The sequence below is a fragment of the Populus euphratica genome, unplaced genomic scaffold (genome assembly GCF_000495115.2).
Source record: "Populus euphratica unplaced genomic scaffold, PopEup_1.0 scaffold19.1, whole genome shotgun sequence".
NCBI classification, from domain to species: domain Eukaryota; kingdom Viridiplantae; phylum Streptophyta; class Magnoliopsida; order Malpighiales; family Salicaceae; genus Populus; species Populus euphratica.
Window position 1 is genome coordinate 302,254 of NW_011499853.1, and position 68,471 is coordinate 370,724.

At 32.4% G+C, this 68,471-nt stretch overlaps 10 protein-coding genes and 1 long non-coding RNA gene across 16 annotated transcripts; 5 read left to right on the forward strand and 6 right to left on the reverse strand.

The window, feature by feature from the left end:
- Positions 1–5,399: 5,399 nt before the first annotated feature.
- Positions 5,400–6,365, reverse strand: LOC105122079 (RING/U-box superfamily protein). Its single transcript, XM_011020987.1, has one exon. It carries the CDS (start codon positions 6,140–6,142, stop codon positions 5,636–5,638), a length of 507 nt encoding a protein of 168 aa, XP_011019289.1. The 5' UTR covers positions 6,143–6,365; the 3' UTR covers positions 5,400–5,635.
- A 2,015-nt stretch (positions 6,366–8,380) lies between these two features.
- Positions 8,381–15,847, reverse strand: LOC105122080 (hepatocyte growth factor-regulated tyrosine kinase substrate). Its single transcript, XM_011020988.1, has 10 exons — positions 15,562–15,847; positions 15,346–15,402; positions 15,168–15,235; positions 14,242–14,452; positions 14,065–14,165; positions 12,765–12,840; positions 12,611–12,670; positions 12,495–12,545; positions 12,331–12,409; positions 8,381–8,827 (listed from the first exon to the last, which is right to left on the reverse strand). The coding sequence occupies exons 1-10, from the start codon at positions 15,643–15,645 to the stop codon at positions 8,730–8,732; spliced, it is 885 nt and encodes a 294-aa protein (XP_011019290.1). The 5' UTR covers positions 15,646–15,847; the 3' UTR covers positions 8,381–8,729.
- Positions 15,848–20,309: 4,462 nt separating this feature from the next.
- Positions 20,310–24,287, forward strand: LOC105122084 (protein TIFY 3B-like). 2 transcript variants are annotated; one of them, XM_011020992.1, is made up of 5 exons: positions 20,310–20,635; positions 23,014–23,125; positions 23,209–23,389; positions 23,511–23,568; positions 23,757–24,287. In XM_011020992.1, exons 1-5 carry the CDS (start codon positions 20,436–20,438, stop codon positions 23,887–23,889), a joined length of 684 nt encoding a protein of 227 aa, XP_011019294.1. In that variant the 5' UTR covers positions 20,310–20,435; the 3' UTR covers positions 23,890–24,287. The 2 variants fall into 2 exon arrangements, with proteins under 2 accessions (XP_011019294.1, XP_011019295.1); XM_011020993.1 differs by having other exon boundaries at positions 20,315–20,635; positions 23,209–23,383.
- LOC105122083 (uncharacterized) lies at positions 22,142–39,211 on the reverse strand. Its single transcript, XR_841641.1, has 2 exons — positions 38,392–39,211; positions 22,142–22,174 (listed from the first exon to the last, which is right to left on the reverse strand). It is a non-coding gene; the product is annotated as an uncharacterized LOC105122083 (long non-coding RNA).
- LOC105122082 (dachshund homolog 1-like) lies at positions 29,215–30,900 on the reverse strand. The gene is made up of 3 exons (XM_011020991.1): positions 30,384–30,900; positions 30,062–30,196; positions 29,215–29,572 (listed from the first exon to the last, which is right to left on the reverse strand). The coding sequence occupies exons 1-3, from the start codon at positions 30,862–30,864 to the stop codon at positions 29,433–29,435; spliced, it is 756 nt and encodes a 251-aa protein (XP_011019293.1). The 5' UTR covers positions 30,865–30,900; the 3' UTR covers positions 29,215–29,432.
- LOC105122081 (protein TIFY 3B-like) lies at positions 36,544–40,472 on the forward strand. 2 transcript variants are annotated; one of them, XM_011020989.1, is made up of 5 exons: positions 36,544–36,857; positions 39,231–39,342; positions 39,426–39,606; positions 39,728–39,785; positions 39,974–40,472. In XM_011020989.1, exons 1-5 carry the CDS (start codon positions 36,658–36,660, stop codon positions 40,104–40,106), a joined length of 684 nt encoding a protein of 227 aa, XP_011019291.1. In that variant the 5' UTR covers positions 36,544–36,657; the 3' UTR covers positions 40,107–40,472. The 2 variants fall into 2 exon arrangements, with proteins under 2 accessions (XP_011019291.1, XP_011019292.1); XM_011020990.1 differs by having other exon boundaries at positions 36,547–36,857; positions 39,426–39,600.
- A 4,918-nt stretch (positions 40,473–45,390) lies between these two features.
- On the reverse strand, positions 45,391–47,098 carry LOC105122086 (dachshund homolog 1-like). The gene is made up of 3 exons (XM_011020994.1): positions 46,577–47,098; positions 46,255–46,389; positions 45,391–45,748 (listed from the first exon to the last, which is right to left on the reverse strand). Exons 1-3 carry the CDS (start codon positions 47,055–47,057, stop codon positions 45,609–45,611), a joined length of 756 nt encoding a protein of 251 aa, XP_011019296.1. The 5' UTR covers positions 47,058–47,098; the 3' UTR covers positions 45,391–45,608.
- Positions 47,099–51,874: 4,776 nt separating this feature from the next.
- LOC105122087 (F-box family protein) lies at positions 51,875–55,732 on the forward strand. Of its 2 annotated transcripts, none has more exons than XM_011020995.1 (2): positions 51,875–53,259; positions 54,230–55,732. In XM_011020995.1, the coding sequence occupies exon 2, from the start codon at positions 54,254–54,256 to the stop codon at positions 55,481–55,483; it is 1,230 nt and encodes a 409-aa protein (XP_011019297.1). In that variant the 5' UTR covers positions 51,875–53,259; positions 54,230–54,253; the 3' UTR covers positions 55,484–55,732. The 2 variants fall into 2 exon arrangements, with proteins under 2 accessions (XP_011019297.1, XP_011019298.1); XM_011020996.1 differs by lacking the exon at positions 51,875–53,259 and adding an exon at positions 53,279–53,810.
- A 2,367-nt stretch (positions 55,733–58,099) lies between these two features.
- On the forward strand, positions 58,100–60,258 carry AIP2 (RING/U-box superfamily protein). 2 transcript variants are annotated; one of them, XM_011020998.1, is made up of 6 exons: positions 58,100–58,333; positions 58,544–58,622; positions 58,709–58,916; positions 59,075–59,274; positions 59,612–59,827; positions 59,929–60,258. In XM_011020998.1, exons 1-6 carry the CDS (start codon positions 58,263–58,265, stop codon positions 60,076–60,078), a joined length of 924 nt encoding a protein of 307 aa, XP_011019300.1. In that variant the 5' UTR covers positions 58,100–58,262; the 3' UTR covers positions 60,079–60,258. The 2 variants fall into 2 exon arrangements, with proteins under 2 accessions (XP_011019300.1, XP_011019301.1); XM_011020999.1 differs by lacking the exon at positions 58,544–58,622 and having other exon boundaries at positions 58,101–58,412.
- Positions 60,259–61,085: 827 nt separating this feature from the next.
- Positions 61,086–65,804, forward strand: LOC105122089 (initiation factor 4F subunit (DUF1350)). 2 transcript variants are annotated; one of them, XM_011021000.1, is made up of 9 exons: positions 61,086–61,623; positions 61,861–62,064; positions 62,191–62,248; positions 62,436–62,498; positions 63,251–63,326; positions 63,506–63,624; positions 64,010–64,099; positions 64,199–64,330; positions 65,290–65,804. In XM_011021000.1, exons 1-9 carry the CDS (start codon positions 61,247–61,249, stop codon positions 65,431–65,433), a joined length of 1,263 nt encoding a protein of 420 aa, XP_011019302.1. In that variant the 5' UTR covers positions 61,086–61,246; the 3' UTR covers positions 65,434–65,804. The 2 variants fall into 2 exon arrangements, with proteins under 2 accessions (XP_011019302.1, XP_011019303.1); XM_011021001.1 differs by having other exon boundaries at positions 61,087–61,623; positions 63,509–63,624.
- Positions 65,805–65,986: 182 nt separating this feature from the next.
- LOC105122090 (acyl carrier protein 3, chloroplastic-like) lies at positions 65,987–67,451 on the reverse strand. Its single transcript, XM_011021002.1, has 3 exons — positions 67,144–67,451; positions 66,931–67,041; positions 65,987–66,827 (listed from the first exon to the last, which is right to left on the reverse strand). Exons 1-3 carry the CDS (start codon positions 67,243–67,245, stop codon positions 66,693–66,695), a joined length of 348 nt encoding a protein of 115 aa, XP_011019304.1. The 5' UTR covers positions 67,246–67,451; the 3' UTR covers positions 65,987–66,692.
- Positions 67,452–68,471: the final 1,020 nt, after the last annotated feature.

The following is a 68,471-nucleotide window of genomic DNA, read 5'->3' on the forward strand; positions in this document are numbered from 1 at the left end:
CGACACTCCTGCACTTGGGAGAAGACATCAATATTTTAGTCGTGTCAGTTATTTATTACTTCGACACTCCTGCACTTGGGAGAAGACATCAATATTTTAGTCGTGTCAGTTATTTATTACTTCGACACTCCTGCACTTGGGAGAAGACATCAATCTTTTAGTCGTGTCAGGTTACCTTGCATAATGGGCCATTTGCTCTTCTCGCGGGTAACTAGGAAAGAGCATACAAGGCTAGGTTGAATCTTATAAGATCCATCAGAATATACTCCCATGGAAACCCATGTTCCCTGACAACAAGATATAAGGAGAAACAAGATAAATTAGCCAAAAGGGATGTCTTATGATTTAACAAGATACAAGGAGAAACAAGATAAATTAGCCAAAAGGGATGTTTTATGATTTGTAGGGAAAGCTTGGATAACCATTGTTCACTTGTTTTTGGGGAAAAGGGAAGGGGAAGAGGGTGGGGCGATTGAGAAGGGTGAAGGGGAAAAGGAGAAAGGCGTGGGTGGCTAAGAAGGGGGAAGGGAAAAAGAAGGGAAGGCTGGAAAGGGAGAGAGGGGGTGGCAGCTGGAAAAAAAAAAGTGATTTAGGGTTAAGAAAGGTTGTTTTTATACCTTTTTTTAAACTGGTCCGGTTTGGTCCGGTTTAAGCTGTTTTAAACCGGAATTGAACTGGACCGGGTGGTTTTTTTAATTTTTTAATCGGTTTATTTGAATTTTTTTTATCGGTTCGATTTTTTCAGTTAATGTTTTCTTAATTTTTTCAGTTTAATCGGTTGGTCGGTTTTTTTGAACACCTCTAATCGCTATTATAGTTTCAAAAAGGTTTGCATGAATCCCACATCTTTAAACCTATGTTTTACTCTTTAGCAAACAATTTTTTTTTAAATTAACATGAGTATCCAAGTCAGTTTGTGTGTACCTCGATCTATTCCATATATCCTAAAATTAACAACTATATAGACCTTTAGTGACTCTAAAATTTATGAAACTCAAACTAATAACCTCTAGGTAATAAACTCAAGGGCTAACCAGTTAATTCACACCCCCTCGTAATTCATTCTTTAGCAAACATTTATTAATTATATTGAATCAGCACCATGTTTTCTAACACAAACACAAATACCCTCTTAAAATTTTGAATACATATATTTTTATGGCTTAATAATAAGTTTTTCAAGTAATTTTATATATAATCAGAAGTGGAAATTCTATTTAATGCAATACTGACATGAACAACAACAAACAAAGTAATAAAAATTTAATATGGTATAAGTTGAAATGAATGAGATTTTATTCATTTCAATTTAAAAAATATAAATAGAAATAAGTAAGATTTATTCGTAGTTTATTTAAAAAAAACACTTAACACCTATTTTTGTTTTTTTCTCATAACTTTTCCACCTAATCCCTTTTTTTTCTTGCCTTGGAATCCAAAATACTCCGATCCTGGATTGATCGTGATTTAATAAGTCAAATCAATGAAGTTTGAAAAGACTGAATATATGAAGAAGGCTGGGTCGACACTTTTCAATTTCACGATCATCATGGTCATCAACAAGGTGGTGGAGGGGGGCTTTGCTTTTGCCAACTCTTCCCATAAAATTTGCTCCTAGCCACCCATAAGTTAAGAGAAAACATTTCATGGTAAGCCCACAAAGTTCTACAAAATAAGTTTTACTAGTTATCGAAAAAAGGTGTGGCTTTTATTTTTCCAGTTGGTGTCTCTTATCTTACAAATATTATGGATTGTTATTATACATTTATGAAATTATTTTTAGTATATGAAATTTTTTATTTACTTGCCCCTATAATTTAAGTTTTTACATTTCAAGTATTAAAGCTTTATTTTTATAATGTTTTTAGTCCATGAGTGTTAAAAAAAAAGAGAAAGTTGCTAGGAAAAAAAGAAAAAAATATTTTGGTTGTTCATAAAAAAACCAATTTTATTACTAATATATTCATTTTAAGGAGATAAGTTTGACAAAAATGGCTTGAGTCTTTAATCATGTAGAGAAAAGTATATCAAAGCCCACAAAGTTTATTTACAATCATTTTAGTTTTGAGTTTTTAGGTTGAATAAGTAATGTTTTAGGGTTAGAAATATAATTATTGAGGTTCTATAATTCATTTATTTTTGGTTTTTAAACAAGAAATAATTTGAATTTTAAATTTTAATGTTTAAGTTATCTGGATCGCCAATTACTAAATGAAACTGAGATTTGAGCTTCTTATAATTCTTTTTAAAGTCAGGCATGCGAACCTCATTTTTTAAAGATTAAATAAAAGGAAGTAGTGTAGAATTCTGCAAATTGTATTTTAAAAATAAAATGATTTCACTTGATTATATCTTTTTTATTCTCACGTGTGTGTGTGTGTATGGGTATACACAAATTTATATACGAAACTAATATTTGAGTATTTGAAGGAGAATAAACTAGAGATTATAAATTTGAATTTCAAGCTAGCTAGTGTTCTATAAAGTCTTTGAAATTGGTGTAACAGGTGTTAGTAATATGGAGTTTGCTGGTATCATCGTGAATTTTGGATATGAAGCAATGGGAAGAATATTGAAGACTTGATTAATTGACGGTAAAGAAAATGATAGAGGTTGAGAAGACATACTGGTAGATTTACTGGTCGTGGGGCTGGTAGCGGAAGGACATGTGTATAAGCTAGAAAATATATTTTCATCAAAAATTATATGTCTTGAAATAAAAACTTGACCCGTGCTATATTTTAAGCAATAATACCCTTTTTATTGAATGGAGTATCCTATGAAAATACATTGTTTGCTTTGAAAAACAAATTTATGTTTTTCATATGGTTTAAGATAAGGATAATAGACACATCCAAAGGTTCAAAGTTTAGATTAACTAGACATAGTTTGATGAAGGATAATGTATGGTGGTAGCTTCTTAAGAACTTTGATGGGTAGGTGATCTATCAAGTACACTGATGACAACAAAGTATTTACCCAGTAATAATTAGAAAGACCTGCTTTAGCTGAAAAAATTAACCCTATTTCTTAAATATATCTATGTTTATGTTCGGCTAAACTATTTTGTGGGGATGAATAAGGACATGTTAATTTATGAAAGATGCCATTATTTTCTAAAAATATTTGAAACTCTTTGGATAGATATTCTTTGCCATTATTAGATAGCAACTATTGAATTGAATAAGAAAATAAATTTTCAACAAGAGTTTTATACTTTTAAAAAATTAAAAGAACATCATTTTTAAAACTCATGGATATATCCATGTAAAATGACTGAAATTATTAATAAACAAAACATAATATTGACAACTACCAACTAAAGTGATAGAAGATACCCATATATCGATGTGAATTAAAGTTAAATATCATGTGGATTGTCTGTTGGAATCGGGAAAAGGTAATCTTTTTACTTTTCCTAGTTAACAAGAGCTATAAATACCAGACTTGTGTGCTGGTTTCTTTATTTGCAGAAAAGAAGACAAATATTGTAGTATATAACTAGTAGGATGTCTTAGGCGATTATGATATTGATCACTGGTGGCTTTTGTTCCTAACTTGGAGGCTATATAACAAAATTTATTGATGAAATTCCTGTTCCTATTTATTAGATAGATTGTGTCCTTAACTAGTTTGTGGAGCAGTAGTCTGTTGGTCTTGTTCTTCTTAACATAAAAATCCATTCCAGGCAGAATAAAATAACAATCATTATCAAGACAAAGTTGGTTAATGGATAATAGATTAGTTGCAGCTTAATGATAGTAAAATACTTTATTTAATTGAAAAGAATTATGATTTATGTGTAAAGTAAAGAATCCAGTGTTTTTTATGATTAAACCTGAACCATTTCCTACTTCAATTGTGTCATGATCATCATATTGTTGAAGGGTTGTCAAATTGTGTCATGATCATCATATTGTTGAAGGGGTTGTCAAATTTACTGGTAGTAATGTGAGCATTGACACCACTATCAACATGGAAGCAATCCAAAGCAATATGATTATACTCATCACATATTTGACATTTCAGTCATTCATGTGGGGCTCCCTTATCATGATTTAAATGATTTTTAGGAGGATCACGAGACTATGCTGATACAACAAATTGTTGAGATCTTGGAACAATACCTATAGACTTTCTTTTGGGATAATTAGTATGCTTGGCAACAAATACAAAATTTTGATCTTGCATTAGAACAAGTGCTTCAACTAGTGTCTCAAAACTTAGAAGTTTAGATTGAAAATCATTAAGAGATAATTAATTATCCTATAAGCAAAATTATAAAACATAATGAATATAGTATTTGTGACATGAAGATCACAAAGTAAAAAAGTGATGAAGTCCTTATAATTTGCAGGTTGGCTTGTAGCACCAAGATGATCAGCCAATTGCTTAGCATCTTTAAGGAATGTAGAGCGTGATCGATTTTCTTGAATAATAATTTAAAGTTGTCTTTTAAGAAAAACAATACGAGATCTTGGGATAGCTAAAAAATAAGTCTGAAGAGAACCCTAAACTTACTTGGAAGTTTTCAAATTAAAAACAGTAGATACTAGGTTTTCAAAAATAGAACAACCAACTTAAAACATAATTGTCTTTTCTGAACTAAATTATATAAACCCAATTAGAAGAGTTATCTAACAGAAATTTGGATGGTGCTAAAAAAAGTTTTCATAACTATCAATTATACCATTCATATAATGACTTTAAAGAAAAACCTGAAACTAAACACTTTGTGTCAAATAATTGTGTCCTTCAAGTTTATAGCTGAGGGGTTGCGAGATTGATTGAATATGTTGTGTAGACGGAGAGGAAAAATGTGTGATAGTAAAGGAAGTCATGAAAACTGTTTGAATATAATAAGAATAATGGGAATAAAAAGGATTTTTGTATGGAAATGATTGAAACGAATAAAGCATTTGCCTATCACTCCGATACCATGAAAGATTAAATAAAAAAAAAAACAAAGTAGAATTTTGCATATATGTATTTTAAAAATAAAATAACTTTCTTTAGTTATGTCTTTCTCATTCTCATGTTTATATATAGGTTTATACAAACATGTCTTTCTCATGTTTATATATAGGTTTATACAAATATAAACAAATTTGTATACTTAACCAATATTTAAATATTTGAAGAAGAATAAACTAGAAATTACAATTTGAATTTCCAGCTAGCTAGTGTCTGCAAAGTCTTTGAAATACTCTCCTCATTTATTGGTAATCCTGATCATGCAACAACTATGAAGATATTCTTTCTTTTAGTAGCCGTCAATATTCCAACAGTTTTTTAGGCCCATACTTTAATTTTAAATAAAGAATAATTTATATATATATATATTTAAAAATATTTTTAAAACATAAAAAAATAAGTAACAAAATAGCACAAAGAGAATATAACAGTTGAAAGGCAGAGACCGTAAAATACATATATACAACTCCCAGAGACCATACAAAATTCATCCTGCTGCTACTCGCCCTAATTTCTTTTCCTAACACAATAATGAGCACCACGTATCCTGAGTCCTTGACAATCAATTTCACACGACCAATTTTAAAAAGAAAAAGGAGTAAAATTCAAATAAAAAAAAAAACGAGAGAGAGTGGAAAACAGGGGAGCAACAACGACTTGATCACATCATCAGGTCATCCCCAAAGAGGTAGAGAATTCTCTCAACAGCCCAACTAGGCTCAGCCCTGGTCCTAGCCAGGCTCTGTGAGGTTGTCAGCAGAGGTGCCCTACACAGAGGGCAGGTATTGTGATTCTCATCATGCTCATGATCGTGATCTACCCATCTATCAATGCAATCCCTGTGGAACACGTGGCAGCAATTCCTCAACTCTCTGACCTCATCTTGATCCCTCAGGTGGCTCAAGCAGACAGCACATGTGTCGCAAACTACCGGCATCCTCTCTGTGACATCACCGAAAGTGGTCAAGATCAGACCGTCCCGAATTTGCTGCGAAGAAGGAACAGGATGAGATTGCTGCAGAGAATCATTGCCAGGAGAGGCTAAATGGGTTCTGTTTTTGAATCTCAGAGCCCAAGCCAAGGCCCATCTCAAGACTGCTAATACAAGAGCTGCCTTGTATAAAAGATGGGTCACTATCAACCCTGACTCTTCTACAAAAAAACCCATCAAATTTAACCAATGCAAACAATAGAGAGCAGTTGTTAAGCAACGAATCTGGAAAGGAAGAAACCCTAGAGGAGAGAACGAAAACAAGTAAAAAGCTGAGAGGGGAAGAGGAGGAGGAAGAAGAAGAGAGAAAGGGGGAAGTTGAAGAGAGCATCTGGGTCCTTTATAAAGGCAAAGGTGAAGGGTTACAATGGTGGGAGCCTTTTGCTTTACCTTTTTATTTTATTTTTTTATTTTTTGTTAGGTGTCATATCTGTTAGGAATAAAGTGTCGCTACCGACTATATAGTGATTAGGTCACTGTCATGTGCGTTCGTGGAGGTCACAACACGTATGGACGGTGGCTTAGCATCGCAATTTCTTTTTATTTTAATAAAATCTAATTAATCTTTGAAAAGAAGAAGAAGGAAAAGTTAAAGCAGCGAAGCAACTAGGACCTGAACATTTGTTCAGTAAAATTTATTTAATGAAGCCCGGTATGCTATATCTTTAACTTAAACTTCATTTATTTTCTAGGAAATCATGTAAAATTCAGTGACTATAAATAAATAAATAAGAACTTGCCCCAAGTGGGTGTTAAAAAAACCTAATTTGAAGTTAACCCAAGATCAAGTTTGATTTTTTTAAGACTCGAATTAATTTGTAGCTTTTGGCAGTTCAGCTCCAACGCCCTTGAATAGACTGGAAAGGAACAAGAGAGGAAAACGAGCCGGTTGCATCATCATCATCAACCGTCGACATGGACAGCAAATAACACCGAAGGCAAAGACTGTTAGGTGAGGATATAAAGGGCCTATCAATATTGTGTTTCTGTTTTCAAGTGTTTTTTATTTATTAATTTATTTTTTTATTTTAAATTTTAAATTAATATTTTTTAAAATATTTTTATATTAGTTAAAAATAATTTTTTTAAATAAAAAATATTATTTTGATATATTATAAAATAAAAAATAGTTTGAAAAATAATTATTATTTTATTCTTAAAAATGTTTGGAAACGCTGGTTAATTGATATTCTTAAAAAATTTAAATTTTTTATATATTTTAAATTAATATTTTTAACACTTTATAAATGCTATTGGAAATACAGAATAACTAGTGTTTTTAAAAAAATTAATTTTTTGGGTTAAAAATTTAAATTTTTATATATATTTTAGATTATTTTGATATATATTTTAAAAATATTTTTTAAAAAATAAAAAATATTATCTTAATATATTTAAAAAAAAAATACTTTGAAAAAAAAAATCAACAATCATACTTTAAAACCGCGGTATATCAATTTGCAATTCGGAGATCACTTTCTTTTTTCATGGGCACGTGAGAAATGACCCCATCACGCATGTAAATTCCACTTATCCGAGTCAGAACCCACGAAAAAAAAGGCGTGATGATATCTAATTACTTACAAGCATACAAGCAAGCGAGAAAAGAATTACCAGACAAGACACCGTGTCATCTCTGTCCCTTAAACGAAGAATTAACTTCCTTGTACCTAAAAAGTAGTCAATAACACCTCATAATCCACCATGTTCCAATCTAATCAAGGATCATGTTTATGCATATATATCCCATACAGGGTAGGCCTTCAAGTCCATGGATTGAGGCTGAGCCATCATGTCTTTTGATTTTCAACTTTGATGTTCCCATGTTGCTATCTCTACTTTTTATCACACTTCAAGCGATAATGAGCAGCTCTTGTTGATAGCGATGATGTCATTCTCAGAAGATTGTGGGTTTCGAATCGGTCGTCAACTTCACATAAGGCTCTGAAACAGGGGGGAAAGGGCCTCGAGAGAGAATCGAATAATCTTATCCTATGCTGTCTTTCAAAAGGCATAAAAAGAGAGGCAAAACGAGGAATGTCACGCGCACATACACACACAAGAAAAAAAAAAATTGGAAAGGAAAGGAAAGGAAAGGAAAGGAAACTGTTATGACGTTCAGCAAGTGTTGGTTCAATTAGATTTGCTTTGTGACCACATACGTAGGCAGATACCAAGAGCACAAGAATGAGAAATATACTGGACCTAAAGCAAGCATACAGTATCTAAAACATGGAAATACCTCATTTGTTAATATTCCATGAATACCCCAAATTGTGCACTCCGTTTACTTGCCCAATGGGTATCAATCACGTTGAAACTCACATGGTTAATACAATTTTGTAAACAACAATAATAATACTATAGAAGAATAGAAAAGAAACTCATATCAACTATGATATATGATCTTCAATCAGCTGTTTAATTTAAACCAATTTAATAAAATATACAGTTTGGAAAGGAAAAAACCCGCATAATATGGATCAGGCTGCAATATTGGAGGTAAAATCCAATATACAAATGGTGTTCTTGCAAATATTCTCCGAATATTCTCTATCTTGCATGCAAAGTTCTCGCACAAAAAGCGAGCTTTTAATTGCGATGCAAAAGGAACCGCATTCGACACTCTCCATGAGCTGATGACTAGCAGCCCATCTGCTCGGGTGCACAAGATACATTGTATAAACAAATACATAACTTAAGCAACACAATTTATTCAGGAAACAGATAACTTGCACATATGCAGATTAAAGACATCTACAATTTACAAGCTGGTGTGTGGGCCCTGCTGTCCACTTACTTCCACTTTCTGTTTCATCTTGTACTGCAAAGTTGCAGGAGCACAGTCCAATGGTGTTTCCCCTAGAAAAGATGTAATGCGTTAGCATAAAGTAGAATACTAGGGACCGACAGCACCCACAACTTATGACTAGTAAGTTTATCTTGGATGAGATAAAATAAATTATCGTCCTTGGTCATCCTAGCACCTCATCATTCACTAGAACCACATTTATCCTTGCTTGCAAAGTGCAATTTAACTTTTCTTTGTTTCCCTGGATAACAAAAAACATATAATAGAGTATAACCCTTCAATAACAAGATGATTACTCCACAAGTCCCCTTATTACCACAAGCCTGAAAGAGTTACGGGGCACATTTTCAAACTTTCAGAACCCTAAAAACATGACCTGTTGCTTTCTACATGCCAATTCATTGGAAAAATTTCAATCTTGTTAAAATTGTTTCACCAAAAAGTCTAAACAAGCCTTGTAAATCTTAAAAGATTCCGCCAGGCTTGCAGAGATTGTGGGTTGTGAACAATTATATGGGATCTATTCTAAATAGATAATGTGGATAACTTAACAAATACTTGTATGAAGTTTTGGGACAAATCTAGATCCAAAAGGAGATTTTGCTGCACGAGACTAAGTTAGTAGCTTAAAACAAAGATATCAAGAGAATAAACAGTTAGATCATACTCAAATTTTTCCAGGTGATTATATAGACAATTTTCTTTTGAGAGGTTGTGACGTTACTTATCGAACCGTTGAATCTATTGGAAATAGGATCTAGGCCCTGACGGTGCTTTTTGAGCCATTTTTGATATTTTTTCTGGATTTATTGTTTAATTCGGGTTTTTGTTTTAATTTCCTTGATACATTAGAATCCTAGTTGTTTCCTACTAGAGGTAGAGTTTTATGACCTATTCATACATCTTGTATACCTCTAAAGAGGCAAACTTCATTAATTTTATCTTTAGATAAATAAATTGTGAAATTACATCTGCAACCATTTTCACTCATTTAAAAATGTTGTGTTTTCTATACTATTGTTGCCCTTGTAGCTTTCGCATGCATCAGCTGGTATTAGAGCCTAACAATCCCAAGTTTATATTGCCTGTCGTGCGCTGCAATTTCTTAAATAGTTTGCTTGTTGTGTGCTAGTAGTAACCATGGTTGAAAGAGATAATGGAGCAGAACATTGCTAAGAAGGGGACGAGGAGGCCCCATTCAGGACCTCATCATGTTTTTTAGGACATGTAGAGACAAATCATGAAATTGAATCGTAGGTTAGAAGAGAAGGAAAGCGAAAATGGGTCCCTAGCTAATATTGAAAACTAGAGGAATGATTAGAAGAGACAGCCTCTTGATCGGAAAGAGATCAGATCTAGAGATTTTGGGTTTCACATTAAAATCTTTGATGCAAGCACTTTACAGGCGAAAGAGTTCATAGATTGGAACGAATTTTTTAGTACAAAGAGATCTTGAACAAATGGGATTAAAGCTTATTGCAATCAAATTAAAAGGTAAGGCTTCTGCCTGATTGGAACAGTTGAAGAGGTCACAAGAGAGGCAAGAGAAGCCAAGAATTAGTGACTCAGAAAAAATGAAGAAGATGAGGGGGTACTTCTTTCCATTCGGCTATACATAAACCTTGTACCAAAGATTCCATAGATTGAAACAAGGAGGTAAATCTGTCAATGATTATACTAATAAATTTTATCAATGCATGACCGGAAATTACCGGGCAAAAATGAAAGGACAGCTGGTGGCCAGATACCCAAATGGGTTACGGCAGTCTATCTAGGACGTGTTGTGTTTATAGTCTTTGTGAAAAATTTTGGAGGTCTATCAGAGGACCTTGACTGTGGAGAAGCAGCATGTTACCAGGGCTGTAAATAGAGGTTTTTGGACGGATCAGTATAACAGAGTAGGGTCCAGTTGTATTTTAAGACCAAGATCCCCCCAAAACAGATATGCTCAACAAAATCAATACATGACATGTCATAGTTCTAGTTCAGCTTTCATGTTTCATTGTTATAGCAGTGATGAAATGGGGAATCAGGCTAGTCAATGTAGTAGCAAAATAGAAAGTCATCCCAGAAAGAATTTATTGATAGAGTAGCTAGCAGATGGTGAGACTGGTCATGTTTACAAGGATTCTGATAACAGTAAGGGATTTTGAATAGGGATGGCGGCGTTACACTAGTTCTTCAAAAAATCATGCAGTCGCCCAAAGGTGATTCAGGACAAAATTGGTAGCGTTTTAACATTTTCCAAACAACTTGGATAATGAATGACAAGGTATGAAGCCTGATCATCGACAATGGTAGTTATGAGAATAAAGTGTCAATTGAAGTGGTGGAGAAGTTGTAACTTGTGACAGAAAAACACCTCACCTCTTATAAACTAAAATAACTGAATGAAAACAACAAGGTAATTGTGGACAAACATTGTCTCATTTTGTTTTTCATAAGCAAGATAAAATTTGATAATGTTTGGTGTGATGTGGTGGCTATATATACATGTCATATACTATTAGGCAGACCTTGAAAATATGACAAGAATGTTGTGCATGTTGGGAGGCATAATACATATACCCTTAGTATAGAAAGGAAACGTATAATACAAGCACCTAGAAAGAAGGAGGCAATTGTTGAAGGAAAGGGTAAAAACTAGTTGTTTTTATCTAGATTTGTGAAGAAGAACAAAATAGAGGAGAAGGAGGAGGTGAGGAGTCTAAAAAGGGGCAATAAAGGTTTGGCATAGAACAAGCCATTATCAATAAGTGGCTCTATCAAGAACAAGAGTGTTTCGGAAATTGATTTCTGGCTTACTTTATCCCATTTGATTGCAAGACAGAGGTCTAGAAGTGTTCAATGACAATGACGGCAATGTTATTACCAGAACTTAGGACGAGTTCTTTCTAACTTGGAGAGAAAGATGACGTTGAGCTTGCAGAGTTGTGATTCAACGGGTAGTTTTCCTGTGAGAATGATTTAACAAATGTTTTTTATGGACCAATGGAATAAATCTAGACTAAAAAAATGTCTAGTTGTGATAGACTAAGTTAGCATCTTAAAACAAAGATATCAGAAGATTCAATTGTTGGACAAGGCTCAAATTTTTCAAGGTGATTCCACAGGCAATTTTCTTATAAAAAAACCATTGCATCACTTATTGGATCGTTAAATCTCTCAAAATTAGGATTTAGGCCCCGATGGTGCTGTTTAGGTCAATTTTGTTATTTTTCCTAAGCTTTTTTCAGATTTATTGTTTAACTTGGATTTTTGTTTTAATTCCCTTGGTACTTTTGGATTTCTAGTTGTTTTCTAGTAAAAGAAGAGTTTTCTGACCTATTTATTGGTCATGGAAACCTCTAAAGAGGTAGGCGTCATTAATTTTATTTTCAAAGAAGTAAATTGTGAATTTAGAGTTCACATTTACAATCTTTTTCACTCATTAAAATTGTTTTATGTATTGTTGTTTTTATAGCTTTCACCTGCATCATTCCCTTATCTAATCAAACAATTTAATGAAACTGGCACCATAGCCACACATGATACTGGATATAAGATTAATTACCTTGCCCGTTCTTGTAGTTCATGCTTGCTCCAGAGTCCATGAGGATGAAAGCTATATCAGTTCTATTAAACAGTGCAGCCTACACCCAATCCATCCTTTCATTAGTTTCATACTTTTAACAGGCAAGCAAAATATATTATGAAAAGAAAATGAGAGATCATTACCAAATGTAGCAATGACATTCCTTGCTTATCATGATAGTTTGCATCCACACCCTGTCGGGATATTAACATTTAGATTCATTTTTCAAATCTGATTTTGCATTAAAGATGGTGAATACCTCACTCAGAAGCTTCTTGACTGCAACAGTATCACCATTCTTTATGGCTTCCCTTAAACCCTACGCAGAACACATACATGGGCACAAACAACTGATCGATGAAACTCTTTATGAAAAAAAAAAAAACCTGGTGACTATATTAAGTGGATTATACCTCTCCATTGACATCATAATCCATCTGAGGTTTACCAACACCACCATTTGTCATTTGGCCATGATTGAAAACTGAACTGCAAGTTTTTCACAAGTTAATGAAGAACCTTGGTAGAACACAATTTCCCACCAGCTTTACAAGCCAGCAGCTAAATATATAAATGAAACAAGAAAAACGATACAACAATATGAATTCCAAACAAAGTATGTCATCTCATTTCTGTCTATCTAGTAACTTAACTTTGGTCCTATAATGTGGTTTAGCTTCCCTGCAATGCACAATTTGCATCTATTTTAGCTACTTCGTTCCCATGCAGGATCATGTTTCACAAAATAAACAATTGTGGAGTTGGAGTGCATGGACTGGGTTTAAGATTCGCAAATTGGAAACCCAAAAGTCATTTTTTAACTTATATTTCAATGTGGGATAATGCTAGATGACCAAAGGTCAAGAGCTATAAGAAAATGGCGAGCGGGAGACAGTGAGTCTACAATCTTATTTAAATCCATTAACAAAAAATTGTACACTTTCGTACAGTTAACATCCATGATCTTCAAATTCCACCCGCCAACCTGTATCTTTTAATAAACCATTGTGCATCTGCAAGACCAACAATGACTGGCCAGCAGGAAACTAGTTTCCTTCGCCACAAAGTAGCTGTATGGTGAAGTATTTTCATCCAAAGTAATTCAATTCTAACTTTTATCCTACGAAAGTTATATTACAATTTACAAGATATATAATACTTGATTCCTAATTTAACTATAATGATTCTGCAGTATCCTATTATGTGAATCTTGATATTTCTTTTAGATCTTTAAAATTGGCATCATTTGTTGCCCTACTAGCACATTACCAAGATAGACACTCAATGCTCAGTGGTTTTCTGAGCTCAAGCTCAGTCAATGATGATATGCCCTATGAATAGATGTCTTTAGAATATGCAAGAGATGCTGATTGTTTCCATTTCCTTGCGAGGGATGATTGCTACTTTAAAACCATTGATATAATTGAAATTGATGAGGTCAGCACCGTAAGTTTCTCTTAAATCAGTGTCCCCCTTTGGCCTCCAATGAGGACCCATTCTGGTTGTTTATCTATTCCACAGATATGTGATAAGGTACTTATAAACAAAAAGGAACATGAACCATATTACAGAATACAAAAAAAAAGAAAAGGAGAATGGGATGACAGGAAGAGAATCAAATTATGACAAGATGATAACCTATGCACCTGTAATTACCAAGGGAAAACAAACCAAGTCACTAGTGAACATAATAAAGCTTTCCAGTGAACATACCTAGGCTTGCTGCTTGAAGCAGAACCTCTATTCTTTGGAGTAGCACCTGTTTTCTTTGGTTTTGTATTCGATTGGGATGTGAATGTGGAAGAAGGTTTTGTCTGTTACATAATGGATTAAGTAAATTACCTCCACGTATGGAATAAGGAATCTAAAACCATCATAGAAAAAACATACCTGCATGGGAACTGGATCTGTTTTTGCTGTTGGTGCTTCACAGATGCATAAAGGCATCCCACACTTGCACTCAATAGCACCTTCGGTAGATTGTTGCAGTGTGGTCGGCTCCAGTTTTGGATGTATTTCTGCATCAATGTCTAATCTAGAAACTTTATCTATTACGGAATCAACTCCCTCCACAGAAACTTGGGATTCAACTTTCTCTGATCTGTATAAAAACAAAGTTCATGATAACTGAATAAATTTTCTGAATAAAGAAGACTTCCATAAAGATGAAAAGAAAGGACAATAGAATGAAAAATCCTTCAGTGGCCCTGAGCTACATGAAGATCATCGATATCTACAAGTAACTGACAACCCAAAGAAGAGAGGACAGGATGTAAAAGCATCTCTTTAAGCTAAGATAGGAATCATGATAAAGCCCCATCTTGGCTGAGGAAGCCAGTATGCATAAAGAAGAGCAACAGAGAAATGTTGACTACATTAAGAAAGACAAATACATCTCCAGGAACGAGATAATTGACATAAATGTACTTTGCAAAGGATCCCTCCATCAACAGGGGCGGGCCTTAGGACAAAAGGACGATTCAATCTGCAAGTATCTCTATTCCTATCTCTATCCACAGGGAATATTCTGCAATAAATTATGAAACATATATCCACAAACCTAAAGACCTATTCTTAAATAGCAAGTACATTACTCTTTGCAGTCCTAGAGGGTGAAAGAGGAACGGCTACTGTTGATAAAATGTTAACATAACAATCCAAGACAAGTATATATGCAGAGAAGCAAGCCCACGGAATCAAAAGCATGAAGAAAGGACTACATTTTCGCATAACAGGGAAGATATAGAATGACATGTTAGTACAATTAAATTTCGAAACTACGAACAAAAATTCGATAAAGTTGAAGTGTAATTTACCGAGTAGAATCATTAAAACAATCAGCACAAACTCTAACATTCGAGAGTATTCCAAACTGCGGCAAAGCCTGGATTGATTAATGCGCGCGCGCGCACACATTAAAAAAAAATAGAGAAAAAAGGAGCAAATTGACTGCCAAACACCGAGAGGGGGGGGGGGGGGATAGAAACGGCTGACCAAATAATTTGATGAATGTTCATGGCATAACGTCCTCCCGCAACAACGGCAATGATGCTGCAAAAATAAATTAAAATAGAACTTGATCAATTTCATCAAACAGTTTAGATCAATCCACGATCGCGGCATAGATTAGATTGAATCAATCAGTTGTTTCTATTATCATTGATTTTAATTGATTGTTATATTGAGAAAGGAGGGGGGAGAGGAGAATACGCGGCGACGGAAAGTGTTGAAGCTGCATTTGCAGACGTCACAACGAGCTGCTTCTTGAAAAGGTGGAGGCTCTTCCGTTGACATTATTTTCTTCTTTGCTGGTCGCCGATCTTGTTATTAGCTCTGAGGACGGTTACTTTCAGTCTTCAATTTTCAATTTGATTTTCTTTTCCTGGATTCTTTTGCTTATCCGTTTTCTGTTATCGGGTTGCTCGCTGTGATCGCACCCGAATGCACCGTCTACTGATACGATGTCGTGTAAGTACGAAGAAGAGCGCGGACCGTTGTTGTATTAGCACTCCAAAATATCAATTTTGGCCTCTCTCTCTCTGTGTTCCCCGTTTACAAGTTTGTTTAATATAGTCTTCCATGAGAAAATTTTTATAACTCTTTCTATAATATTAAAAATAATAAAATTAATAGAAATCATTTTTAAAAAATTATAATAAAAAAATTATATAAAAAAATATTATAGCAATTTATAGTATTTTTAAAAAATTATAAAACTAAATTTTCAACCAACTCAATATAAAAAAAATAAAATTAATAAATATAATTTTTAGAAAAAAATCATTTAGAAAAGAAGAGAAAATAATGTGGGGAAACATTATAACAATTCACAATATTTTAAAGAAAAAAGCTATAAAGATAAGGTTCAATATTAAAAAAAATAAAATTAAAAAAAATAATTATTAAAAAACACAAAAAAAAGATAATTTTGAGAAAAAAATGAAAAAGAAAAAAGCATGCAGGAAAAGTTAAAGCTAAATTCTTAACAAACTCAATATTAAAAAAATAAATATAATAAATATAATTTTAAAAAAATATATATGGGAAAATATTCTAACAAAACAAAAACCACTTGAAAAAATATTATAAAAACCATAGTAAAGTTGTACAAAATTTGTAACCCCGGTCACAAGTTTGAGACTAACACTATAAAAAAAAATTCTAAAAAACAAGAAATTTAAATTCTTGATAAAAAAAAATAGCTAATAATAAAATTAAAAGAAAAAACAATAAAAAATGATATAAAACAAGACAAGCATTAATTAAATAAATGGGGACAAAATTCAACATAAAAAAATAAATCAAAGTCAAGCATGAATGGATGAAATTAAAGACAATTTAATTAGAAAAGAGATAAAAATAAAATAAATAAAAATTAAGATAATATATTTAAAAAAATTCTGACTTTATTTTTTTCAATAGTAAACATAATAAATGAAACATTGTAACAATTCATAGTTTTTTTTTTTTAAAAAACCCATGGAACTAAATTCTCAACTAATTTAATATTTAAAAAAATAAAAAAGATAATTTTGAAAAAAAAACAAAAAAAATGTAAAACCTAAAAAAAACAAGGAAAAAAATATGGGGAAAAAAGAAAAGAAAAGAAAAAAAAAAGTTACAATAATTTTCCATACATTTTAGAGTATTACTTAATTAGATAAGTAGCTACCTCTGTATTGTTGGTTGTTCTAATTTTTTTGTAGTAAAAAAGATACTATAATGACATAAATATTTTAAAAAAAATCAAGACCCAAACTATTGATTTGATTAGGTTTAATAAAATCGTATAATTTCAATAACATGAAATAAAAAAATTAACAATAAGAAAATAAACTAACAAAAAATTGATAATACAAAAAAGATTAAAAAAATTAAAGTTTCGTCAAGTTTACATGTCAAATCTAAGATTTAATTGTGATAGCAAGACAATCCCATTTAAAACAAGTTTAGTAAAATAATAAAACTTAATTAGCAAAGAATTTAATGTTGAAAGATATAGTTCAAAAAAAAAACAAAGGAAAGAAAATTTATATAAACTTAGGCTAACTCATTAGTCTCATAACCATAGATATAAAATTGGGATAATTCTATAAATAGAAAAGAAAAAAATATGAAGATCAATTTTCAACAAATCAAATATTAAAATATGAGATTGTAAAAAAAAATGTTTTAAGAGAATATGAAAAAATAGTAAAGTTGTACAAAGTCTATAACCCCAGCCACGAAAAAAATTCTAAAAAACAAAAAATTTAAATTCTTGATAAAAAAAAATAGCTAATAATAAAATTCTTGATAAAAATGAATGGATGAAACAATAAAACAAGACAAGCAATAATTAAATAAATGGGGACAAAATTCAACATAAAAAAATAAATCAAAGTCAAGTATGAATGGATGAAATTAAAGACAATTTAATTAGAAAAGAGATAAAAAATAAATAAATAAAAATTAAGACAACAGTGGAATAAATTCTGACTTTATTTTTTCAATAGTAAACATAATAATTTTTTTGTAAAGTTAACATCTTATGTTTATATTTAATTAGGCAACTTGATATGATTTTTAAAAAATATATTTTAAAAAAATTAAATTTAATAAAAAATAACTAATAAAAAGATATAACATAACCCAAGTCATTACCAACATTAATAAAAATTCTTATAAAAGAAAAACAAGTAACAAAGTTTGATCTCCAAATGAATATATATCAAGGGATTAAAAAAAACACAAGCTTAAAAAACAAAAAGGAATAAAAAAAAATACAAGCTCAAGTGAATTACTTAAATTTGAACTAATATCTCAAATTTGAACGAATTACTTAAATTTAAATTAATATCTCAAACTCGTAACTTGTAAAATCTTAATTCAAACTATATTAAGAAGTTTAATTTTTAATAAATTTAATGATAAGGAATGAAATTAAAAAATATATGTTAATTAAAAAAATTATAAATAAAAATTAAAACAATAAAAAAATATAAATTAAATTTTGTATAAAAAAAATAGAGGTTGGAACAGCCAAACAAAATCAATTTTAAAAATCTTCATAGAAAATAATAACGACCAAACTAGAATATTGAAAATTTTGAAGGGAGTGTAAATTGATAAAAATATATTTTAATACTAGAATATTGAAAATTTTGAAGGGAGTATAAATTGATAAAAATATATTTTAATTTTATAAATTATTTAAAATAAAATAAATAATAATTAAAAAAATGAGTTAAATATAAAAGAAAAATCTATTAGATGGCTAATTTGAAAAATTAGAGGGCATGGGAGAGAAGGGAAAAAAGAAGAAGAGGCAGTTGATTCCAGTTCGAAGCTCCTCCAACCATACCCATGGTCCTGGCACAATGGGAAAAGCCATATGAATTTTTTTGTTTTTGTTTTTAAGAGTATTTATATTGTTTTATCGTGCTAAAAATAATGAAAAGACCCTTTCAATCTCTATTAATTTCATAATTAATATCAGCCATGTCCCATCAAAAACTATTTTACTCTTAAAAATTAATTCAGTTAGTTTTTGTTTGAAGAACAAAATTATCACTCTAGTGTTTCAATTCACATTGCAATGAGTCTTATCTCATCATATTTCTCATATGCCTTTTAGTTTTTTTGTATTGTTTTTGTTTAATATCTAAAGCACTATTTACAAGTTGATAATACTGTACACACAAGTCTCTTCTCAAAAGAAAAAAAAAGCACTTATTTTATTCATTTATTTTTCCACATGTTTCTTACTTTATCAAATAAAATTAAATATTAATTTACGAATCAAAGTATCTCTTATTATACCAAGAATTTATTTTACAAGCATAACTCAACTCATAACTCATCAATTAGGGAAATTCAATATTTTTCCATGACTTCATCGCTGCTATAAAACAATAAATTACATTCAAAATGGGATGTAATTTGTATCCGATCCCACTTTTCATGTTATTATTTAAAAGATACAGCACTTCACACACTCAGAATTCAATCCATCACACTCTCTTTCAGCTGCTCTGCAACTTGCCATGGACTTCGGTTTCATTTTATTTTTGCTGTTTAAGGGTATCAGAGTCAGTTTCTTTGACATTTGACCATCAAAGCTAACAATGACTTTCGTTTTTCTCTGCACTTTAAAACTCCAAGACCTTGCACTGCGCAAACAACATGGTTAAAAATGAGTTCAGACTTTTTAGATGACAACTCATGATACAATTTAGGATTTAATTATTGTTTTTAGAGGGAAAAAACGAAGATAATTAGGATAAAAAGTTATATTATTCCATTTTTATATATTTTAAAAATACAAATTTTACTTTTGAACCGAACTGCAAATATATTCATTTTTATTTTTATTTTTATTATTCTAATCAAATACCTTTATATCATTTTTGTATTTATCTCTTCTATCTTGTCATGCCATTATATTTCTATTTTGTTTTTGTTAGAATTTTACAACATTGATTTAAGAGCATAAATAGAATATAGTTAGAGATAGCTGTGCATGCGCCACACATGTAAAAACTTAATCTTTTGCATTTGCTTAACTTAGAAACAAAAACAGAGAAACTTCAATGGCAGGAAAGAAATGGGATAACCAGGAGTAAAGAACAAACAATTCATTATTTCCAAGAAAGAAAGGGTTGGCTGGTGTTAAAGAATTTTAATGATGAATTGAATCCATCCGTTATAATGGAAATCACACACAATTTTTTATTTTTATTTTGTTACATGTGCACTGATGAATTTCTATTTTCTATTGCATTTTTTTGGGAAGAAAAACTCCAACAAGGAATGGTGGGGAGCTGGACATGTGTCCAACTAGGAAGACAGAATCATCAGTGGTCACAAAAGAAGCAGTTGAAAAGACAAGGAATCGAAGTGTGTGTAATAAATAATCGATTTTAATAACTTAATCACATGTTGAAATTGCAACGTTTTAAATTCCTCAAACCACAGTAATCACTAACTATGGTCGGCTCTTTTTTTATTACAACTTGGGTCAGGTCAAGTATAACAAGAAAGTAGCTGGGTTGATTCTCCCCGTTTGTACTTGAAATTTCCCTGTACAAAAACAAGAAATTGCAATGACTTTTGTTGCCTCTGATCTGGTTCCAATGGGGGGTCAATCTAATTCTTGCAAGGAAATGAAACCACAAGAAGATATTGAAGTGAAAAAGGAGCAAGAGGTTACCAATGGCTGTGGTGAAAACATGGTATCTTGCAAGGAAGGTGCTGATTTGTTGGAGAAAAGAGGGGTCCATCCTCTTTGGACACCCAGTTCCAGGTACGAGTCTGCTTTCCTTTTATTAACCAGAAAATTTTCTGTTTTTGTTGAGAAAAAAGTCTTGAATTTTTTTTTTTTTTGCTAGCTTGTAAACGAAACAAAGGGAAAAGAAAAGCTGCGATCTGTTTTATTTGTAAAGAAGTGTTGTTTATGAAAATTAAAAGCTAATTCGTGAAGGCCTGATGGGAGCTTAAATTCTACTGTGTTGTGATGCTTGAATGTAGTTGAATCTTGGGGGTTTGTTAGGTTATGTTTTTTGGACTTTCAGAAGAGGAAAGAACCTGCTGTATGTGTTCATAAATGGTGCTCTTGTTTCGCTAAATTGTTCTATTATTTAAGGATCTGAAAGTTCTCCTTTGATTAAATTATTGTAGCACCAAGAAAGCTGTGTAATACAGGACTAACGTAGAAAGAGAAATGTTGATACTTCACCAGCAATTAGAGCAGGAAGCGACACAACTGATTGTACAAGTTACACTCATAGCCAGTCCAAGAAGAGCACCATGAAGTTACACTCTTTTTTGTGACCTAAGCTACAAATTTAAAGATGCTTTCTTTCATTCAAGCCCTAGCTTCCAAACAAGGATACTTTCCATATAATTTGGGAATTTCCATAAAATATCAGCAATCAAATGTATTTTGAAAATGGATTGAAGGGTAGGGAAGAGATACAAACTGCCCCGTCTTAAAGTAGGCAGTGAATAAAAGTTCTGCAATTTTTCCTCCTTAAGCTTCAATGATCCCTTCATTTTGAGCACCAGCAGAGGCAAAATTTTATGAGTGGGATGCATCTGGATTGGTATGCTTTGTATAACAAATTACTTAATCAAATCCTTTGTGTTCTCTGTTGTCAGAGTGGGAAAGTTTAGGTGAGTATGCTTTCACTCCATGGTAGGATTCTGTGGATGCTACCAAGTTACAAGGTAACATAACTGCATATCTTGAAAGCAGTGAAGAGAGTTATTGCAAGACTTGAAAATATTTCTCTCGTTACTGCCTTCTTGTATCTCTTTTTGACATAAAATTTTTGTGCTTAAAAATCCTACCTGTACGGAATAGAAGCATTTGTTTGCTTAAAAGCTTACCCATAGAGAAAAGAAGTTATGAAAGGACTTCTACTTAATTGCTTCTTTTGGTCTGGGTTAAGGCTTGTTTGGTCAAGGACACCTTGAATGAGAAGCAGGTGAAAGTTGCCTTCATGTCACTTGTGGCGAACACATGCAGTATCAGTCTGTCAATGCTAATTGCAGGTCTATTCGCAAGACAATGCTAGCTGGCCTTTCCTTTTCCTTTTCTGTGCAGTTATTAGGCTTGAGGATGCTACTGGATCCTTTTTTGCCTTCTCCTAGATCATCTTGTCTGATTAACATGATTTTGAATAAATGTCAGATCAAGTGGCAACTAAGAGTAATCACTGTATTCTTTCAAGTAGCAATGTGCAAGCTTCTTATCAGCCAGAAAAATTGATACATTATGCAGTCATTTAAGCTCTATGACTTCTTCTTTTTCTGTGATAGAGTATGTTTTTGTTTCTGTTATGTTTACACTCTTAAGTTGCAGAACTGTCAAGTTTGATTTTGACGGTAGCTGGAAGTCCTATCTTGTGTTTTATTTTAGCAGCTCAGATTGTTTGGATCAAATGATTTTTGATCCACAGTAATTTGGTTTAGTTGAACACACGTTTGTTTTGCAATTAGTATGGTTAGTCAACTCAGGAGATTATAAAAATGGTTTAGAGTTGTCAAGTTTAATTCTGAAGGTGGTTGAAGGTCCAATTTTGGGAGTCGGCGATTGTTAGGAGAATTCTTTGCTTAATCTAGATTAATTTGTTGATCAGTTGAAAACTTTGCTCACTTATGTTTTGACACCAACTTTCTCATATCCAGGGCAGGGGGTAACCATCTTTCTAATATCCAGGGGGGTATTCACCTTACAAGCTTGGCCATGGACACATTAGCGTTGAAGAGTGGTACTCAAGTAGCAGGAACGAAATAAATGAGTAGTGACATGGGGGCAAAATGATAAAAGATTTGATATCACAATATCTTTTAAGACAAAATAGAAATTAGAAAGAAAGAGAGGGATTTGTGTAGTTAACCCAACTGATTTGAATTCTTGCAGCTACTTGCATCAAAGTTGTAAATATTTTATCCGTATTCTATTATATTTCTGCATCCTCTCATTTCACTCTGTTCTCTTTTTCCTTAAGCCTCTCCACCCCAGTCAAAACTTTTATTGTGTGGTCATCTTACTCTTCTTTAATAGATATACTTCCGACATTATTAATTAAAAAAAATTGCTTATAGAAGTTATTTAAGTGGTGGATACATGCCAGACAAGTTCAACATGATGTAATGAATTATCTTTGGTTTCTTAAGGCCCACAACCATGGCAACTTCGGGACCAAATGCCACCCTTCCTGCTCCGGATCAGCTTACCATCTTCTATGGTGGAAGTGTTGTCGTGTTTGATGCAATTCCTGCAGAAAAGGTCTTCCCTCACTAGAACTTCCAAGACTTTAATAAATATCTACATGGTAGATTTCATTCTAACTCTTAATCTTGTTCATTTAGGTCCATGAAATTATGCTTATTGCTGCTGCTGCTGCTGCTAAACCTGTTGACATGAAGAAAAGTGGGTCTCCTGATGGTACACCAGTTCTTACAAGGTCTCCTTCAATGCAAAGTACTGCTGCCCCACATGCCCAAGCCTATAGTCGTCAGAATTCCTTTTGCAGAATGCAAGCTGGTAATGGTTAGAGAACATTACTGAAATGCATTTAGCGTTGGATTTCAAATATTTTATTGCTCTTTCTCTTCTATGAGATAAGATATAACTTAATGATTCTCATTGTAATTCCATTTTTTTGTTCAAGAATTGCCTATTGCTAGGAGACATTCTCTGCAGCGATTCTTCGAGAAGCGTCGGGACAGGTATCTGTTTTGCATTTTGGGATTCTCTGTCTTATCTCTTATACTTTAAAACAACATACACACACGTAACTTCATGATTTGTGGTATTGCATCTAAGTTACGATGCTCCTATGTGTTTAATGGTTACATGATGCACAAACATATCATCTGGGCTGCCTGGACCTCTTCTTTTACTCTGTTAATTGCAGGCTGGTGAGCAAAAGCCCGTATCCCACTTCACCAGAAGGAAAAGAGGCAGACACCACAAAACCTGGTATTATTGCTGCACCTTCACCAGATGCAGGTTGCTTTGGAAAATCTCTTGCATCGGACGAACTTTAACCAAAGGTTGCTTCCAACCTTGCTTGACCGATGCTAAAGGCTTCTCATGTATCATGGAAAACTGTTATTATATTAGGTTCTTAACCTTGTTGTATTGCTCGTGCAAGATGTCAAGCGCAGTGGTGGTGAAGATTTTTTGGTTGCTTTTGGATGCACTGGACAGCATGTACAATTTCTCATTGAAACTAGGGGGATTTTGTTCACATGTCTGCCCCCTGCAGCAAAAGGCACCTGTAATGTCTTCTGAACCAGCGCCTTTTGGACGATTACTTGTGTTATTATGAACTTTGGAAAACAAATGACAAACATTTGACGTGTGTGTGGTTTGCTTGTTAATGGAACCTCTCTAGTATTGTGCTGGCCATTGTAAGACTTCTTTAAGAAATTACTCGCTGTGATGTGGTTTTAGTCCGTAGCGTGAGTCACCGGTACTTATCTTTAAGACTGGTCATGCAGATGTGAACTCATGGAGAATTGAACCAGATGACTCCATAATCCAATTTCGTGCACATTCTCCTTTAAGCTTTTGACTTTTCTTCATTTAGATTGTGCTTTTGCTTTGTTATGGCTTGTGGGTTGTGGTTTCCATTCAAGCTTTTGTCCACCATTTAATTATTTTATGATTAATACGTAAAGTAAATAGTATTTGGATTAGGTGCGTGACAATCAATGTCTCATAATGTAGTGCCTTTTTTTTTCTATAATAATTTTAAGTGCGTTCTGTCCTCTTTTTATTAAACGTTTTATTTTATGACTTGCATCACAGAACGCTAAAATTTTATGGATTTGTTCCCTACAAGCTACGAACTTGTTGCTAATGGCTTATGTAAAAATTTCCAATTTTATATCATTATGTGTTCTAATAAATATCTTAATTTCATATTAAATTAAATGAAAAAGAATCTAAAAGGTTTGTTGAATTCACGGAATGCTCTTTTATCACATAACAATGTTCGCTCGGATAGTGTTCGCTTCTTCCTTTTTTGGCATTTTTTTAATACATTTGTTTTAATTGCATCAGCTGCTAATTGGATTAAATGGGATTTTGGGCTCATAATTTATATTTAATTGTTTTCCATAAGGGTTTCGAAGGTGTTCCAGTGTTAGATTAGTGTTTAATTTGACAATATAGGTTTTAATTTTGCTAGTTGCTATTGAGTTTTCAAGGATTAATTTAAAAAAAAAAAAAAAACATTTAGGTTATTGTGTGTCAGCACCTTTTCTAAAAAAACTTGCATTGAGATTTTTTACAATTTCTTGTTGGTCCCTTTACCTTTTGAGTTATGTGTTTTAATTTAAATTTTTTTTTTTTTTACATATTACTTAATGGGTTAGAGAAAAGAGAAAGAGAATCACCAAAAAATAATGAAAGAAAAAGAAAATATTTGGTTTTGCCACTTTCTAGCAAAGAAAAAGGTACCTTTTGGTGTTAGTCTTCTTAATAGGATTTTAATGATTGTGTTTTTCATGTAAATACGCTAGAAAAATAGAAAGCTAGAAAAATAAAAAAATAGATTACGGTTGTTTAGTTTTTTTATCAATTCAATTGATTTTCACTTTGTGATTGATTTTAAAATGTTTTATGAGTGAGAATGAGTTTATCAAGATTTTTAGAGTATTTTTAAATAAAAAAAGTAAAAAAATATTTTTTTGTTTGACCTTAATTTTCCAAACTCCACCCTTCAAGGCAATATATTGTTTAATATTTTTTTAAAAGAGGAGGGACATGTCATTCACCTATCTTCAAAAAAAAAAAAAAACTAAAAGAAAAAGAAAATCAATCTAGATACTCCACTTTTGGGTTACTTGTAAGGTGTGTGGGTCAAGTAAGTTAGGCATACCAATGCTTAGTCTCTTTTATTTTTTTTATTTGTTTTTGTCTTTTTTTTATAAATTTTAATTAAAACTATTCTTTTTTATGTATTTTTTAGTTTATATTATTTATTTAGTTAAGTTTTAACTAATACCTTCCCTCTTCTTGTTTAAAATGTTAGTTGTTCAATCAAACCAAAAAAAAATTTTAGAAGACAAAGTTATTAAATTCAATAAGAGATACAAATGAGTTTGACTCAAATCTATCCAACGTTATCATTATTTTGATTTTTTTATAGAAAAAATATTAAATTAATATCATTTTAATTTTTTTATAGAAACAATAAACTAGATTTTGGGCTAGTTGGTTCAATCAATCAAACTACACTTAAAAACTTAAGTTCTCCTAGGATTTTGCTGTGTTAACATTTATATAAAAAAATAAAATAATGACACTTGGAGTTTTTTTTATTGATCATTTATTATTGAACCATGAAAATTGACAAATCATATTTAGCAGCGGAATCAAAAAATAAAATTAAGAGTCAAAATATTAGTTATTTTATTATTTAGGTTAAAAATATAAAAAGATTCAAGGAACCTTAAGGTCTATCTAATTGACCAAACTGAGTTTAATAACATTGTTAAAGAGTTCCAATAACAACTGAGTTTAATAACATTGTATTATTTTTATATTGTTATGATATATCTGTATTAATGTTATCAAAATGTTATTATTTTAATTAAAACTTTATTTTTTGATCATGATAAAATGTTGTATAAAAAATAAATATTTTGACAAAAAATTATTGGAAAAAATTGAGCAAGTTAATAAGATATATATATTTTTTAATTAGACATATACCTTTTTTTATCTTTATGTGAAGTCCAATATTTTTTTATTTCCCATGTTTGCACTAGTTGTTTTTTATTTTTTTTAAATGAATGACATAAAATAAAAAAATTATTTTTGTAGAGGTAACTAATATTAATAATAAGGTGTTGAAAAAAACTGACAAGCAAAGAAAATTATAAAAAAATAAAATAAAAAACTAAAAAGCTAATTTAAAAACAAACAAAATCACTCGTTTAATTTAGTTTAGTTTTGGTTTCACAGAGATAAAATCCATTCAACCAGTTAACTAAATTTAACTAAACTCGAAGAAAAGTTTTCCTAATTATTTTATGTAATTTCTTCTCATTAGCTGGTCTTGCTGCTCTTAAATTTGATATTGGAGGTTGCATCTCAAGATTTGGTATATAACGAGAACCATTTTATGTTTTGGGCTTGTTTAAAAGTATAATATAAATTGTTTTTTATAGAGTTTTTTTATTTTAAAATATATCAAAATAATAATCTTTTTTATTTTTTAAAATTTATTTTTAATATTATCACATCAAAACAATTTAAAAATATATAAAAATTAATTTAAATTAATTTTTATTATTATTAAAACTCCGGCGCCATGTATAGACGTTCTTACATGAATGGTGGCCTCCTGTTGGGCTCCTATTTAGGTACATCAAAGATCGTTCGCACCGGTAGAAGATTTTATCTAGTTCTATTTTTTTTTAAAAAAAAATAGTCTGCATGCTCTTAGAGCCACTCAAAAGCAAGAAACCATCATTTCGATTGAAGTGTTAGTACGTGTCTTGATGGCTTGATTCCAGTATGCAAGGCCCTTGAAAATTTTATTACCCTTTTGTTTTAATAAAAAAACAAGTTTAGGATCTCGAGGTAATAAACCATTCGAAATCTTGCATTTATTGGTTTTGTTGTCTTGATTTTCTGTTTTGGATTTCGGATGTTTCTGGGATTTTTCTTACCGTGAAAGTGTTTTTATTTCTTCAAATGTTGTATGAAATTGGAACTTTCAAGTTATCTGTATTGTTTGTTTTCTTGTTAGTATTGTCTCCCTCTGTATCTATCAAGTCATCTTCTTTTTCTGTTGGTGTAACTTTACCATGTTTATCGGTTTTCAAAGCAAAAAAATCTATCCAAAATCAAGTTAAATCAATTTAATTTAAACTGATTTTTATTTTTATTTGGGTTAAATTTTTTTAAAATAACAACTCCCAATTGAGTTTTTTTTTTATCAAAATCAAATAATAAATCATATTAGAGAATAGTATAAATTATATTCTGAGATCTCACTTGACAACTTAAATTTTTGGGTTGAGATGATTCATTAATATGGTATTAAAGCCTTAATAACCAAGTAATTTTAAGTTTGAATTTCTACATTCCTATTTATTTGATAAAAATTAAATACAAGATAAATATGTTAGAGAATAATATAAATTATATTTTAATATCTCAGTTTAAATTTTTATATTAAGATGGTTCTTTGACAAATATCTCTAATTAATAAAAAAAATTATACTAAAAGTTATTTTATTTTAATAAAACTTAAGTTATTGTTCTTTTTATATGTAAAACTTTATCACCATTGTAAATAAATAAATAAAACTTTGAAGGCTCCTTTTAGAACTAGATCATGTGTGTTTTGATCTACAGCTCTCAAAATAGTGTTATGATAATGTTGATATTTATTGTAGCATGAAAACCTTAGTCAATTTTATTAAATATACACGTCAATTTTTTAATTCATAATCATATTTTTTATTCTACTTAAAAACACATGATAACATGCAAAACGAAGCACTGCCAGCTAACTGGTACAAGCTAGTTACTTTCTGAGAGTGAAACCTTTACAGAGGACGGACTCTGATGTCCACAGAAAAGGGCAACAGGAGTAACGGGGTCTGCTTTCTGCCAAGTGGCTTTCCTGCAAGTTGAATTTGCAAAGCAATTTCCAATACTTATAGGAGTAAGATATCCCTAGCAGCTTCAATTTGATTACGTTATAGAAAAATAGCTGCGTTATCCACTCGTAAAACACAGAAGCTCGGAATTCTAGACAAAAACTTGTACATGCCAAAACATTCATTTGATGAAGAGCCCAGATAGAAAAACTAGACAGATTGACGTTAGTTGCTCTATGAAACAGGGAAATGTAGAACCTGGCCGTGACCTCCACGGTTTCTCCTCTTTGCAAAAGGGTGCCTAAACAGCGAACAAAGGAAAAACAGAAGAAGCTAGAGATCTCTGGGTATCAGATGAATGGGCAGACTTGGGGATTATTGAAGACCTCGTCCTCTTATAGACACCGAGGGAGATAGGGCAAAAGGTAGATTATTGGCGCAGTTATTCCCTTTGGAAATCAAGCAGACTTTGTAACGAGTGGGAGAAAGAGCTTCAAATTGCAAGCTTTACTAATCCTGTATGAATTGGCTACTGGCTAAAACAACAATGAAGTTTTATCACCTTAGCCTAATCCTGCACAGTAAAATGCAAAGATAACAGGGGTTGAACAATTCCAGATGGAGTCTGACGCCTACAAAAAAAGGGCCACCGGAGTAACCGGATCTTGTTCCTGCTCATTGGCTTTACAAGTTGGAAGTTACTAAGCAATTTCCAGTACTTCATGCCGTAAGGATAAATAAGATATCTCTAAGAGATTAAAGTTACATTATAGAGAAATGGTCGCATGATTTATTCATAAAAAGTTCCAAAATAAAACTCCACATTCTAAAACAGGAACTTATACATGACAAAGACGGGTCCAGAAGGAAGAACAAGACATTGACACCACTTACACTATGAAACAGCCAAATATCAAACCAGACCACTGACCATACGGCTCATTGTTACAACTAGCTAGCTCATTTCAATGCATACTCCGAAGGATTCCATGGAGGTAGCCACCAGTCATTATGAATGACACAAGAGACACCACACCAGCAGGAAAAATCTTCCTGGACTTCAAAAAACGGGAGCCCATCACTCCCATAAGTGCAGCAGATATACCTGAAAATATGGAGATGTCAAAGCTATTAAAGCTATAAAATAAGGTTACAACTTAATGGCAAGATGGCGCTTCCCTTACAAGCTATCCACATTAATGCAGCCCACTTGTAATCAAGATTCAAATGCCATTTATGGAGACTCAAATTCAGGAACTCCCAGTCATAATCACCATAATGCTAGAATGTTTAACATGAATTGATCACTCACGAGTCAATTCATCAAGGCCGAGATGCAAGATTCAGATGGTATGATAGAAAGCAGAATCACAATGACTTCAATATTCTCATCAGAAATCAAATTTCTTAACACTGCTGAGGAGAGAATCTTAAATACTCCATTGACAACAATAAAAAGATTTTTTTGAGAAAAAAAACATACAAACACCAGGCACTAGCCAGGTGCTGTCCTTTAACGCACAAATGTAACTAAAATCATAGCAGACTTTAAACCATCCTTTTGACAGCAAAAACAATAACCACAATCACTTACCAAGCCCTATTGATGATGCATAAACCGGATTCGCAGGAAGCTGTGTATAAACATAATACAGAACCGAGGCAGAAATTCCTCCTGCCAACAGCGATTTCTGGCTACCACTCTTCATATATCCCATAGCACCACCGACTGTTACAATAATCAATCACTCCACAATCAGATAAAAATCACCACCCAGCTAAAACCAGCGCAGTTACAACTCAGCTAGAACCAGATTATCCATCAATATAGTTTACTACACATTTATTCAATTCCTACAAAACTAAAAAACAGAATAAAACTTTTCTTGAAACTGAAAAAAGAAGAAGATATTTACTTCCAACAAGAGCAGCATAGCCAAGAGTCAATTTTTGAGACATGGACAAAGCCATTTTCTTTTCACTTCCACTCTCGTCTGGCGATCCTCCTTCTCCTTCGTTTTTACCACCACCACCACCACCACCACCTCCGCCTCCGCCTCCGCCGCTAATATCTTTATAACCGTCGCTGCCTCCTCCTCCGGTGTCTAATTCGATCTCGATTCCTTCAGTTGACAGGTCGACGTTATCAGTTATGATAGTACTGGAGGGAGACGAGGTGGCTTTAGAATAAGAAGAGACGACTTTAGCAGCGAAAATGGAAGTGTGCAGCTTAGGATTGGGGGAAGAAAAGAGTGAGGTTGAGGGTTGGTGAAGGCGGAGCAGGGATACTGATGGAGGTGCGAGTGTATGGAATCCAAATTTGGAAGGTTGGAAGAGAAGGGAAGACTGGGATGCCGCAACTACACCACCGCCGCCTAAAAACGCAATTTCGGCCATTTGGATCGATTTCACTTGCTTTAGTTCGGTTTGGTCCCTTTTCACAATTCTTCGCATGGGATTGGATTGGTTCTGGAATGTACAACAGCAGACCAGTCCAGTCCATTTTAGGCCCAAATAGACTGAGCCCATTATAGCCCAGCCCATACCAGCCCAGCTCAAGCAGTACGTAAATAATACCTTGATCATCCTTCTTCTTCTAGTTATAGGTAGTGGTAGGCTGGACTCCAGATGAGCCGAGCTTAGCTTTGATTTTGCTCGAACTCGACTTTAGCAAAAGTCAAATTTGACGATTTTAAAGTATGGCCTCAAGCGTAGTTGATTTGACTTTTTTAACCCCTAGCTTGTCTCATTTTAAATTACTTAATGAAACTACAAACATACCCGCTTGTTTTATGATATTTGTTTATTAATAGAAATATCATTCAATGAAAATTTTTAGATTTTATTTTTAAGAAAATATTTTTCGACTCTTGAGAATCTTGTCATCCTTAAAATTGATTTTTTGTTGATGTAATATTATTAATTTATCACCTTCTCTCTTTATAACATCTCTATAATTCGATACATGATATTAATGATATGATTGAAAATTATTTAAAAAATTACTAAATTTATTTTTCAAATGGTCTTGTTTAATAACTCCATCTATCAACAAGTTAAACTTAATTTTTAAATTTTAAATTTTAATTATTTCTTGATTTTGAGTATTACATATAACTCTTATAATTTGATGATTTTTTTTATTTAAATTTTAGTAAAGATTTCTTTGTATTTTGAATATCATATGCATCAACATCAATTTATATAAAAATCAATCACACTTCTTATCCATAAACCATACCAAACTCATAATCCCACTTATTATTTTAGAACCCATAATTATTATGTTCAACATTTCATAACCTATTCTTAATAATTAATAACGTTTATAACATTAATAATTTCACATACACAACAAAAATTTAACATCAACTCATTTACAATGAATTTAACATGTAACACTTGAATATATGTGTGTATTCAAGTGGTATATTGATTATATGGTTACTATACTAAATACAATGACATGTATAACAAACATGTAAGACAAACTATACCAAAATTCAAATAACACACGCATTTACATCTCCATAATTACTTATTGAAAATTGCTAATTTAATCTAATAATATCTTTGTTACATAATAAAATAAAATGCTTGATATTATAATCCATAAACTTTATATTATAATATGATAGTTTATATTTGACTATATATACATGAAAGTAATAAACTATTAATCATTCCTGGTAAGTTTGTGAGGCACCTATAAAAAAATTAATAATATTTTTAAGTCTCGAGATAAATATTTTGTTTAAAACCTTAAAAAAATATCTATACTTTTCATGTAAACAATATTTAAAACCATTATATATAATCATTCTAAGTTTTTTTCTTCATAAAGTTACTTAACTCGAAACAAATCTCACAGTATTTATAAAGTGATTAATCATTTCAACATTTTCATGTTGAACCCAATAATCTAGTACTTCTTTCTAGATATCAATCAACGTGGTCAACTCATTTTAATTATCAATCAATCCAATATTTTTATATAAAGGCTAATAATCCAATATTTCATCATGAATACCAATTAATCCGGCAAACTCATCTTGGTTGCCAATTAATCTGGAATTCTCATATGAAAGTCAATAATCTAATATTCCTTCACAAACATCAATCAATTTGGCAAAGTCATCTTGATTGTTAGTCAATCCAATATTTTTATATGAAAGCTAACAATCTGGTATTCTTTAACGAATATCAAATCAATCCTCTCAAGAAACATATTATTATCACTATCCATATTTTTATATATTAATTAATTAATTAATTAGTAAAATTTATAGGGAATTTATAAAGAAAATCACCACAAGATACAAAATAATTACCTGTTGTCTAACTTTGAGCGGCTTTACTAGCTCGCTGGATCCCCCTAATAGCTTCTTTTGTATCAAGAGGTTTTTAAATCAATTACTATTACATAATAATATTCTAATTTTTCATTGTAACAATCATTATAGTTCTATTAAGGTTTTTCATCTACACGTTGAAATCATTAGTTTTAAAAAAAAATCAACTTAATTACAAAAACATTCATGATTCCATCAACTCTTATTAATTTCATACAATTCTATATAGTTTATAATTTCTCTAAGATTTTGCAATTTCAGGCTTTAAGACCTAACCATTTAATTATTCAATATTTCATCATTTCATTAATTGAATTCAATAAAAAAATCATTGTTTATGTGATCATACACACATTTATAACACAATTAATGGACGATATAATAAATGTGACACTTCCTCCTCTGTTCTTATTATGGTCAGCCCTTAGGGTTTTTCTACCTATAAAAAATTATTTGTTATTTTAACATGATTTCACTCTTATTACATCATTTAAGGATTATAGAAACTTCATTTCTATAAAGTTGACTCCCCCCTCTAAATTTTATTTCAAAAATCCTAATTCAATTTTGATCAACTTTTCTAAATGATATAAAAAGGTTTCAAATATCTTACATAGTTACAAGATGTATTTCAAAAATCAACCAACTAAAATTTTTCAAGACTTCTCTTTTTTTCCTCTTATTTCTTCGCTCTTTCTAGCTCAATTTTTTCCTCTCTTTGATCTTTTTTAATTTTTAGTGTGGATGCATTTTTCTTATTTTAAACCTTTTTTTTCCCATCCTTAAACCTTACTCTCTAACCCTTTAAGGTAAAAGAAAGGAAGAATAATTGAAAATGTTATTTTCTATCTAATTGTATACCATCGGGTTATAACAAGGACAATAATCAAAATAATCTGATTGTTTTAAAAAATGATCTATTTGTTTTATGAAGTTGGTCTAACTTTTTTGAAAAATGGCTAGACTATTTTTTATTTTGAAAAAAATAAACATTCTTGCCGATAACTTTTCTTCTTTTGTATCCTTTAACTCTTTTTTCTTATTTCATTTCATTACACTATAGTTTATATTATAATATTATTTTTAATTTATCTTGGTGTTTACACTCTACTCTCTTATTTTCTACGAACTTGCTTTTTCCTTTTAAATTTCAGATATTGAAACATACAACAAATAAAGTTTATAACTAAAAAGTTTGACCCTCAAAGCAGATCAATTACAAATAATAAAGTTAAAAAAGTCAAGGATCAAAGTGTGTTTTTTTAGCTTCGTGAATATCAAAAAGGAAAAAAAAGGATTGGATTCTTGTTTACATATTAAACCCAATCCCTATTGTTTTTATTTTTTTAACTGATAAAACTAAATGTATCATGTGAAATTCAGAATAAATTCAAAGTTAGGGTATTTTTCAATGTTACAAATATGACAAAACACAAGAACATAAAGAAATTACCTCTTGATTTTAAATTATGTGAACAAGAAGTTGAAAAATGAAATTCAGAGAAAAAAGTATGCAATCTAAAATGAATAACTAAACAATAATATAAAAAATATAGACAAATTAGACATGCTATAGCAATCCATAAATGTGTTTCAGTATGCAAAAACAGTCAAATAAACAAGAAAATAATGTAATGATTATTAAAAAATAAAACTTGTTTATTTTTAATATGTTACAGTTTAAGATAAATGATTTCAATAACAACAATTAAACAAACATTAGATTCATATTTTATTTAACAAAGAAAGGTTTATATATTTACTAATATTAGTACTCATTATCGTTTTAATTGATAGAATTAGAATAATAATAAAACATTATCAAATTTAAAATCAATACTATATAAAAATAACAATCTCATCTCATAATTATTAGGATTTACAAGATATTCATCTTTTAAGACTTAAAAATTTAGAGTTAAGATTCTTTTCTCTTTTGGTATATGTTGTGTTTGATTAATAATGAGTTTTGATTTAACTAACCTTAACCTTAATGAATGGATCTTTAATTAATTAATAATCTAATTAATTAGTAAAAATAACAAAGATATTTTAGTTATTTTTAATAAAAATATCAATAATATTGTTTAATAGAGGAGAAACCGTAAGGATGAAATTTTATTAGATGTTATGGATATTGATTCAAATAGATGGATTTTTTTTTTTGACTTGATTGGATTTCAAGTAAAATCCTAAAGTAAAAAATCAGTTAATTATATTAGTTTACACGACCCAAACCCTTCTTGAAATAAATAAATAACTTAAAAGTTTTTAAAAAATACATGTATAATAAACTAATTATATGATAAATAGTTTTAAATTATAACATGATGTTCAAATCGAGTTTGAATAATGAATAACACATAGATATCCCTTTGGATTTGAGTTAGATTCATATAATTATTTTGGTTTGGATATAAACAATATAAAACCCAACCTCTTAATATTTATTGCCATATCCAAAAGTGGCCAATTCATTTATTTTTCCACATGCTTCTTACTTTATCAAATAAAATTAAATATTAATTTACGAATCAAAGTATCTCTTATTATACCAAGAATTTATTTTACAAGCATAACTCAACTCATAACTCATCAATTAGGGAAATTCAATATTTTTCCATGACTTCATCGCTGCTATAAAACAATAAATTACATTCAAAATGGGATGTAATTTGTATCCGATCCCACTTTTCATGTTATTATTTAAAAGATACAGCACTTCACACACTCAGAATTCAATCCATCACACTCTCTTTCAGCTGCTCTGCAACTTGCCATGGACTTCGGTTTCATTTTATTTTTGCTGTTTAAGGGTATCAGAGTCAGTTTCTTTGACATTTGACCATCAAAGCTAACAATGACTTTCGTTTTTCTCTGCACTTTAAAACTCCAAGACCTTGCACTGCGCAAACAACATGGTTAAAAATGAGTTCAGACTTTTTAGATGACAACTCATGATACAATTTAGGATTTAATTATTGTTTTTAGAGGGAAAAAACGAAGATAATTAGGATAAAAAGTTATATTATTCCATTTTTATATATTTTAAAAATACAAATTTTACTTTTGAACCGAACTGCAAATATATTCATGTTTATTTTTATTTTTATTATTCTAATCAAATACCTTTATATCATTTTTGTATTTATCTCTTCTATCTTGTCATGCCATTATATTTCTATTTTGTTTTTGTTAGAATTTTACAACATTGATTTAAGAGCATAAATAGAATATAGTTAGAGATAGCTGTGCATGCGCCACACATGTAAAAACTTAATCTTTTGCATTTGCTTAACTTAGAAACAAAAACAGAGAAACTTCAATGGCAGGAAAGAAATGGGATAACCAGGAGTAAAGAACAAACAATTCATTATTTCCAAGAAAGAAAGGGTTGGCTGGTGTTAAAGAATTTTAATGATGAATTGAATCCATCCGTTATAATGGAAATCACACACAATTTTTTATTTTTATTTTGTTACATGTGCACTGATGAATTTCTATTTTCTATTGCATTTTTTTGGGAAGAAAAACTCCAACAAGGAATGGTGGGGAGCTGGACATGTGTCCAACTAGGAAGACAGAATCATCAGTGGTCACAAAAGAAGCAGTTGAAAAGACAAGGAATCGAAGTGTGTGTAATAAATAATCGATTTTAATAACTTAATCACATGTTGAAATTGCAACGTTTTAAATTCCTCAAACCACAGTAATCACTAACTATGGTCGGCTCTTTTTTTATTACAACTTGGGTCAGGTCAAGTATAACAAGAAAGTAGCTGGGTTGATTCTCCCCGTTTGTACTTGAAATTTCCCTGTACAAAAACAAGAAATTGCAATGACTTTTGTTGCCTCTGATCTGGTTCCAATGGGGGGTCAATCTAATTCTTGCAAGGAAATGAAACCACAAGAAGATATTGAAGTGAAAAAGGAGCAAGAGGTTACCAATGGCTGTGGTGAAAACATGGTATCTTGCAAGGAAGGTGCTGATTTGTTGGAGAAAAAAGGGGTCCATCCTCTTTGGACACCCAGTTCCAGGTACGAGTCTGCTTTCCTTTTATTAACCAGAAAATTTTCTGTTTTTGTTGAGAAAAAAGTCTTGAATTTTTATTTTTTTTGCTAGCTTGTAAACGAAACAAAGGGAAAAGAGAAGCTGCGATCTGTTGTATTTGTAAAGAAGTGTTGTTTATGAAAATTAAAAGCTAATTCGTGAAGGCCTGATGGGAGCTTAAATTCTACTGTGTTGTGATGCTTGAATGTAGTTGAATCTTGGGGGTTTGTTAGGTTATGTTTTTTGGACTTTCAGAAGAGGAAAGAACCTGCTGTATGTGTTCATAAATGGTGCTCTTGTTTCGCTAAATTGTTCTATTATTTAAGGATCTGAAAGTTCTCCTTTGATTAAATTATTGTAGCACCAAGAAAGGTGTGTAATACAGGACTAACGTAGAAAGAGAAATGTTGATACTTCACCAGCAATTAGAGCAGGAAGCGACACAACTGATTGTACAAGTTACACTCATAGCCAGTCCAAGAAGAGCACCATGAAGTTACACTCTTTTTTGTGACCTAAGCTACAAATTTAAAGATGCTTTCTTTCATTCAAGCCCTAGCTTCCAAACAAGGATACTTTCCATATAATTTGGGAATTTCCATAAAATATCAGCAATCAAATGTATTTTGAAAATGGATTGAAGGGTAGGGAAGAGATACAAACTGCCCCGTCTTAAAGTAGGCAGTGAATAAAAGTTCTGCAATTTTTCCTCCTTAAGCTTCAATGATCCCTTCATTTTGAGCACCAGCAGAGGCAAAATTTTATGAGTGGGATGCATCTGGATTGGTATGCTTTGTATAACAAATTACTTAATCAAATCCTTTGTGTTCTCTGTTGTCAGAGTGGGAAAGTTTAGGTGAGTATGCTTTCACTCCATGGTAGGATTCTGTGGATGCTACCAAGTTACAAGGTAACATAACTGCATATCTTGAAAGCAGTGAAGAGAGTTATTGCAAGACTTGAAAATATTTCTCTCGTTACTGCCATCTTGTATCTCTTTTTGACATAAAATTTTTGTGCTTAAAAATCCTACCTGTACGGAATAGAAGCATTTGTTTGCTTAAAAGCTTACCCATAGAGAAAAGAAGTTATGAAAGGACTTCTACTTAATTGCTTCTTTTGGTCTGGGTTAAGGCTTGTTTGGTCAAGGACACCTTGAATGAGAAGCAGGTGAAAGTTGCCTTCATGTCACTTGTGGCGAACACATGCAGTATCAGTCTGTCAATGCTAATTGCAGGTCTATTCGCAAGACAATGCTAGCTGGCCTTTCCTTTTCCTTTTCTGTGCAGTTATTAGGCTTGAGGATGCTACTGGATCCTTTTTTGCCTTCTCCTAGATCATCTTGTCTGATTAACATGATTTTCAATAAATGTCAGATCAAGTGGCAACTAAGAGTAATCACTGTATTCTTTCAAGTAGCAATGTGCAAGCTTCTTATCAGCCAGAAAAATTGATACATTATGCAGTCATTTAAGCTCTATGACTTCTTTTTTTTCTGTGATATGTTTTTGTTTCTGTTATGTTTACACTCTTAAGTTGCAGAACTGTCAAGTTTGATTTTGACGGTAGCTGGAAGTCCTATCTTGTGTTTTATTTTAGCAGCTCAGATTGTTTGGATCAAATGATTTTTGATCCACAGTAATTTGGTTTAGTTGAACACACGTTTGTTTTGCAATTAGTATGATTAGTCAACTCAGGAGATTATAAAAATGGTTTAGAGTTGTCAAGTTTAATTCTGAAGGTGGTTGAAGGTCCAATTTTGGGAGTCGGCGATTGTTAGGAGAATTCTTTGCTTAATCTAGATTAATTTGTTGATCAGTTGAAAACTTTGCTCACTTATGTTTTGACACCAACTTTCTCATATCCAGGGCAGGGGGTAACCATCTTTCTAATATCCAGGGGGGTATTCACCTTACAAGCTTGGCCATGGACACATTAGCGTTGAAGAGTGGTACTCAAGTAGCAGGAACGAAATAAATGAGTAGTGACATGGGGGCAAAATGATAAAAGATTTGATATCACAATATCTTTTAAGACAAAATAGAAATTAGAAAGAAAGAGAGGGATTTGTGTAGTTAACCCAACTGATTTGAATTCTTGCAGCTACTTGCATCAAAGTTGTAAATATTTTATCCGTATTCTATTATATTTCTGCATCCTCTCATTTCACTCTGTTCTCTTTTTCCTTAAGCCTCTCCACCCCAGTCAAAACTTTTATTGTGTGGTCATCTTACTCTTCTTTAATATATATACTTCCGACATTATTAATTAAAAAAAATTGCTTATAGAAGTTATTTAAGTGGTGGATACATGCCAGACAAGTTCAACATGATGTAATGAATTATCTTTGGTTTCTTAAGGCCCGCAACCATGGCAACTTCGGGACCAAATGCCACCATTCCTGCTCCGGATCAGCTTACCATCTTCTATGGTGGAAGTGTTGTCGTGTTTGATGCAATTCCTGCAGAAAAGGTCTTCCCTCACTAGAACTTCCAAGACTTTAATAAATATCTACATGGTAGATTTCATTCTAACTCTTAATCTTGTTCATTTAGGTCCATGAAATTATGCTTATTGCTGCTGCTGCTGCTGCTAAACCTGTTGACATGAAGAAAAGTGGGTCTCCTGATGGTACACCAGTTCTTACAAGGTCTCCTTCAATGCAAAGTACTGCTGCCCCACATGCCCAAGCCTATAGTCGTCAGAATTCCTTTTGCAGAATGCAAGCTGGTAATGGTTAGAGAACATTACTGAAATGCATTTAGCGTTGGATTTCAAATATTTTATTGCTCTTTCTCTTCTATGAGATTAGATATAACTTAATGATTCTCATTGTAATTCCATTTTTTTGTTCAAGAATTGCCTATTGCTAGGAGACATTCTCTGCAGCGATTCTTCGAGAAGCGTCGGGACAGGTATCTGTTTTGCATTTTGGGATTCTCTGTCTTATCTCTTATACTTTAAAACAACATACACACACGTAACTTCATGATTTGTGGTATTGCATCTAAGTTACGATGCTCCTATGTGTTTAATGGTTACATGATGCACAAACATATCATCTGGGCTGCCTGGACCTCTTCTTTTACTCTGTTAATTGCAGGCTGGTGAGCAAAAGCCCGTATCCCACTTCACCAGAAGGAAAAGAGGCAGACACCACAAAACCTGGTATTATTGCTGCACCTTCACCAGATGCAGGTTGCTTTGGAAAATCTCTTGCATCGGACGAACTTTAACCAAAGGTTGCTTCCAACCTTGCTTGACCGATGCTAAAGGCTTCTCATGTATCATGGAAAACTGTTATTATATTAGGTTCTTAACCTTGTTGTATTGCTCGTGCAAGATGTCAAGCGCAGTGGTGGTGAAGATTTTTTGGTTGCTTTTGGATGCACTGGACAGCATGTACAATTTCTCATTGAAACTAGGGGGATTTTGTTCACATGTCTGCCCCCTGCAGCAAAAGGCACCTGTAATGTCTTCTGAACCAGCGCCTTTTGGACGATTACTTGTGTTATTATGAACTTTGGAAAACAAATGACAAACATTTGACGTGTGTGTGGTTTGCTTGTTAATGGAACCTCTCTAGTATTGTGCTGGCCATTGTAAGACTTCTTTAAGAAATTACTCGCTGTGATGTGGTTTTAGTCCGTAGCGTGAGTCACCGGTACTGGATCTTTAAGACTGGTCATGGAGATGCAAACTCATGGAGAATTCAACCAGATGAGTCCATAAATCCAATTTCGTGCACATTCTCCTTCAAGCTTTTGACTTTTCTTCATTTAGATTGTGCTTTTGCTTTGTTATGGCTTGTGGGTTGTGGTTTCCATTCAAGCTTTTGTCCACCATTTAATTACTTTATGATTAATACGTAAAGTAAATAGTATTTGGATTAGGTGCGTGACAATCAATGTCTCATAATGTAGTGCCTTTTTTTTTCTATAATAATTTTAAGTGCGTTCTGTCCTCTTTTTATTAAACGTTTTATTTTATGACTTGCATCACAGAACGCAAAAATTTTATGGATTTGTTCCCTACAAGCTACGAACTTGTTGCTAATGGCTTATGTAAAAATTTCCAATTTTATATCATTATGTGTTCTAATAAATATCTTAATTTCATATTAAATTAAATGAAAAGGAATCTAAAAGGTTTGTTGAATTCACGGAATGCTCTTTTATCACATAACAATGTTCGCTCGGATAGTGTTTGCTTCTTCTATTTTTGGCATTTTTTTAATACATTTTTTTTAATTGCATCAGCTGCTAATAGGATTAAATGGGATTTTGGGCTCATAATTTATTTTTAATTGTTTTCCATAAGGGTTTCGAAGGTGTTCCAGTGTTAAATTAGTGTTTAATTTGACAATATAGGTTTTAATTTTGCTAGTTGCTATTGAGTTTTGAAGGATTAATTTAAAAAAAAAAAAAATTTAGGTTATTGTGTGTCAGCACCTTTTCTAAAAAAAAATTGCCTTATGATTTTTTACAATTTCTTTTTGGTCCCTTTACCTTTTGAGTTATGTGTTTTAATTTAAAATTTTATTTTTTTTACATATCACTTAATGGGTTAGAGAAAAGAGAAAGAGAATCACCAAAAAATAATAAAAGAAAAAGAAAATATTTGGTTTTGCCACTTTCTAGCAAAGAAAAAGGTACCTTTTGGTGTTAGTCTTCTTAATAGGATTTTAATGATTGTGTTTTTCATGTAAATACGCTAGAAAAATAGAAAAATAGATTACGGTTGTTTAGTTTTTTTATCAATTCAATTGATTTTTACTTTGTGATTGATTTTAAAATGTTTTATAAGTGAGAATGAGTTTATCAAGATTTTTAGAGTATTTTTAAATAAAAAAAGTAAAAAAATATTTTTTTGTTTGACCTTAATTTTCCAAACTCCACCCTTCAAGGCAATATATTGTTTAATATTTTTTTAAAAGAGGAGGGACATGTCATTCACCTATCTTCAAAAAAAAAAAACTAAAAGAAAAGGAAAATCAATCTAGATACCCCACTTTTGGGTTACTTGTAAGGTGTGTGGGTCAAGTAAGTTAGGCATACCAATGCTTAGTCTCTTTTATTTTTTATTTGTTTTTGTCTTTTTTATAAATTTTAATTAAAACTATTCTTTTTTATGTATTTTTTAGTTTATATTATTTATTTAGTTAAGTTTTAACTAATACCTTCCCTCTTCTTGTTTAAAATGTTAGTTGTTCAATCAAACCAAAAAAAAATTTTAGAAGACAAAGTTATTAAATTCAATAAGAGATACAAATGAGTTTGACTCAAATCTATCCAACGTTATCATTATTTTGATTTTTTTATAGAAAAAATATTAAATTAATATCATTTTAATTTTTTTATAGAAACAATAAACTAGATTTTGGGCTAGTTGGTTCAATCAATCAAACTACACTTAAAAACTTAAGTTCTCCTAGGATTTTGCTGTGTTAACATTTATATAAAAAAATAAAATAATGACACTTGGAGTTTTTTTTATTGATCATTTATTATTGAACCATGAAAATTGACAAATCATATTTAGCAGCGGAATCAAAAAATAAAATTAAGAAGAGTCAAAATAATTGTATTATTTTTATATTGTTATGATATATCTGTATTAATGTTATCAAAATGTTATTATTTTAATTAAAACTTTATTTTTTGATCATGATAAAATGTTGTATAAAAAATAAATATTTTGACAAAAAATTATTGGAAAAAATTGAGCAAGTTAATAAGATATATATATTTTTTAATTAGACATATATCTTTTTTTATCTTTATGTGAAGTCCAATATTTTTTTATTTCCCATGTTTGCACTAGTTGTTTTTTATTTTTTTTAAATGAATGACATAAAATAAAAAATTATTTTTGTAGAGGTAACTAATATTAATAATAAGGTGTTGAAAAAAACTGACAAGCAAAGAAAATTATAAAAAAATAAAATAAAAAACTAAAAAGCTAATTTAAAAACAAACAAAATCACTCGTTTAATTTAGTTTAGTTTTGGTTTCACAGAGATAAAATCCATTCAACCAGTTAACTAAATTTAACTAAACTCGAAGAAAAGTTTTCCATCTTTATTTTTGTTTCAACAGCCATCCCTTGCCCTCTTTCTTTTTCTCTCATGTGATTTGCCTAATTATTTTATGTAATTTCTTCTCATTAGCTGGTCTTGCTGCTCTTAAATTTGATATTGGAGGTTGCATCTCAAGATTTGGTATATAACGAGAACCATTTTATGTTTTGGGCTTGTTTAAAAGTATAATATAAATTGTTTTTTTATAGAATTTTTTTATTTTAAAATATATCAAAATAATAATCTTTTTTATTTTTTAAAATTTATTTTTAATATTATCACATCAAAACAATTTAAAAATATATAAAAATTAATTTAAATTAATTTTTATTATTATTAAAACTCCGGCGCCATGTATAGACGTTCTTACATGAATGGTGGCCTCCTGTTGGGCTCCTATTTAGGTACATCAAAGATCGTTCGCACCGGTAGAAGATTTTATCTAGTTCTATTTTTTTTTAAAAAAAAATAGTCTGCATGCTCTTAGAGCCACTCAATTTTATTTTTAAATAGTCTGCATGCTCTTAGAGCCACTCAAAAGCAAGAAACCATCATTTCGATTGAAGTGTTAGTACGTGTCTTGATGGCTTGATTCCAGTATGCAAGGCCCTTGAAAATTTTATTACCCTTTTGTTTTAATAAAAAAACAAGTTTAGGATCTCGAGGTAATAAACCATTCGAAATCTTGCATTTATTGGTTTTGTTGTCTTGATTTTCTGTTTTGGATTTCGGATGTTTCTGGGATTTTTCTTACCGTGAAAGTGTTTTTATTTCTTCAAATGTTGTATGAAATTGGAACTTTCAAGTTATCTGTATTGTTTGTTTTCTTGTTAGTATTGTCTCCCTCTGTATCTATCAAGTCATCTTCTTTTTCTGTTGGTGTAACTTTACCATGTTTATCGGTTTTCAAAGCAAAAAAATCTATCCAAAATCAAGTTAAATCAATTTAATTTAAACTGATTTTTATTTTTATTTGGGTTAAATTTTTTTAAAATAACAACTCCCAATTGAGTTTTTTTTTTATCAAAATCAAATAATAAATCATATTAGAGAATAATATAAATTATATTCTGAGATCTCACTTGACAACTTAAATTTTTGGGTTGAGATGATTCATTAATATGGTATTAAAGTCTTAATAACCAAGTGATTTTAAGTTTGAATTTTTACATTCCTATTTATTTGATAAAAATTAAATACAAGATAAATATGTTAGAGAATAATATAAATTATATTTTAATATCTCAGTTTAAATTTTTATATTAAGATGGTTCTTTGACAAATATCTCTAATTAATAAAAAAAATTATACTAAAAGTTATTTTATTTTAATAAAACTTAAGTTATTGTTCTTTTTATATGTAAAACTTTATCACCATTGTAAATAAATAAATAAAACTTTGAAGGCTCCTTTTAGAACTAGATCATGTGTGTTTTGATCTACGGCTCTCAAAATAGTGTTATGATAATGTTGATATTTATTGTAGCATGAAAACCTTAGTCAATTTTATTAAATATACACTTCAATTTTTTAATTCATAATCATATTTTTTATTCTACTTAAAAACACATGATAACATGCAAAAACGAAGCACTGCCAGCTAACTGGTACAAGCTAGTTACTTTCTGAGAGTGAAACCTTTACAGAGGACGGACTCTGATGTCTACAGAAAAGGGCAACAGGAGTAACGGGGTCTGCTTTCTGCCAAGTGGCTTTCCTGCAAGTTGAATTTGCAAAGCAATTTCCAATACTTATAGGAGTAAGATATCCCTAGCAGCTTCAATTTGATTACGTTATAGAAAAATAGCTGCGTTATCCACTCGTAAAACACAGAAGCTCGGAATTCTAGACAAAAACTTGTACATGCCAAAACATTCATTTGATGAAGAGCCCAGATAGAAAAACTAGACAGATTGACGTTAGTTGCTCTATGAAACAGGGAAATGTAGAACCTGGCCGTGACCTTCACGGTTTCTCCTCTTTGCAAAAGGGTGCCTAAACAGCGAACAAAGGAAAAACAGAAGAAGCTAGAGATCTCTGGGTATCAGATGAATGGGCAGACTTGGGGATTATTGAAGACCTCGTCCTCTTATAGACACCGAGGGAGATAGGGCAAAAGGTAGATTATTGGCGCAGTTATTCCCTTTGGAAATCAAGCAAACTTTGTAACGAGTGGGAGAAAGAGCTTCAAATTGCAAGCTTTACTAATCCTGTATGAATTGGCTACTGGCTAAAACAACAATGAAGTTTTATCACCTTAGCCTAATCCTGCACAGTAAAATGCAAAGATAACAGGGGTTGAACAATTCCAGATGGAGTCTGACGCCTACAAAAAAAGGGCCACCGGAGTAACCGGATCTTGTTCCTGCTCATTGGCTTTACAAGTTGGAAGTTACTAAGCAATTTCCAGTACTTCATGCCGTAAGGATAAATAAGATATCTCTAAGAGATTAAAGTTACATTATAGAGAAATGGTCGCATGATTTATTCATAAAAAGTTCCAAAATAAAACTCCACATTCTAAAACAGGAACTTATACATGACAAAGACGGGTCCAGAAGGAAGAACAAGACATTGACACCACTTACACTATGAAACAGCCAAATATCAAACCAGACCACTGACCATACGGCTCATTGTTACAACTAGCTAGCTCATTTCAATGCATACTCCGAAGGATTCCATGGAGGTAGCCACCAGTCATTATGAATGACACAAGAGACACCACACCAGCAGGAAAAATCTTCCTGGACTTCAAAAAACGGGAGCCCATCACTCCCATAAGTGCAGCAGATATACCTGAAAATATGGAGATGTCAAAGCTATTAAAGCTATAAAATAAGGTTACAACTTAATGGCAAGATGGCGCTTCCCTTACAAGCTAATCACTTTCTACAGCTATCCACATTAATGCAGCCCACTTGTAATCAAGATTCAAATGCCATTTATGGAGACTCAAATTCAGGAACTCCCAGTCATAATCACCATAATGCTAGAATGTTTAACATGAATTGATCACTCACGAGTCAATTCATCAAGGCCGAGATGCAAGATTCAGATGGTATGATAGAAAGCAGAATCACAATGACTTCAATATTCTCATCAGAAATCAAATTTCTTAACACTGCTGAGGAGAGAATCTTAAATACTCCATTGACAACAATAAAAAGATTTTTTTGAGAAAAAAAACATACAAACACCAGGCACTAGCCAGGTGCTGTCCTTTAACGCACAAATGTAACTAAAATCATAGCAGACTTTAAACCATCCTTTTGACAGCAAAAACAATAACCACAATCACTTACCAAGCCCTATTGATGATGCATAAACCGGATTCGCAGGAAGCTGTGTATAAACATAATACAGAACCGAGGCAGAAATTCCTCCTGCCAACAGCGATTTCTGGCTACCACTCTTCATATATCCCATAGCACCACCGACTGTTACAATAATCAATCACTCCACAATCAGATAAAAATCACCACCCAGCTAAAACCAGCGCAGTTACAACTCAGCTAGAACCAGATTATCCATCAATATAGTTTACTACACATTTATTCAATTCCTACAAAACTAAAAAACAGAATAAAACTTTTCTTGAAACTGAAAAAAGAAGAAGATATTTACTTCCAACAAGAGCAGCATAGCCAAGAGTCAATTTTTGAGACATGGACAAAGCCATTTTCTTTTCACTTCCACTCTCGTCTGGCGATCCTCCTTCTCCTTCGTTTTTACCACCACCACCACCACCACCACCTCCGCCTCCGCCTCCGCCGCTTATATCTTTATAACCGTCGCTGCCTCCTCCTCCGGTGTCTAATTCGATCTCGATTCCTTCAGTTGACAGGTCGACGTTATCAGTTATGATAGTACTGGAGGGAGACGAGGTGGCTTTAGAATAAGAAGAGACGACTTTAGCAGCGAAAATGGAAGTGTGCAGCTTAGGATTGGGGGAAGAAAAGAGTGAGGTTGAGGGTTGGTGAAGGCGGAGCAGGGATACTGATGGAGGTGCGAGTGTATGGAATCCAAATTTGGAAGGTTGGAAGAGAAGGGAAGACTGGGATGCCGCAACTACACCACCGCCGCCTAAAAACGCAATTTCGGCCATTTGGATCGATTTCACTTGCTTTAGTTCGGTTTGGTCCCTTTTCACAATTCTTCGCATGGGATTGGATTGGTTCTGGAATGTACAACAGCAGACCAGTCCAGTCCATTTTAGGCCCACATAGACTGAGCCCATTATAGACCAGCCCATACAAGCCCAGCTCAAGCAGTACGTAAATAATACCTTGATCATCCTTCTTCTTCTAGTTATAGGTAGTGGTAGGCTGGACTCCAGATGAGCCGAGCTTAGCTTTGATTTTGCTCGAACTCGACTTTAGCAAAAGTCAAATTTGACGATTTTAAAGTATGGCCTCAAGCGTAGTTGATTTGACTTTTTTAACCCCTAGCTTGTCTCATTTTAAATTACTTAATGAAACTACAAACATACCTGCTTGTTTTATGATATTTGTTTATTAATAGAAATATCATTCAATGAAAATTTTTAGATTTTATTTTTAAGAAAATATTTTTTGACTCTTGAGAATCTTGTCATCCTTAAAATTGATTTTTTGTTGATGTAATATTATTAATTTATCACCTTCTTTCTTTATAACATCTCTATAATTCGATACATGATATTAATGATATGATTGAAAATTATTTAAAAAATTACTAAATTTATTTTTCAAATGGTCTTGTTTAATAACTCCATCTATCAACAAGTTAAACTTAATTTTTAATTTTTAAATTTTAATTATTTCTTGATTTTGAGTATTACATATAACTCTTATAATTTGATGATTTTTTTTATTTAAATTTTAGTAAAGATTTCTTTGTATTTTGAATATCATATGCATCAACATCAATTTATATAAAAATCAATCACACTTCTTATCCATAAACCATACCAAACTCATAATCCCACTTATTATTTTAGAACCCATAATTATTATGTTCAACATTTCATAACCTATTCTTAATAATTAATAACGTTTATAACATTAATAATTTCACATACACAACAAAAATTTAACATCAACTCATTTACAATGAATTTAACATGTAACACTTGAATATATGTGTGTATTCAAGTGGTATATTGATTATATGGTTACTATACTAAATACAATGACATGTATAACAAACATGTACGACTTAAACTATACCAAAATTCAAATAACACACGCATTTACATCTCCATAATTACTTATTGAAAATTGCTAATTTAATCTAATAATATCTTTGTTACATAATAAAATAAAATGCTTGAAATTATAATCCATAAACTTTATATTATAATATGATAGTTTATATTTGACTATATATACATGAAAGTAATAAACTATTAATCATTCCTGGTAAGTTTGTGAGGCACCTATAAAAAAATTAATAATATTTTTAAGTCTTGAGATAAATATTTTGTTTAAAACCTTAAAAAAATATCTATACTTTTCATGTAAACAATATTTAAAACCATTATATATAATCATTCTAAGTTTTTTTCTTCATAAAGTTACTTAGCTCGAAACAAATCTCACAGTATTTATAAAGTGATTAATCATTTCAACATTTTCATGTTGAACCCAATAATCTAGTATTTCTTTTTAGATATCAATCAACATGGTCAACTCATTTTAATTATCAATCAATTCAATATTTTTATATAAAGGCTAATAATCCAATATTTCATCATGAATACCAATTAATCCGGCAAACTCATCTTGGTTGCCAATTAATCTGGAATTCTCATATGAAAGTCAATAATCTAATATTCCTTCACAAACATCAATCAATTTGGCAAAGTCATTTTGATTGTTAGTCAATCCAATATTTTTATATGAAAGCTAACAATCTGGTATTCTTTAACGAATATCAAATCAATCCTCTCGGTAAACATATTATTATCACTATCCATATTTTTATATATTAATTAATTAGTAAAATTTATAGGGAATTTATAAAGAAAATCACCACAAGATACAAAATAATTACCTGTTGTCTAACTTTGAGTGGCTTTACTAGCTCGCTGGATCACCCTAATAGCTTCTTTTGTATCAAGAGGTTTTTAAATCAATTACTATTACATAATAATATTCTAATTTTTCACTGTAACAATCATTATAGTTCTATTAAGGTTTTTCATCTACACGTTGAAATCATTAGCTTTAAAAGAAAATCAACTTAATTACAAAAACATTCATGATTCCGTCAACTCTTATTAATTTCACACAATTCTATATAGTTTATAATTTCTCTAAGATTTTGCAATTTCAGGCTTTAAGACCTAACCATTTAATTATTCAATATCTCATCATTTCATTAATTGAATTCAATAAAAAAATCATTGTTTATGTGATCATACACACATTTATAACACAATTAATGGACGATATAATAAATGTGACACTTCCTCCTCTATTCTTATTATGGTCAGCCCCTAGGGTTTTTCTACCTATAAAAAATTATTTGTTATTTTAACATGATTTCACTCTTATTACATCATTTAAGGATTATAGAAACTTCATTTCTATAAAGTTGACTCCCCCCTCTAAATTTTATTTCAAAAATCCTAATTCAATTTTGATCAATCTTTCTGAATGATATAAAAAGGTTTCAAATATCTTACATAGTTACAAGATGTATTTCAAAAATCAACCAACTAAAATTTTTCAAGACTTCTCTTTTTTTCCTCTTATTTCTTCGCTCTTTCTAGCTCAATTTTTTCCTCTCTTTGATCTTTTTTAATTTTTAGTGTGGATGCATTTTTCTTATTTTAAACCTTTTTTTTTTCCATCCTTAAACCTTACTTTCTAACCCTTTAAGGTAAAAGAAAGGAAGAATAATTGAAAATGTTATTTTCTATCTAATTGTATACCATCGGGTTATAACAAGGACAATAACCAAAATAATCTGACTGTTTTAAAAAATGATCTATTTGTTTTATGAAGTTGGTCTAACTTTTTTGAAAAATGGCTAGACTATTTTTTATTTTGAAAAAAATAAACATTCTTGCCGATAACTTTTCTTCTTTTGTATCCTTTAACTCTTTTTTCTTATTTCATTTCATTACACTATAGTTTATATTATAATATTATTTTTAATTTATCTTGGTGTTTACACTCTACTCTCTTATTTTCTACGAACTTGCCTTTTCCTTTTAAATTTCAGATATTGAAACATACAACAAATAAAGTTTATAACTAAAAAGTTTGACCCTCAAAGCAGATCAATTACAAATAATAAAGTTAAAAAAGTCAAAGATCAAAGTGTGTTTTTTTAGCTTCATAAATATCAAAAAGGAAAAAAAAAGGATTGGATTTTTGTTTATATATTAAACCCAATCCCTATTGTTTTTATTTTTTTAACTGATAAAACTAAATGTATCATGTGAAATTCAGAATAAATTCAAAGTTAGGGTATTTTTCAATGTTACAAATATGACAAAACACAAGAACATAAAGAAATTACCTCTTGATTTTAAATTATGTGAACAAGAAGTTGAAAAATGAAATTCAGAGAAAAAAGTATGCAATCTAAAATGAATAACTAAACAATAATATAAAAAATATAGACAAATTAGACATGCTATAGCAATCCATAAATGTGTTTCAGTATGCAAAAACAGTCAAATAAACAAGAAAATAATGTAATGATTATTAAAAAATAAAACTTGTTTATTTTTAATATGTTACAGTTTAAGATAAATGATTTCAATAACAACAATTAAACAAACATTAGATTCATATTTTATTTAACAAAGAAAGGTTTATATATTTACTAATATTAGTACTCATTATCGTTTTAATTGATAGAATTAGAATAATAATAAAACATTATCAAATTTAAAATCAATACTATATAAAAATAACAATCTCATCTCATAATTATTAGGATTTACAAGATATTCATCTTTTAAGACTTAAAAATTTAGAGTTAAGATTCTTTTCTCTTTTGGTATATGTTGTGTTTGATTAATAATGAGTTTTGATTTAACTAACCTTAACCTTAATGAATGGATCTTTAATAAATTAATAATCTAATTAATTAGTAAAAATAAAAAATATATTTTAGTTATTTTTAATAAAAATATCAATAATATTGTTTAACAGAGGAGAAACCGTAAGGATGAAATTTTATTAGATGTTATGGATATTGATTCAAATAGATGGATTTTTGTTTTTGACTTGATTGGATTTCAAGTAAAATCCTAAAGTAAAAAATCAGTTAATTATATTAGTTTACACGACCCAAACCCTTCTTGAAATAAATAAATAACTTAAAAGTTTTTAAAAAATACATGTATAATAAACTAATTATATGATAAATAGTTTTAAATTATAACATGATGTTCAAATCGAGTTTGAATAATGAATAACACATAGATATCCCTTTGGATTTGAGTTAGATTCATATAATTATTTTGGTTTGGATATAAACAATATAAAACCCAACCTCTTAATATTTATTGCCATATCCAAAAGTGGCCGCGTCAATAACCAAACTTTAAATAAATTTAATTTAATTTAATTTAATTTTTTTCAAATAAATTTAATTTAATTTAAACTAATTTTTTTAGAAAAACTAATATATTAAAAAAACTAATATATTAAAAAAACATTCATATAATTGTACTATTTAGTGAACATTACAATTAATAACTTTTAAAAGTATGAATTTCTTGTTTCCTAGAAATCAAGTTTCAGCCGCAAATAAATAATGGGACGTATGCTTTTTATTTTTAAATAATCCAAAACTAAACAGCTAATTAGTGTGTTTTTTAGAAAACACAAACCCTCAAACGTATACGAACAAACCCTTTATTTAACAAACCCTTTATTTAGCGGTTCCAGAGAGGGAGAGTTAGCGGTTCCAGAGACGGAGAGGGAGAGAGAAAGAAAAGAAAAGGACATCAGTCTCCACTCTCCGGTCCATTTTGAAGCCAAACGAGCCTTTGCGGCCGATTTGAGTGAGCCCTAAATAAAATGGGCTGACCGTGAATAGCGGGGAGTGAAACAATGTTAGGCAGGCATGCAGGCTATGGGCCTAAGACATCGAGATCTGTGCAACAGTAGAATGAAGGAACACGAAAAGAGAATCGTGATTAACGGCTTTTTTGTTTTGCCTTTCGTTTTGTTTTCTGTTTAATGTAGTATTGTTTGAAATGTTTGGCTAAGGAATCAATTCTGGGCATTGACTTTAGTATATATTGTCCGCACACGCGCGAAACCCAAAAAACAGAGAGAGAGATTCCTCAACGAGGAGAGGAGCAGGCAAAAGAAACAGAGAGAAGAGAAGAAAAGAGAGAAATGGTAGTCTAATACAGTCCCTGATTTTATTTTTTTCTCTCTCTTTATTGCCTACACGAAGGTCAGCCACGGCCACAGCCGCAGCCGCAGCAAAACCCTACTCACAAGAGAATAAACACAACACTACCACCCCCTTTGACATGTAGATTTGTGTAGTCCCCCCCCCTCTCTCTCTCTCGTTCCTTGCTTTTCTTTTACTCAACCAGCGGTACGTGTGTGTTCGCTTTCTTTTTATGATTAAAGTGCCCCGCCTCACATGTTTTCTTTTTCCAGAAAATTAATGGAAAGATAGATTAACCATTTACATTCATGTGAAAATGTTGTGCTTTTCAATCCCACACTCGACATGCATTAAAAAAATCAGAAATAAAACCAAGAATTTCTCCGAAAACGAGGCTAATCGGAAGCTAAATATCGAATCTTTTTTCCTTGTTAACTCGGCCAAGACTTTAGGAACTCCATCCGCCTCGCCTGTGCAGACACCAACCAGCTGCTAGTTAAGAGCTTAGACTTTGTTTGGATCTAGCAATAGATAGGAGAAGGAATGGGATGGCCCAAAGTGCGTATCCTATGTAACTCGTGTTTAGATTTGGTAAAAGAGTCAACTGGCTCGTGTGGGCTTTGGTACTTTGCCTTCTCCACTTTAGTTTTCTCTCTATAGTGTCAACGCTCATAAACCAACAAAAAGTAAACAAGCTACCGCTGCTCTCTGTTACCCAAGGGAGGAAGCTTCCCACTAGCCTTCCTCCACTCCTCTCCTCTACTTGGCCTTGCTTTTTTGCCCTTTTTGTTTGTTTGATTGTCATTGTCTCCACTTCTTTAAATTCCACACAAGTAATAAAGACCCACCAAAGCACTAGTATACAACATACATACACCTCTGCTGCTTTGCTTGTATCCCTCTTTATCTATAATCCCAAAGACAAGGGCTTCCTCCAATCGGGTAGCAACATCAAGAAGGTACATTTTCTAGTTTCCTCCTCTCTCTCGCGATCTCCCCCTTTTGCTTCATGATCTTGTTCATTCTACTTGTATGTGTGCCTGTATTTCTCTTCTTAGTTTATATCATTTGCTCTTCTTCTTCCTTGTTTGGATGGTTTCTATGTGACTAAATTTGGATGAAAATAATATGAATTTGAGCTCATATTGGAGATAGATTTGACGGGGCTTTTTTTCTGGTCGAATAAGATAGTTTATTTGCTTGATGCTTGGTTTCTTTGTATGAGAATCCATACAAGAATAAGAATCTAATGCAGGATGCCCTGATTTGTCGAATAAGATAGTTTATTAGGTCTTTCTTTTTTGTTTTTTTTTGCTTTCTCTTTTTCTTTTTGTTGTTGATGCCGATTTCCTAGTGGCTTCTCTCCAAACAAAAAGTTCATTTCTTGATCCCCTTTCAGTTCTTTTCTTTTTCATTTTGTTTACTACTACCCAGCCTGTAGCATGCTCTTGTCAATTCTCCGGTTGTACTTCTATCTTTGAAGAATCTACCTCTTCTGCTGTTTTCACATCTAAAATCTCTCTTCTTTTCCTCACTTTATTCATTTTTCTTGACGAGTGAAGATTTAGTAAAAGGTGAAATTCCCGTGGGTTTTTATCATTTTTGGTTCTTTGTAGGCCTAGTATCTTCAACTTGTTGTAAGTGTTCAAAGTTTATTTCCAGATTGTTTCTAGTGAAGACAGGATAACGAAATCCTCATTTCATGTCCTGGATGTTGGTCACTTGCATGAAGGAAGATAATAGGTGTATTTAAGGGAATTTATTTTGCTTTTCCTTAGTTGTGTATTTTAAATCTCTAGCCCAGTTATCGTATTCCTTCATGAGTGGATATTAAATTCTTCTTTTTTATTCTCTGGTATGTCAAGCATATATACTCCATAATAAGTTGCATTTTACTAATATTTCCTTTGTCTCCTTTTATTCTGACAGTTATTACTTGCAAAGTTTCAATCTATGGAGCACAATGATAACTGGGCTTCGAGAGCAGGTCGGAAGAGAAAGCTGGAAGCACAAGATCAAGGGATGCTCAGCTTGTCTATGGATGAGCTCAATGAAGACCTTCTTGAAAGGGTTCTTTCCTGGCTACCAACCTCTGCATTTTTTCGTGCTGCTTCAGTGTGCAAGAGATGGAAATCAGTTTCAGATTCTGCAAGTTTCAAGCTTGCCTGCTCTGAGATTCCTTCTCGAGAACCATGGTTTCTCATGGTGGATCCCCATCTTAACCAGTCAACCATCTTTGACTCTGCTGATAGAAGTTGGAAAAAACTCAACTATCCTCCGCTGCTCAAGCAAAGCTCTAACTGTGATTCCATTCCTGTTGCAGCATCTGGTGGCTTAGTCTGCTTCCACATGGGAGCGTGCAATTTCATCGTATGCAATCCTGTGACAGGATCCTGTCGTGAGCTCCCTCCAGTGCATGCAGCCCAAGAAAATCACTCTCTTCTTGCTGTAGCAATGAATGCACAGAATAATCAGTCCTATAAACTTGTATTGGTCTCTGGTGAGCTACCAAAACTTTCATGCAAAGTCTATAATTCAAGCACTGGTTGCTGGGGAGAAGAGATCTTGTTGAGAAGAAAGGTTGACGAGTCTCAGGAATTTGATTCGAACGACGACAATGCTGTGTATTTCCTTAGTAAGGCTGGAAACGTCGTGGCAACTGACATGCAGAGGAGCCCATCTAAGCAATACTCATCAGTTATAACTGTTAAAGACGGGGAGGAGATTGTTTATTTCCTCAGCTCCTCTGGTACGATTGTATCTTGCAATCTGACCAGCAAGTGCTTCTCTGAGTATCCAAGGCTATTGCCTGTCTTCTGTGAATACTCCATCGACGTGGTGGAGTGTAAAGGAGAGATGCTAGTTGTTGTGTTATCAGAATTTTTTGAGAGCGCAAACCTCAGAATCTGGAGGTTTGATGAGAGCATTCGGTCTTGGAATCAGATTGTAGCAATGCCTCCAGCAATGTCACACGAGTTTTACGGCAAGAAGGTGGATATAAACTGTGTTGGAGCTGGTGACCAGATATTTATCTGCTTAAACTCTGCCGAGTTTTTCCGTTATGTTGTGTGTGATTTGAGAACCAATGAGTGGATTGAGTTACCAAAATGTTTTAAGAATGGTGAAGCTGTAGAGTTCATGTCTGCCTTCTCTTTTGAGCCAAGGATTGAAGCTTCTGTCTAAGAACAAAATTATTGACCTTGTAGGAGAAATGTGTTAGGGATTGACACCTGCCATCATCATCATTGTTATTAGTTAACTCTTCATCATGTTTGTTTCTTTTCTCTGTTGTACTTGTTGTCTAAATTATTTTGACAAAACTTTGCCACTGTAGCTTTACTCAGTGATAACAAGGAGTGGGACTAATATGTTCCTCCCTCCCTTTGTTCTGTCTTTCTGATTTACCAATGAATAAACTTTCCCTTTAACATGTTTTCAATTCAGCTCCTCGAAACTAATTAAATTAAATTGAAACAGGGGTGAAGGAGAAGTTCCTGTAGCCCCGGAGATACTTTAGGATTCACTGGAATAGTGAAAACTCCTTTTCCTCTCATCAAAAAATACTTTTAACTAGTTATCTGTAGTTATTAGGGTACTATTGTTATTGTTTTTTCATCATGATACAAGGATGTTTACATGATTATTGTTATTATTATTATTATTATTTTTGCATATAAAGGTTACTAATTTAATTTTAGCATAAAAAAATATAACACCACTTAGAAGTTTTGGATTTTTTGAATCATGAGTATTTTTTGTTATTTTACTTTGATTTTATTATATATTTTAAGATTATTATTTTTATAATTCATATATATTAAATATTATTTTTTAAAAATATATGGCATGTAGACGTGGACAACTCTCACACTTTTCAAGCAATGTATATAGGGTCGAATAGTTATCAAACATTACTTTTCAGGGAAATGTTTGGAAACTAGTTTGATGCTAACAATCATCTTTTCTTTTTTTTCTTTTATTTATTTTTAATTAAATTTATTGTTAATCCCTTCAAAATTTTAGACAATCTCCTTCAATTTCATTTTTATTTACATTTTGATTCTATATTTTTCAGTACTATTTTTATTTTATTGTGAAGAAGCTATACAATTACAAAAAAAATTTCAATTTCATCTTTTTTTTGTTTTTAAATATTTTAAATTTAATCATTATTGTTTTGATTACTATTTTTTTCAATAAACTATAAAATTATATCTTTTTTAAAATTTCATCCCCTTTCATTTTTTAATCTTTCAAATTCGATTTTTATTTTTTAATTCTATTTATTTTGTTTTAGATTATTTTTTAGATTTTATTTTACAATTTCATCCCTCTCGTGGTTTTTTTTTTATCAAACTTGATTCATATTTTTTTTATTGCTATTTTTTCTTTGACAAGTTTTTAAAATTGATTTTTTTAAACAATTTTATTCTTTATAATTAAATTAATTAGAAATTAAACTTCTTAATTGAATCCGAGTCAAGAATTTAACGAGGTTTGCCCTAGATTGGCTTGATGTTTTTTTTTTAAAGCTAATATTTTTTATCTTTTTTTAGAGTCTTGCTTTATTATTTTTTATAGTTTGCCTTCTACAAGATCGGTCTCTAGTTCATGACTAGAATCATCGATTTGAAAGGTTAATATAAGTCAACTTTTATTTTTCAGATTATTTTTTTAAATAATTTATCTTAATTTTATCCTTAAATATTTAATTTATTTGAAACTGGTCCTTTTATATTTTTTTTTATTTCCTATTCTATTAAGTTATTCTGATTTTATGTTTATGATTATAGGGTTTGTGGGTTAATCCTAATTGACTCGGATTTTTTCCATTAAATTAATCTCAAATTCATGATTATAATTACAGGTTTGAAAAGTTCATGCGAATTGATTTTTTTTTAAATTAATTTATTTTAATTTCATCATTTAATATTTGATTTATTGTAAATTGATATTTGTATTTTTTTTTTCTATTGGATTATCTTAATTCTATGACCAATTGATATTTGCATTTTTTCTTTCTATTGGATTATCTTAATTCTATGACCATGATTACATGTTCATGGGTTAACTGCTATTTTTTCAATTGCTGTTTAAATTAAATTAATTTTTTTTGTTTATGTCTTTTAACATTGATTTATTCAACAATTAAAATTTATATTTTTTTAATTTATTTTTGAATATGGTCATCTTGGTATCACAACCGGTTAAGAGATTTTGACCTGGGTGGGCTTGGATCGAGGTTTTCTTTTACATTGTTTTACATTTTTCTTAATTTTCTTCCTTTAACATGTTTTCTAGCAAGAGAATGAGCTTTAGATTTTTTTTTGTTTTACATAAAATTATTATATTCTCATTTAATTATTAATAATTTTTATTTAAATATTTTTTTTATAAAATTATTTTAATCTTGTATCTATAATTATGAAGTTTGTGAGATAACCTAGTTTAATTGAGATTTTGTTATTGTTTTATATATTTTTTTTCAGTTTTGCTCCTCGTTAAGTTATTATATGATCATAATAGAATTATATTGGTTTTTTTTTTGTTGTTATCTTGTGTTTTTTGCTAATTTATTTATTATTAATTTTATATTTTTTTAATCATACTATTTAAATTATCAGTTGAAGAAATATCTCATGTTTTTTTTTTTTTGTTAAATATTTTTTTACCCGGCTTGCAAACCGAAAGGGTGAGGTGGTTGTCTTGTAGGCAAATTAAAATAAGAAGGCGTCGTTTGTGTTCGGCCAAATGACGTGTCACATGGCCTTAAACGACAGTCGTCTAAAATCATGATTGACGCAGCAGGGAGCACGAACAAGGTATGGCTTGTCATCCAATCCAGATCTGGTTGCCTTTCGTCCTGGACAAGAAAAATGAAATGAAATAAAACGCCAACATTAATAAACACAGAACAATTTCAGAAACCAGGGAATTGTAGGAAAAGCAAAGCAAAGAGATCATGGGGTCCGATGAACAATTTTTGCAAAAAGAATTAGAAGAATTGCAGAAACAGCTGGGCAAGAAACAGAAATTCGAAGACGCACTCTCTTCACTTAAATCCCTCCTCCGTCTCCACTACCCCTCAGCTTCTCCTTCTCTCCGTAAAACAGTCAGTCTCTCTTTTTCCCTCTCTCCTTTTATTTATTTATTGATTGCGAAATCTAATTTTTCATGTGGCGGCGGCGGCGGCGGCAGTTTTTTTCTTTTGTTTGTGGAGGTGTTACCGTGCAAGAAACAGAAATTCGAAGACGCACTCTCTTCACTTAAATCCCTCCTCCGTCTCCACTACCCCTCAGCTTCTCCTTCTCTCCGTAAAACAGTCAGTCTCTCTTTTTCCCTCTCTCCTTTTATTTATTTATTGATTGCGAAATCTAATTTTTCATGTGGCGGCGGCGGCGGCGGCAGTTTTATTCTGTTGTTTGTAGAGTTGCAACCGTGCTAAAGACTAGATACATAGCTCCTGGTTTCTGGCTTGCTGGGTTAGGATTGTTTCAAGAAGCTCTACTCTTGACCTCTGATTCCACCGAGAAGGAGCATTTGAAAAATTGCATTGCTCAAGCTAAAGAACACTTGGATCAAATCGAAAACCCCCCTGATGTTTCCCAAAATAGCGGTTTAGCCTTCTATCCTAACATACATCTTTTTGATCGATTGGATGTTTTTAATCAATTACTCTAAATAATTTCGCAAATTGATTGAAGTGAAATTATAATATTCTTCGTGATATATTTATATTGGACCTTGCTATTTATTGGGTTGTTGATTTTTTAGGGTATCTGTTCGAGGGGCATCTTACCGTGGATCCTGAACCACCACGGCCCCAGTGGCTAGTGCAGACGAACATCTTGAATTCTATGGCCACACTTCAGGAATTTGAATCTTCTGGGCGTCCTGTGGATAACAATACTATAGAGACCGCTTCCAATCTACTTGGAGAGTTAATGAGCAATCTTGATGATATGATACCAGAGGTAAAGATCTCGTGTTGATTTCTATAAATTAATTGGCATGGCGTTGGTTTTGTAGCTAAAGGAAGCACATTTCTGTGATGAATTTAGTTGTTCTGTGCTGTGAATTTGGTTTATCCAATTCTCCAATTTGAAAGCCTAGTCAGTCAGTTTGTTTTCTTTGTTTTTCTATCAAATTACACAAATGTGAACTCTGCAATCTCAAAAAGTGACAAGGGAAGCTCCTAGAAGAAATGTTGATTCAAGGAATTGATTTACACCCTGCTTTGATATCTTACCTAATCATGCTTGGTTACTGGGAGGAGTTAATGTTGATCTTGTTTTGATATCTGTCTTTTAGATTATGGAAATGGGTTCCACAGCCCCGAGAGTGCCTCCTGCCAGTAAAGAGGTTGTTGCAAAGCTTCCAGTAATTACTATCACGGAGGAGATCTTGGCTGAACTAGGGAAGGATGCAGAATGTGCAATTTGCAAAGAGAATTTGGTTGTCAATGACAAAATGCAAGAGTTGCCATGCAAGCACAGATTCCACCCTCCTTGTCTTAAGCCATGGCTGGTAAAATCCCATTAGCATGCTAAAATGTCAAATTCTATGATTATGTTAGAGTTGATGTGATAAAACTGTCCATTCTTAATGCTATTCAATTTTTGTGACAGGATGAACACAATTCTTGTCCAATTTGCCGACATGAGCTGCAAACTGATGATCATGCATATGAGAGCTGGAAAGAGCGGGAGAAGGAGGCTGCAGAAGAGAGGAAAGGTGCTGAAAATGCTGTGCGTGGTGGTGAATTCATGTACATTTAGATGGGAGTCTTATGCCATCACTGTATTTTTGGAAGTGACTTTTTTGGGTGTTCAAAATTAAGTGTCTTTTACCTTGATTTGGTGCTTAACACCGTTTCGAGCTGGTTGTATGATTCACACACATCTTTGGCACTAAAGAATTATAGTTGATAATGAAGCCTCTGTTTGTTTAATTCACTCGACCTACTTGCATTGCTTTACGAACATCGACTGATTGCATGTTATTGTGAACTGTTCAATTTGCACACCTGATGAAATCTATATCACGCATTTCACTTCTGAGCTGCCTACAGAAGGCAAAGTTAGGTGTATATCCATGTGTTATAGAGACACTAATCGACAGAGGTATCCCATGTTTTTTCGATGTTTCTAAGTTTGCCATTACGTCGGAGCTCAGAGGCTGTGCTGCTATTTCGTTTTGACGTGAGTTAGCTCATTAATATCTCCTGCATTTATATGCGGGCCGAGTTGTCAGGCTCTGGTTGTAAATAATGTATATTTTTTTCCCTCTATGAGATGAACGCTCAAGCATCTATTCTTTTTGCTCTTTTGGTATTGCGACGAGCTTCCAAGGGAGAGAGATGGCCTTTCCCACCCAACTGTTGTGTTCCCATTTCTGTCAAGAAACCTTCCCCAATTCACTTTCTCAAACCTGTCTACAAGCAAGCTGGACATATATCTCAATATCAAGAACTGCACTATCCTTATGATGAGCAACTAGATCAATCATGTAAACAAGTTTTCCTATGCGTTGGTCATTCATGGTGATCTAAAAATGAATCGAATCAGCATTTCTGTTGTCCGATGAACAAGATGCTTCCTTCCATTTCTTTTCCAGCGTAATAACTAGCAAACAAACACTATTACTATCATAAGAAATCTAGCAAAATCTAGGATCAAACTCAGGACTCCAGTGGCCCATTTTGGGAAAACATAAGTATGGGCCGCACCAGGCCCAAATTGAACAAGCAATTGCAAGCCAGAATCGTGGTAGAATCATCATCATATGTTAACTTTCGTTTTCTGTCCCCAAAATGCTCTGCCACAATAGTCTTTTTCGCTACTGCCACTACTTCTAGATTCATTGATTTGCACAGGTTTGCTTATTATTACAAGAAAAAAGATTTGGAGTAGAAGCAACACTATTGTCACCCTAGAACATACCGTTATGGAACTGGCCACTTCACTTTACTACACTTCTCCATACAATCTCACAGCCGATTATAATAATAATCATAGGTGCCCATCAAAAACCAAGCTCAACCCACCTTATTATCCATGGGTTCCTACGGGAAGATCTAAAACTTCGGGATCTTCTTCTTTATCAAGAATGGTTTCAAATGGGTATGTTGGTAGAAGCAGCGGCAACTTTAGATATGGAGATGGTAATACTGTTATTACTAATACCAACTACAAGCAGCGACAGAAATACACGCAGATGGAGTCATGTTTAGTCATACCTCCACCTAAAGGTAGAAAGCCACGTGCCATCATCAAATTCCTTGGTGGTGCCTTCATTGGAGCTGTCCCTGAAGTCACTTACAGGTAATCGATCCTTATCCTTTCAATGAACAATCTTTTATTAGTTTTTGTTTTGGATTTTGATGTTATGATTTGTTGTTGTTGTTGTTTCCTTAAATTTGCAGTTATTTGATTGAGCTATTGGCAAAGATGATTTGTTGTTGTTGTTGTTGTTGTCTCCTTAATTTTGCAGTTATTTGATTGAGCTATTGGCAAAGATGATTTGTTGTTGTTGTTGTTGTTGTCTCCTTAATTTTGCAGTTATTTGATTGAGCTATTGGCAAAGGATGGTTATGTTGTTATTTTAGTGCCTTACAACGTGACATTCGATCATTCTAAAGCTGCTAATCAAGTCTATGAGAGGTTCAATGCTTGCTTGGATTTATTACTGCAATCTGGATTGCCCCATGATAGTTTAACTGCTTCGGAGCTTGTTGGCCTTCCACTTTTTTCTGTTGGTCACAGGTGTGTTACCTGCCTTCAACTTTTAAGTAGCAAATGTGTTACCTTCTAAGAGCATTTTTTTGGAATTTAATTAGCAACCCAGAAATGAATTCACACATGTTTTGTTGTCTTACATGGATGTTGAAGCAATGGGGCACTTCTCCAAGTTCTAACAGGAAGTTATTTCTGTGAGAAGATACCAAAGGTTTGGTTTCCCTTTTCTATTCTACTGGACCTTCAAGGTTTTGCTTGTCTAATGGTCAGGAAGAAAAATGGAAGTTCTGTGGTTTTCAGTGGTGGAAGCAGAACGCAGATTATAAGATTTTGTTTTAGTTTTCAAATAACTTGAATGTTTTATAGAGTGTGACGAAGAATGTCGTCTTTTGTCTAAGGCTAATGCCATAATCTCATTCAACAACAGGCCTGCTACAGAGGCGGTGCCATATTTTGAGCAGGTAAATTTGTCCATTTCATAATACTCCGTGCCTCTTGTTTTGTTTCATTAGTTTTACTGTTATGCAAATCAAACGATTAGAGTTTCTATGCCAGGAATTGTATGGTTTCATGTCTGTCTCTTGATCAGGGTTACCTCAAGTGTGCAAATGGACATGTGCCTGTATGGTGCTTCTGCATGCATCTGTATATTTAATTATTGTTTTCTTTGTTTGCCTGAAGCTCCTTTTGCTTTGATAGAGATGCAATGAATTTGTGATGTTGGGAACGCCTTTTACCTTCAAAAGGCTTTCCTACACTGATTGGAAAGTAGTACATATGGACTTCCCAAACCAAATATGCGTTTAGTAAAATTATGTGGACATTAGGGACACAAACCAAAGCATTGCAAAGACATTTAGTCAGCAACTCTTCTCTTTGATGATATGATTGACTGTAGCCTTTGTTTGTTCATTCTTCTTTTTGGGACTCAACAAAGTTTGATTTCCTAGCAGTTTCTGATTCTAAAAGTATAGGGTTTTATATTGATGATAACACTGATGTTGTCACTAGTTATATATGAACCAATAAAAAGTTCTTCGACACTCTCCATGGAAGCCTTTTGAATTTGGGCAGGAAGTGGAGTTGTTAACCCTAAGTTCTATGAGTGCATTAATCTTCCATGTTGGTCACTCAAGATGAGGCATTTGCACATCATAAGTTTCTCCTGTCTAATAAATATTCGGGTCTCCCTGTTTTCAATGCTGCTCTACAGCTAGGTCCACTAGTTAACCAGATGATGCCTGTTGTCGAAGCTTCTCCAATGTATGCGATGGCCAGGAGTGCCTCAGGTAAATTGCATATTGACTCTTCAATTTAAAATCTTTTCCTTTCCAGTTTACCTTTAGAATACAAGTTTTTCTTTTGGTTTTTAATTGTCTTAGCTCACTTTGATTGTCTTCACTTTTTCTTTAGTTTATGGAATTCCATGCAGTTTATCTTGACAAATTTTCCTGCAATGTTTCATAAGTAGGAGATGCATGGAAGGTTCTGCTTGATACAGCTGGAGCAATTATACCTGATAGTGAACAAGAAGCCCTAATTTCATTGACCAAATTTGTTGATCAGTTGCCATCAGTATTTGGTCAGGTACCTTTCATATCTACTAGAAGCTTCTATGTGAACACATTTAACATCCAGTTCCAATTTCATATAGAATGGTTCTGTTTCTCTCTACTTGAAATTTGAAACAATGACTGAGCCTTGATCGAACCATTCGTGCTGATAAATCTCCTCGTCTGTGCACATGAATTTATTTTTAAGGTTCTTAGAGATTTGTTCTTTTTATACTAGGGAGTTGAAGACTTGGAAACCCGGATTGATTATCTTAAGTTCTGTATTTTTTGTGGATTAGTAGATCAATTCATCTTTATTTTTCTACGGTTGTAATTATTCAATTCAATTTTCTCAAGATGGAAGCTGGTAATTTTGTGGATTCTAACTACATGCATTTATTTGACGACCTTTCTATTAGGTCACAGAAGGGATATCAGAGTTCAAGCCACCACCCTCTGAAAACCGTGATTGTTGCAGGAACTCGTATAATGTTCAACACACATTACTGGTATGTATGACGCCCTGGATGTTCCAGAATTCATACAAGTGGATAGCCTTTATATTCTGGTGTATTATAGAATTGAAGACATATATTCTGCTGTCTTAGGTGAAGTTCAACTCTGATGCGATTGATGAGACAGATGTCCTTGAAGAGACCCTGAAACCTCGTGTTGAGTCCATAGGTGGAACAATAGAAAAGGTCCAGTTAAGTGGCAGCCATATCACCCCATGCATACAGGTATGTTATGCATACATCAGTTATGAATTTGCCTATATGCACAGTGTGTTTCGTCATCCAGCATGTACATAATCTGTGAATCATTGCCATAGCGTTGGAAGTTTCTTGTATATTTATACCAAGAATACACATCTTTGGGTTAATGTTGTGGCTTGGAGGCCAATGCTGTGAAATTCTTCCTCTTTAACAGTTCAAAACCATATGCAAGTTAGGCATCCCTTCATGGAGTGAAATGTAATAGGGCATCCTCTAATAGCTGATCTGTCTAGCAGACACTTCCTCTATTTCACTTTTGCCTTCTCTCATGCTGAAAGTGCCCAGAGCACTGATACTCCTTTCTCGTGCTTGCATTTTTGAAAGATTGTCCCTTGAGAACAACTGTCTGTCCTGGAAACAAAAATCGAATTTGTTCATCACTCACCAGTCAAGTAAAAATAAAAGGATCTCATTACTAGTTTTTCCAAGAGATATTTTTCCGCTCAAGTCCAAACTCCAATTGTGCTTTTAAGTTCTGCTTTACATTACATCTACTTTTGGACAACATTGATTCTAATGCCGGTGGGTGATGATTGTGGATCTCTTATCTTGTACTATTGTCTACTATGGACTCATGCGGAGGTTCATTTTTCTGGAGTCTGCTTTATGCTTAAAGGCAGTAACGAGTGTTCAAGAAAGGCCACAAGCCAGAAAGCTTTAGGATACATAATGCAAATACCAAACGAGAGATATTACACTTGATACCATTGTGAACAATATTTCCCTTAATAGTGGATGTAGAGTTGCAATTGCACCCATATAAATATAAGTAGCTATTAATTCCTGGCACCATGCATGTGAAGTATTGACATGCTTTGTTGCATGAGGATCCTGTATCCTTCTGGTTTTCCTTCCTGATGGATCAACCATTTTATCATTAAAATTCATCACTAACCAAAATTTTATTTGCTGCCTCTAATTAGGAACCAAAATGGCAAGCAGGTTATGTGTACACTCCTGTAGATGCCATTGCTCAAGGCCTTAAAACTCTCTCATTGAATGAGACTAAAGTCCTCTCCAGAACCATCTGTGACTGGCTCAGGTGTTTTGAAGATTTGAGTGCTTGATGTTCAGCATAAGGTTTTTTGAACGGTGCATCCTTTCATTAGAAAAAAGGAATGTCATAAGATCCTGGTTCATAAATATGGTTTGTGGTAAGTACAGATTCACCAAAGCTGATTTACCATCATGTAAATACATGCATGCTTTTGCATTAGAGTATCTTTGGTAGGCTAAGGCAAATGCATTTTGCCCCCGTATTTGATTGAAGTTTCTGTATAGTTAAGCGTACAGTCTCTCTCTCTCTCTCTCTCAACAATAACTAATGAACATTTCCATGGTATCCTGCCATTATAATGCTGTCGATGTCTAGAGATGTTTTGAATATTCTTGTCAGAACTTTTCGAAGAAATACAAAATCTGCTTCAGAATTGCAATAGCCCTTTGTCTACCCTGGAAGTTTCAATTGAACTAAAACTCGAATGTAGAGAGATGTTTCTAGAGTGCATGTGCCCTTATTTTTATTTTTATTTTTATTTTAAATAATTGGATCTTTAGTCCCATTGACTTGTTATTTATCTGGCGGTCAACAGCTTATGAACGCCATCATGCTATGCAGCCAATGAATGATGTTGGAAAGAGCAATTACTGTACTATTGGGCTGCAACCAATGAATATACACAACTGCTACTGATTGTTGAGCAATTTGAAACAAAAATTGCTACCTGCAGAACAACTGCAGTACTTCTCTTTTATTAATCAAGGAAACGTGCCAATGCTCAATGATACATCATTTCCATCATGCACGCATTAGATTTTCTATTTGTCTTTGAAGGAAAGAAAAACTCATAATTTTAGACGACCCGAACAAAAATTGCTCCCTGCAAAACAATTTTAGGTTTTTCCTTTGGCACATGCGAAATAGCCACATCATGACAATTTATATAATCTTGATTCCTGGAAATGTTTCCCGTCATGCTGCGGCCTTCACTTTCTCAATGAGATCTGCAGCATCTTGAACAGTTGCAATGTTCTCTGCACCACCTTCGCCTATTGACACGCCGAATTGTTCTTCCAACGCCATCATTATTTCCACCTGAAGTTATTTACAATGTTTATACATGGCTCAGCTCATGAAGTGAAAATGTCAAGCAATTACACAATGTTAACATGTACTCTTGTCTTCATCAGGTTATATTCTCTCTATCTCTCTATCCCTTTGTAGTTACCCGAGGCCTCCAGTATTATGGGATGTAAAGAAATAGGAAAGGACATGCACCATGGATGAATAATTAAGAAAGGATACAAAATTAGAAGAATTGCATGTTTAAAGAGGGAATACCGTGTCAAGGGAGTCAGCACCCAAGTCAGCAAACTTGGTTTCAGGAGTTACTGTGCTGACTTCAACAGACAATTGCTTAGCAATGGTGCTTTGGACGGTTTCCAGGGTTTCGGGTTGAGCCTAGTCATTTAAACATTTCACTTTGTAAGCTTCACAAAATGACATTTATAAAGCAAAAAAAAAGAAAAGAAAAGGGCAGGGGATGAGGAACTGAATTTCTCACAGAGCATGAAATTGTGGCCTTGAAGCATCTCCACCTGGTAGAGGAAATGCTAGCTGCCTTTGAGAATTGAATATTCTGGGCATGTTTTACCCCCAAAAATAAAGGGCCTCCCTGCATTAGGAATACTGTTTGCATTACATATTTATCAACAAACAAAAAATGTATAATTACTGCACCTTTTGTAACATAATTAGAAATGGGAGTGTCACTAACATTGACAGAGAAGCTTTTTTGCTGAACGGTGGTGAAACTGGCCCTGGTAGTGGTGGGCAGGGCAACCAGTGGACATGCAGGGGCTGCAAGGAAGCTGGCCATGTGTGCTGTTCAGCAGTTGCAACCCCAAAAACGGAAAAATAATTTTAAACAAGAAAGTGAGTTGCTCAAGTTTGAAGTTACTTCATGTATATATAGGGAATTTATACGAACTAGCTGCCTGGACATTAGAGGAAGAGCTGATGATTCCAACATAGGTTTTTTGTCTTAGGGCCTAGGAGTTGGGCGGTCACTCCCATGCTGGCCGTCTCCTTATGAGCTAAGTTCAAAGTAGTCCTGGCTTGCACTTGAATGAATAAATTAAAGATAATTCCAAATTTAGCTCACGAAGGAATTGGCTGAATGGCTGACGATCGATCCATAAAACAGAATTTGGTGCCTTGCCAAGGATGGGAACAGGCCGCTTCTATTATTATTCCCTTCAAATCATGCTTTTTCATCATTCATTCGGAGCCGATGATTGTTCAAAAAATATAGGGTAAATGAATGAATGAATGATGTTCTAATTGTTCAAAAAATCTAGGGTAAATGAATGAATGAATGATGTTCTTACAATGAAGGGTGTTATTAGCCCACTCCTTACACGTAAAATAAACATTTTAAATTATGGACAGTACTTTTGCAGGAACTTTTTCAACGATAACACAGTCATTTTGCATGAATTTTCTAGTTTAAGATCTATCTATTTCGTCTTTGTAAAGGATTCAAAAATCCTGTTTTATTTAGAGTTATTGTTTTCTTCTCTCATTCATGCGTGTTTCACATTGCGGCTAAAACATTATTTGTTTAAAATTTAAAATTATTTTAATACATTTAAAAAAACACTTTAAAACATAATTTAATGCATTTAAAAAAACACTTTAAAACATAATTTTTAAAACAATCAAAATCAATTACTTCACATTAACATTTTTCTACTTTTAGTAATCCCTAAATCTGTCCTTTTTTTTTTTGATTTACATGGGGTGTCCGGGCCAGCTTACGCGCACCACGACTAATCCACACGGCCCACTGAACATCCTGCAAGCCCAGTGAGCAGGTAAGGCACCACGAGAGTAACAAGCATGCATGATGAGGTTCGAACCCAAATATGAAAGAAGGAGACCCTCACCATTAGACCAAAACCTCACTTATAATCTGTCCTTTCTTCTTGCTTTTATTACAAGTAGATCTTAGGTCCTATTATAGTATAAATATGGGACTGTCCTTTTTGTATTTTCTTCGGCCTGCTGCCCTGATATAGCAATTTTAAGACAAACTTTCTCAGG

Excerpts from the sequence above, each read along its gene's own strand:
- LOC105122080 (XM_011020988.1), bottom strand. The coding sequence starts at position 15,645 with ATGTCAACGGAAGAGCCTCCACCTTTTCAAGAAGCAGCTCGTTGTGAC. Across the intron at positions 12,546-12,610 it reads TCAAGAAGCTTCTGAGTGAG|GGTGTGGATGCAAACTATCA; the intron begins GTATTCACCATC and ends ATATCCCGACAG. Across the intron at positions 12,410-12,494 it reads GAATGTCATTGCTACATTTG|GCTGCACTGTTTAATAGAAC; the intron begins GTAATGATCTCT and ends GATTGGGTGTAG.
- LOC105122087 (XM_011020995.1), top strand. The coding sequence starts at position 54,254 with ATGGAGCACAATGATAACTGGGCTTCGAGAGCAGGTCGGAAGAGAAAG.
- LOC105122079 (XM_011020987.1), bottom strand. The coding sequence starts at position 6,142 with ATGGGTTTTTTTGTAGAAGAGTCAGGGTTGATAGTGACCCATCTTTTA.
- AIP2 (XM_011020998.1), top strand. The coding sequence starts at position 58,263 with ATGGGGTCCGATGAACAATTTTTGCAAAAAGAATTAGAAGAATTGCAG. Across the intron at positions 58,623-58,708 it reads CTCCTTCTCTCCGTAAAACA|TTTTATTCTGTTGTTTGTAG; the intron begins GTCAGTCTCTCT and ends CGGCGGCGGCAG. Across the intron at positions 59,828-59,928 it reads CTTGTCTTAAGCCATGGCTG|GATGAACACAATTCTTGTCC; the intron begins GTAAAATCCCAT and ends TTTTTGTGACAG.
- LOC105122086 (XM_011020994.1), bottom strand. The coding sequence starts at position 47,057 with ATGGCCGAAATTGCGTTTTTAGGCGGCGGTGGTGTAGTTGCGGCATCC. Across the intron at positions 46,390-46,576 it reads CTATGCTGCTCTTGTTGGAA|TCGGTGGTGCTATGGGATAT; the intron begins GTAAATATCTTC and ends TTATTGTAACAG. Across the intron at positions 45,749-46,254 it reads TGCATCATCAATAGGGCTTG|GTATATCTGCTGCACTTATG; the intron begins GTAAGTGATTGT and ends CCATATTTTCAG.
- LOC105122090 (XM_011021002.1), bottom strand. The coding sequence starts at position 67,245 with ATGGCCAGCTTCCTTGCAGCCCCTGCATGTCCACTGGTTGCCCTGCCC. Across the intron at positions 67,042-67,143 it reads AAAAAAGCTTCTCTGTCAAT|GGAGGCCCTTTATTTTTGGG; the intron begins GTTAGTGACACT and ends TTCCTAATGCAG. Across the intron at positions 66,828-66,930 it reads AGGCCACAATTTCATGCTCT|GCTCAACCCGAAACCCTGGA; the intron begins GTGAGAAATTCA and ends TTAAATGACTAG.
- LOC105122082 (XM_011020991.1), bottom strand. The coding sequence starts at position 30,864 with ATGGCCGAAATTGCGTTTTTAGGCGGCGGTGGTGTAGTTGCGGCATCC. Across the intron at positions 30,197-30,383 it reads CTATGCTGCTCTTGTTGGAA|TCGGTGGTGCTATGGGATAT; the intron begins GTAAATATCTTC and ends TTATTGTAACAG. Across the intron at positions 29,573-30,061 it reads TGCATCATCAATAGGGCTTG|GTATATCTGCTGCACTTATG; the intron begins GTAAGTGATTGT and ends CCATATTTTCAG.
- LOC105122084 (XM_011020992.1), top strand. The coding sequence starts at position 20,436 with ATGACTTTTGTTGCCTCTGATCTGGTTCCAATGGGGGGTCAATCTAAT. Across the intron at positions 20,636-23,013 it reads CTTTGGACACCCAGTTCCAG|GCCCACAACCATGGCAACTT; the intron begins GTACGAGTCTGC and ends TGGTTTCTTAAG. Across the intron at positions 23,126-23,208 it reads ATGCAATTCCTGCAGAAAAG|GTCCATGAAATTATGCTTAT; the intron begins GTCTTCCCTCAC and ends TTGTTCATTTAG.
- LOC105122081 (XM_011020989.1), top strand. The coding sequence starts at position 36,658 with ATGACTTTTGTTGCCTCTGATCTGGTTCCAATGGGGGGTCAATCTAAT. Across the intron at positions 36,858-39,230 it reads CTTTGGACACCCAGTTCCAG|GCCCGCAACCATGGCAACTT; the intron begins GTACGAGTCTGC and ends TGGTTTCTTAAG. Across the intron at positions 39,607-39,727 it reads CAGAATGCAAGCTGGTAATG|AATTGCCTATTGCTAGGAGA; the intron begins GTTAGAGAACAT and ends TTTTTGTTCAAG.
- LOC105122089 (XM_011021000.1), top strand. The coding sequence starts at position 61,247 with ATGGAACTGGCCACTTCACTTTACTACACTTCTCCATACAATCTCACA. Across the intron at positions 62,499-63,250 it reads CGGTGCCATATTTTGAGCAG|CTAGGTCCACTAGTTAACCA; the intron begins GTAAATTTGTCC and ends GCTGCTCTACAG. Across the intron at positions 63,327-63,505 it reads GATGGCCAGGAGTGCCTCAG|TAGGAGATGCATGGAAGGTT; the intron begins GTAAATTGCATA and ends ATGTTTCATAAG.